Source organism: Porites lutea, chromosome 13, assembly GCF_958299795.1.
Source record: "Porites lutea chromosome 13, jaPorLute2.1, whole genome shotgun sequence".
Taxonomy (NCBI): Eukaryota; Metazoa; Cnidaria; class Anthozoa; order Scleractinia; family Poritidae; genus Porites; species Porites lutea.
In genome coordinates, this window is record NC_133213.1 from 5,742,314 (window position 1) to 5,812,932 (window position 70,619).

The window sequence follows — 70,619 nt, forward strand, 5'->3', positions numbered from 1 at the left end:
AAGCTGGAATTTTGCGGCGCTCGTTGAAGATACACATATCACTGAATCGTAGCAGAGATATGTGTATTCCCTGTATTTTTTTACCTTTCGAGTTATCTCTTGCTGATTGAAATTACGTCAGCCATACTCATTTAAGACGACCAGTAAAATATTGTATCATGTTGGATAAGGAGAGGAAAGAGAAGAAATGTTTACACAACATTGCGGCCCACGAAGAATTAAGCTTTGCGATTTTTTGTCTAGGCTCGTTTCCCTTTTGTCGATATGTTGCTCATAATCTTGAATCATTTCTAGTTTCCCTTGTTGATGTTTCGCAAAATTCACAAAAAAACAACAGAAATAAAACCGACACTTGTTTGGAGGGGTGGGGGAGGGTAGGGGACACACATTTCGCTGACAGCCATATTGGAGGGATACACATATCACTAGTGATATTAGCCTGCGTAGCAAGCGTTTCCGTTTGGTTTCGGAGCAAGAAAGACCGAGGAACGGGATTCTCGGTTTTGGCCACGCGAGAAATGAAACAAGAGCCACCCTTGGGTCTCGATGAAGGTGACGTTTCTTGAAACATTTATGTGAGGAAATTCCGTGGTTGTGCTTAACCTTAATTAGTTACTCGCACCTGCGAAGGTCTGGCGTAATTTTAGTCATGTTCAAGAATCCTTTTAATTTTTTTTTTCAGGCTGGTTCAGCATCTTTTTACCCTCCTGTAAGCCACAGGATTAATTAAGCAACAACTCAGAGCACACCTGGTTTCAATCGCACAATAATTTTCAAGGAGTTATAATAACTCTTCTCACGGTGGGGTTAATTTAACTCTTTACAGTGGAGTTATTTTTTGGGGAGTTATTTTAACTCCAAAAAGGAGTTTGAAGAACTCTTTTTCAGGAGTAAAAATAACTCCCAAAAAGGAGTTATCCTGTACCTAAAATTTTTATTCCACTTTCAGAGTTAAAGTAACTCCAAAAAGAGTGAAAACAACCCATGTTAGGTCCGGAGTATAAATAACCCCACTTTCGGAGTTATTTTAGCTTCAAACTGGGAGTGAAAAGAACTCTTTTTCAGAAGTAAAAATGACCCCAACTTTGGAGTTAAATTAGGAGTTAAAGTAACCCAAAAAAGAGGTTATTCTGTAACTAAAATTTTACTCCATTTTCGGAGTTATAATAACTCCCTATAAATTACTGTGCACCAAGAACCTACCAGAAGGTCTCCAATATGTTTTAAAGAATAGTTGACAAACGACATAAGACAAGTTTAGCTGTCTTTAGTCAAGTAAGGAATTAGGGTGGAAACCTCTTTCCAGTCAAAGACAATAGTCGTAAATTTTCGTGAGCTACCACTAATTCCTGGTTTCTTGGATTCTCTGTCAAGAATTCAGCGGGCTCATTCACGACCTCGGTTTACGTTCTAGAAGAGACGCTATATTTTTAATTGATTGTTTATTTAAATTTACTTGCACGTTTTATTTTAATCCACAGTTTTTAAGCCAACCTCCACCTTATTCGACTGCCTGCTTTGCCTGTTGCAAAATTAATATAACTATTATGTACTATTTAAATACTTAATTTAATAGATGCTTTAACCTTTGACTCCCAAAAATGGTCAAAGTTAAAATTCAACAAGACCTTTTACATTTCATTTTGTAAATGCTGTATCATGTGAAAATACTGCCAAAGGGGTTTGTTTGAATGGTCACACCATACCGAGAATTTCATCCACAGACTCAAACATATGCTGCCTGTTTTAGGAATGGCTTTTTTGTACTTTTTTGCTTATTCATCAGTACTAGCATACGTACAATATTTACCAGGGGCCCCTGTATATTTACTGACTATAAAATTACCCAACAACTGGGATGACCAGCGTACCTACGTACTAACGAATATAGCGAGGATTACCAGCGCACCAACTTACTTATAGCGAATAAAGCGCTGATAACTAACGTTCTTACGTACTAGCGTACTATTTTTACCGACTATGAAATGACCCAACAACTGGGAATACCAGCGCACCAACGTACTTATAGCGAATATAGCGCTAGTGTTCTTACATACGTACTAGCGTACTATTTTTACCGACTATAAAATGACCCAACAACTGGAATGACCAGCGTTCCTACGTACTAGCGAATATGGCGCTGACAACTAGCGTTCTTACGTCCTAGCGCACTATTTTTTCCCGACTAAAAACGACCCAACAACTGGTAAACTTAAAAATTAAAATCCCCTTGAATAAACTTTTTTTTTTGTCTAGCATATGTAATTTAATCATCCGTAATAAAACCTGAAAAAAAAATGAGAAAAATGCTCGGTATAATTAAATGGGATGTTCATGGAGACATCAGCCACTTTTCTTGCCCTCCAAATTGGCTGGGAGGCCACTTTTCGGCAAAAGTGAAGAGAAATTCCAAGAAAAACAAACAGAATTTGCTTCAAGAATCGCCGAGAATCGCCAAAGTGGCGATCTTACCTTCTGTAGAGGGTCTGGTACGAAGTAGACTCCCACGTAGGCGTTTTTAGGGGAGCTCGTTTTTCATCCCTCCCCACAAAGGGATGAAAAACGAGCTCCCCTAAAAACGCCTGCGTGGGAGGCTACGTACGAAGCGGTGCCCGTCGAAAATGGCGAATCCTTCGCGGAAAAGGTTAAAGGCCGATCTGTTTTCTCCTGAATTAGTAAACGTTCGTCTGACTGCCAAAAAGCAATTGTCCGCGGAAATAGATAGTCATGTTGCCTTTTTCCAGAGTACAGATCTGACAACTGTCGAAGACATAAAAGAAAATGACGTGCTCTTGATTTTGATCAGTCGCGGAGTTTGCGGAGCTATATCTTATTGTTAGTTTTCAAAAAATCACTTTCAAACTTGGTACTTTGCTGATTAGAGCATACTTTCCAGCCGTGTTGACGGATTTTCGATATTCCTCTAAGCCCCAATATCAAAATAAAAATTCTCTACACTGATCTCCATACGTTTCCTTGAAAAACTATTAGAGGGAATTTGGTTCTAAGATCAAGACATTTTCACCACTCGTGATATTTCAAAATTGTCTCTAATTTCACTCGCCTAACGGCTCGTGAAATTATGTATAACAATTTCGAAATACCACTCGTAGTATTTATGCCAAATATCACTACAAATCATGCTATTACCTATACATTTTTTAAAAATTATCATATCGACTGAACATGGGCTTTTTTTAAAAGTGTTCCAAATTTGGTTTGTTGATTGATTTTCAATGTCAATGTCCTCGTCGTCAGAACCTAAATCGTCACTGATCAGTTTTGATGAATCAGACCCCACTTTAGCTTTATCCTTCAGATTTACCGCTATGGGTAGCCCTAACGGGCAATCTATATGGGTGGGAGAGGGGCGATTATTCGAGGGAGGCTATTATTTTATACGTTTCCGTCAAAGGTAGGCGATTATTTGAGTCTTTTGTCTATTAATTATTCACTTTAAATTTTAATTTTTAATTACCCTTCAATCCAATATTTCTCATTTTTCCATAACTTTTAACATTTGCCCTTCAAACTTTTATTGATTACAAATATTCTCACCAAAAAGTTCTCAAAAACTCATCGTTCCAAGAACTTCAGGATGAGTGATTTATTTTGAAAATCGAACGATATTTTAACGAGATTTTTGAAGGAAAAGTGCTCACGTAGAATACAAACAATGCATTTAATATAAAAAAACTGTAATCCCCCCTTAATCGAGGGACGGCTACTATTCGAGGAAATACGGTATTTTATCTACCAGTTTTAGGTCTCACAGAGATATCCATCCTTCAAATTTGAAACACACTGCTTATTTTAAGCTGACAGAGAGACCCCTTGAACCTTTCCTACTACCTACCTAACCCAAAGAGACTAGCATCTCGAAAATTTATTAAACTCGATCCAACGACTCCTCTCACTAAAACTGGGTGGTACTGATTTACTACTCTGGAGTCTTTAAAGCTTACAAAGACACCCTCAAGGCTACGATAGGGCCCGTCATTTTACAGTCGGGACCACGAAATACACTTTCCCCTTAATTGCATAATACAGATAATATAGGGCTCAGAAAAATATGTAGATAACGCTCTTATAGATTTCAATTCAATTCAATTCTTTATTTCACACTATATAAGATATTTACACAAGTGTACGTAGGTAGGAAAATAAAGTAGCTGATAAATAATAATTAACTAAAAGACTTTAACTTCATGTGTGTACCGTGTCCAATTGCAAAGTAGCAAGAGCTTTCTTGTTGGACACCGTCATTTCGCTTAAACTTCATGAACATCGAGGCAGCTATTGGAGAAAAACCGGCGCTTCCGTGAACGACTTTGGAAGAACAGTTCCCAGTGCCCTGAAAAAATGCTGCCAGTAAAATAGGTAAAGGCGTTATTTTGTTGCTATGACAACTCCGATGTCATTGCAACCCTGATCATAACAAATTTTCATCTTTATCCAATACAACTGTGGTGGCAATTTTTCCAAATCTTTGTTTGTGGCGACGTACGTAGTTTATGCTCAAACTCGGGAGGTATGGACCCTGAAAACTGTATCGAGCCACCTTAAAACAACTACAGAACTGCAATAACACACAGAAAACGATCAAACAAATTTCAGTTTACAAGTACTACTAAGTACTACTACTGCAACTGTAGAGAGACAGTATTACATGAAAATATTCAGAAGTTTTTTAAGAAGAAACTTTAGAGGAACACTTATGCAGGACACTCTTCCTATGGATGAGCTAACAAATGGTTCTCAAACTCTTCGATTTTTTAAAAATATATACCGTAAGCTCCGGGCTTATACAAATTCGTAAGGGGTCTAGGAGGACTTCTAAATGAGGGGTTATATCCAATTGGAGGAGGCTTATGACCGGACTAAAAAAACGTTTCAAAACAAGATATATTGCAGTTCTGATCAAAATGCTTTCCCAGTTTATCCTCTTAGCTTCAAATCGTCCTAAAAAAAAAATTGAATTCATTTCTGAATGCAATCTGATAAGACCCTTATCCTGGGAGCTTGAACCGAATGCATTTTTTGTTTACAGGTAGATGGGCCTATAAGTTGGGAGGAGGGGGTCTTTACGGCAGCTACAGTTTGTACCTGACCACCTACTCGCTATAAACAATCTGGATTCTAGCATCAAACGATTCAGAATTACAAAATCTTTTCCGATGTTGAATATTCCAAACAAAATATCCGTCATTCTTGATTATTGTAAAGGGTTGTTGCGTACATGGCTTACCCTTACACTCATGATCACGAAGCCAAGATTCAAAAAACTTACCGTCTCCGTCACATTACAGTATCTTACTGTATTGAATCGGGCGCACAAAGATACCCCGTCACTTTATAAATATAAATAAATTTTTCTTTAAAAATCGGGATCACAAAGATTTAGGCTGGGTGTGGTCTGAAAGATTCAAAATGGATCACAGAAGACCACCAAGCCCTCAAAATCAAGGATGAAGCCGAACCGCACGAAGGGAAAACGCGCCCGTAAGGGAAGTTTCCTAGTATATAAAAGTGGCGGGGATGCTCGTCGGAAAATTCAAATTAAACCTCTAAGGGAGTGGGTACCGGCTGACCCCTAAACTGAGATTTCTGTGTGGTCAGTGTCAGGGCATTTTTTGTAATTTTCCTTACACACAGTCCTAAGCGATACCTGAATGGACAAATATAGTGACTTTCCACCCCAAACACCTTTAAGTAAGATCAGGATCTGCACACTCTAAAACGAGACTACGAGCACCCCCTCACTTTTATATGGGAGTACCCCAAGGAAACGCGCCATATTCCCATCTTCGATTTGGGGGAAAGATGGTAGTTACACTAGCTTGCATCGCAGACCCCAATGTAAAGTCCCCGATACTCAGGGCCGGGAGGGGGCCTTATATAAATTCACATATCAAATTATTTTTAGTTTCCATGCATGAGTCGACATCGGGTCAACCTGGTCCCTAGGGCGCTTTTTCAAAGCCAGGGAAAAGCGCCCTGGGGACGAGGTTGGACATCGGGTCAGCTTAGCCTGCGTAGCAGGCGATACCAAAAAGACATTCACATTAACATGTTGTGACTCTCTTATTACTGTAGTTTTCTTTTTTTACATTGCTCCTGTTGTTTTGTTTTTTGTAAGTACGGTGTGGTCTTTGGACCGTAACGTACGCATGCCTAGTGCTGTTCATATAACTGAATAGCTGAAATACCAGCGGCCAGGACTACAGTTATTACGCAATTAAACCGTGCGAGTCCTGTTTTATTGTGACATTGGTTCGTCAGTCACTAAAACGCCACTGTGAAAAAATAAAGTGCATTTGTTTGTCAGGCCAAATAGATATAAAACGGCCTGTAATGGCTGAGGGCTTTCACCTTAACCTTTCGCAAACCCAGCTCTTAGCCGATAGAATACAAGACGTGGATAATGGATTCTCGAAGACTGCCAAATGCGAGGGGACCGTTTCTCATCAATTTGACCAGGTTTTGTAAATCATGTTTTCTTTTTGTTTTCTTGTCGTCTTTGCTATGTTTTGTATTGTGTTTTTTCCGGCCTTCGTTCATTCTCCCAGTCTTTAGTGCGTTGATCTCGAAGATAGTTCTTGAACGTGACCTGTTCACGACACAGTCTCGTGTCTCTCTTAAAACACGTTAATCGGGCATATATAAATATATGAATGTTGTTTTCCGGCCTAGGCTGAATATTCTTGTTATTCTGTTGATTTTGGGCTGCAAGTATTCTTGGATTATCCTTAATCATAAATTATAGCGTATGGCTTTTCGCATCGGGGTTTCAATATTAATACCGGTGTTTTGCCGTTTAGTAAAAGTAATAATTAATTTTCTACGGTTAAGTTTAAAACATATTAAATAAATTGTACTGTATTTACAGAATTTTCAAACACAACTAGTTTAGTCCTTTTCAGACTCTCAGCCTCGGACCTCTCGGGTTTTATCTTAAAATTTCGCAATTTTTAGCCTTGGTATTCTTGTAAAATATAATTCATTCTTATTGAAAAAAAAAAAATAATAATAAAAGAGTGTGGCTGACGTAACGGCCCGCATTTGGGTGCCTCAGGGGATTTTTAAGGTGGCTTTCAATTATAAGGTGTAGTGTTCATCTTTGAACTTTTACATCTAATCCTTATTCCTTTAAACAGCTCGTTTTATTGTAAATCCATCATTATTAAAACTGAACTATCTTTATGGGTGGATTCTGATTTACAGTTAGTGATAGTGGCGTACGTGTAGTGCAGAAAGAAATAAAATAAAATAAAAACAAAAATTCTTGCGGGCCTTAAGCAATACTGTAAACGAATTCACCCTATGATAATGATTTTACGTGTTCGGAATGAATAATCACTTGTCAATGGAACACAATTGTTTTGGCTCTTAATCGAATTTTAGCCATCGTCTGCGTTCTCTCTGGAATATGCTCAACGCAGCGTATACTTTTAGTTTATGATGCTTATCCCGTGCTGTGTGAGGTTTCAAAAAAAATTGTTACAAGAAATTTTGAGATAACTGGGACGTCCAAATGAAAGGGTATATAAATTCATGCGTGATTTGTACCACTGGGAGCAGGCAGGCTTTCACGCTTTCGAAAACCATGGAAATATGTCAAGGTAGAACAGGAAGCTGGGCTCCTCATTAGGAGCTCAAGTGAGGACAACGACAACGGCAACAAAAACGGCAAAAAAAAAAAAAGAAAAAAAATTAGTCGTAGGTTTAGATTGGAAGAACAACTTTTTTGTACATTCCTTTGTAATCGTTGTACGAAATTGTACGACCACGACGTGACACTGGCTTATTTCAGTGGTTTTGTGGAGGACCTGAACTCAAGACATCGACACAACATTTGATAAACTGGACGACATGGAATATACTGACCGGTGAATTTTGAAACACCGTGAATTCATTTTGTAAGAAACGTTTTAGCCAACGTCATCGTTGGTTAAGCTCCCCATTGAAAAAGAGAAAGGAAAACAATCTAACCCATTTGAACTTTGTGCTCTTTTAAGAACTGAATTAATTTTTTGCCACCTTGTACCTATTGTCTTGAAATTAGCACAGCATGGAATTCGTATGCAGAAGGTGTCAATTAAAAGGCGCTTGTGGCCTTTTTCTGGTGAGAAGTAAAACGCTAATTCTAAGAGAATGCAAAGAGAAAATGAGGCGGTTGACCTAAGCAAAACTCATTAGCCTGTTCCAAGCATTCAGATAGCGGAGAGCGGTGCGAAGTAAAGAAAGCTTTTATTTTTTTCGCGCTCCTTTTTGGTTTGCACCGCTTCCCACTATCTGAACGCCTGGAACAGGCTAAAAACTCATAAATGAGTGAACTATTAATGTTCTAGAACTTCTGGTTTCATAAGCTCCTCATATTTCGTCATTACTTGGGCCCGATATTGAGCTTTCACTGAATGAAAGTAAAGTCGAACTTCTCTCCAACGGCGATCTTGAGAAGAAAGATAAGAGTCCGATGGGGTAGCTCCGCCTGAAAGGGGCACCTTTTTCATGCTTCAGGTATAAATTATGAAAGGTTAGGGATTTCAGTAGTTGAAGTCGCTGAAAGGGCCAGGGGGAGGGGGAGACTCTGCATATGAAAGGGGTGGGGATGCTCGTAGGAAATTTTGATTTAAACCCCTAAAGGAGACCGATCTGGGCGTGGCCCAATCTTTTCTTGACCCCTAAAAGAGACCATGTTAGAACACAGACAAATGAGAAAACTTGGATTATATGAATGGAGTAAATGAAACGCATTAAAAATATACATATCAAATATATATTTTATGCTTTTTCGCGTGCAACCCTAAACGAGACCTTCACGGCTAAATATGATGGCGTTTTGCCCAGAACACCCTAAGTAAGACCAAAATCTGAAACTTACAGCCCTAAGCGAGACGACAAGCATCCCCAACCCTTTCATATGTGGAGTCCCCCAACCCCCCGGGTGAAAGGGCAGGGAAATCTGTCATTTTGGTCTGTAAAAGGACTCAAATTTGGCTAACAGATGCATTTTATGGCTGGCTGTTTAGTGACACTTCACTCACAGAAGTTAAGAGATCTAAATATAGGCTATATAGGTATGTGCAGCTGTGAAGGGTATGGTTTTCAAGCAGTTTAGTCTAAGATAGGGTATAGAAATCAGAGAGTTTGGATCTAGAATAGGGTATCATTTTCCAGGAAACTGATTAATCGGTTGAAGATTTTAGTCTAGACTAGGGAAACCGAAAATTGACACTAAAACATGAAACCAGTCAATAACTGCAACTCAGTCCAATCACAAAGAAAGCACTGATAGCTGAATATCATTGAAAATAGCAACACTAGAATAGGGAGTAGCCGCAGACGTATTTCCGGCCGTTGCTTCTCTTCCTCCGAAAAATTAATCGGTGGTTGAAACTAGAAAAAGGAGCCGAGAAAACGGGATGCTCTCACACAACCTCGTTCTCATGGCGCTTTTCCCGCCCCGCCCCCAAAGTCAAGGAAAAGCGCCCTGGGGACGAGGTTGGCTCTCACAGGCTAAATGGGAAGGGGTTTTGGGTGTTTAGTCTGGTATAGGGTAGCCTCCCCGCAGACGTCCTTTGGGGTTCGTTTGTCACGCATTCATTTCTCCCCCGTGGGGGAGAAATGAATGCGTGACAAACGAATCCCAAAGGACGTCTGCGGGGAGGCTAGGTATAGGGTAGAAACATTCAGCTGAACTAGCTGTGGTGAAGGCTACTGATACCATGTTCTCAGCGGCACATCCTTACCAAAAAATTTCTAAAGTGTCCCCCACCCGAGGTTATGTAGAAATTCGGGATCAATTTAGGTTTCCCGGAAACTGCCCACTTACCCCTCCTCTAAGCTGACATTAACACTAAAACGTCTCTCTTTAGGCAAAATGATGGCTCAGGGGAGGGGTAGGTGGGCAGTTTCCCAGACACCTGAACTGATCCCAAGTTCGACCTGTCATGATAAAGAGGGTACTACACAATAGAGTAGTTTATGTGAAGTGCTGTATTAGGTGATGTTCGCACTGCGTTTTCAGATGACAAGTGCTAGGTACTCGTTTCGACACCTTCTTTTCTCAAGTACCCACGCCAGAATTCAGCCAAGGTATCAGTGCACGAGTACAACGAGTACTCGAGTACAACGTCGAGGCCTTATTAAGTATCGGGTTCCTGTGTTCATGCATTTTCTGTTAGTTCCGAGGAAATCCACTTCTTTACATACCCATAACTTCCTGCTTCGCTCAAGTTTAAAAATGGCATCCAGCAGGGTGAAACAGGGAAAATATTTACACAGTGGAACCACAGTACCACTTTCTGCTGCTACCCGGCACCAATGCCCAGTCATCAGTTGTTAAGAGCTCCTTAGATACTTTATTAAGTTCACGCTCGAAAAGGAATAACTTTATTTTCTAGACATGATAGCGGAGCTCCACGCGCGCGCGCATTGCAAAGCCCCATAGCTAAGAAAATCTGGAAAATTTGGTAATCACGCGACCGTACACCGAACGACCGACCGTCCATCCGCACCACAGGCATACCAATGTAAAATAACTCATTGAACAGGTATGGCAACCCAAATGCAACTCGAGTTTATTTTGGCGGGAAATCGCATAGTCGCCTGCGTCTTGTAAAGCAGAGACAGCTAAAGACGAAAACGGAAAGCGGAAATTGTTTCTGTATCCTTGTTGTCTAAAGTATTGATGTTAGATTAAATGTCATGTCCACAAATGTGGAATATAGAGAAAGGGAAAGACAGAGAAAAAGAGGAAGCAGGCGACAGGCTAGCGAAGCTCATCGAGAAAAAGGGCGACAGAGATCTAGAGCGAGAGATGAAAAACAATGGAGACATTTTTTTGTTGGGAGAACGACATGAAAATTTTGTAACAGCGGCCACCAATGAAGGGTGAAAATGAGTGGCAGTGAAAAAACAGTGAACGATAACACGTACGACATTCCTTCCATAAAATGTGTAACTAAGAAGTTTCTGGATGTTTCACGCTGTAGTCGTGAAAAACAACGGCAAAGAAATGTACAAAAAAGTGTGCTGCACGTGCAAAGTAATTAGACCTATTGTTGTTTCTCACCGTTCTCCGGCGTTGCCTTCGCCGCTTAGCATTATAGTTTGTTTGAAAGAGCTTCGCTTTTAGTCCTGGCTAAACCTATATATTAGTGTCTTCTTAATCCTTGGTTGGTCAGCCATGCATTGCACACAGGAAAAAATAACGGATTCCCATTTTTGGATATTTTAGGGTATTTAAAGAATACCCATAAAAATCCCAAATTTGGCAAAGTGAGACAAGTCCCAACCAGGGAATTCCCAACCAAGTTCCCTGATTGGGACTTGTCTCACTCTTCCAAATTTGGGATTTTTATGCGTATTCTTTAAATATCCTAAAATATCCAAAAATGGGAATCGGTTATTTTTTCCTGTGGCATTTGCAATACTGGTATCAGCATGCATCCCAACATGCACCCCAGCCATAAAATCCAAAACATAATTATGTAGGACGCACGTTTTCCACTGCAGCAACTCAGTTATGGAACACTATCCCAGAATATATCAAAAATGCAGAAAGTGTTGCTACACTTAAAACAAAACTTGAAACATTTTTATTCAAGGAATATTTCCATTGATGTTTATTCTTAACATCTTTCTAGTATTTTAAAGTGTACAATATATATAATATGTCACCTAGGCTAGAGATTTTCCTTATTTTCTTTTTTTTGTTATCCATGTAAAGCGCATTGGGGATGGAACATGCGCTCAATAAGAACGTATATTCTTCTTCTTCTTCTTACATTTTCTGTGCAGGGCTGGAAAAAAGTCCCGTCCAGCAGTCCTGTCCTGCACAAGTAGGTTTTCTTGGCTGGCAGGTAACTTTTCCAGTGCACTAGCCCTAAGACAAGCAAGAAGTTAAGTGGCTCTGGGCAAGCAAAATGCAAGAGCTGTTTGCCGAAAGGACAAGATGGGATTGAAGTTTTTTTTCCAAGCACTACTGTGTTACTGATTTATAAAATGAATTAACTTAACAGACAATACCACTTAGCCTAAAAATTAAATTAGTCCAAGGATCACTATAAATAATTATGGCAAATAAAACACTACTATACTTTTATTTGCAAATTGCCTCAAAGGCATCCAAAGTTTTCTTAATCTCCTTCACTTGTTCTGCCATGTTTTGCACAGGTTTTAAACTGGCATTCAGTTCTTCACACCTCGCAATTAGAGTGTACATTGATTTGATGTTCTCATCAACAGTTTCACTCACGTGATCCACACAAGAGTTATATACACCAAGACATTCCATGCTTACTTGCGACATCGCCTTCAAAGTATGCGCAAGTGCTGTAAGCATGTGATCCAGATTTCTGGCAATGTCACCGGCCTTAAGCTCCAAGTCACTCAATACCTCAGGATCAACTGGTGGTATCTCGGACAGACATGACTTGTGAACATTCTCCCAGTCGTCAAGTGATGCAACCTCGCTCTTATTTATTTCTTCATAAGTGTCCATTTCAGCTCGTGCTGAAAGCGTTCTATCTGCCTTTGTCTCCATAGAATCTTCTGAAGCAGGACTGGAAATTTGAGAATCTTCTCGTTTCAGTTCTGCAGTTAAATGACTTTCTGTCCCTCCATCATTTGCTGCAGCTGATGATGATTCTTTACAAACTGAGCTCTTTTCATTCTCACTCCTGCCTCTTTGCTCTACAAAGAAAGGATGGAGAGATAAAATGGAGATACAAAATTTGATTTCAGGTTAATTCTGATTTAACCAAGATTAATTCACAATTTCATTAAATGACAAATTTTGTCTTCCAGTGCTAGGAGACAGAGGAAATCAAGAATCAACTAGGTGAAAAAATTCCACACTGAAATCAAATTTGACCTGTAACATATACAGCTATAATTTCGAGGAAAGGTTTTCGGAAAAAATGTGTACACGACAATTCCAAAAGGTAATATGGGATATGATCAATACACTGTTCCTGACGACTGTAGCTGTCAGATTTACGTTTGCTGCTTTCCTTTAGCACTCCCAAACATATGTCCATGGGCTCTAGTGCCATTCTTTCAAATTTCTTTGAAGAACAGTGGACTCAAAACCACTCAGAACACCCTTTGGGATTGTCATGTGCACTTTTTCTGACAACCTTTCTCAAAATAACTGTATACATGTACTCAGATATGTAAACACAGTCAAGCTTCCCTTAATCCGTTAAGTCCCAAAATCCCCTTACAAATTCTCCTGGCTGATCAACAAAGATTTCCTTAAAGAGTTATTTGAGAGAAATTAATGAAAGATCAAACCATTTTCCACCAAGTGATCATTTTATTAAATCATTCTCAAAACTTTTTCTTTTCGTGATGTATTGATAATTGTTAGGAGAAAATTGATGTTGGTTTCTCTTGGGACTAAGAGTAACCATTCGAAGTGCAAGGAATTAGTGGTTTACAGCGTGCAAAGAAAGTAGTGTACGATAGCCCGGGGCTAGTGGATTTTGCTATCGGGCTAGTGAATTCTGTTTTTAACTTGCCCGATGGGCAAGTGATGTTTTTTGACAAATTCGAATAACAGAAGAACTGTGAAATCAATTCTGCTCGTCAAAAAGTTTTTGGGGCTAGTTGAAATGATGTCTGGGCTAGTAAATGCTAGCTTCAGCTTGCCTGAATGGCAAGCTATAAAAATGATTTTCTTTGCACCCTGGGTTTAGTAAAAGACCTTATATTCTCAACACCTGCCATCTCTGCACCCACTTAAGGACTGATGCGAAATGGTTTCTTTGGGGGCAGATACACTGTAAGTGACAATAGCCTGGAGCTAAGCAAAGACGTTTTTGAGCAATGCACCTTAACTGGAAATGGATTTTTTTATTCTTGAGCGGTAGTTTTGCCCAAATGTTTGGGCAAGTAACAGTCTCTGCAAGAGTTAAAACACTTTACAATACGAATTTTGAAGTGTCAAGGCATATTTAAAAGGGAAAAGACCTCATTTCTGGTTGAAGTGCGTCACTCAAAAATACCTCTGCTTAAGCTCCCAAATATCTCCCATCAAAACAAAAAGGGCACGCAAAAATAGCTGGTATTGTGAATAAGGTAGTCTATTACTTGCGACTTCTGTTCTGAGACGTGGTTATCATTATGTGTGGTGGTTGGACATGGAAATCTGACCATACTTGAAGGCCCACATTGAAGATACCATCAAGAAATAGTTTCTGCATGTTAAAGTCTTCACATTTCATTTCATTTCCTCCCATCATATACATGTACAATGTATATAGAGCAGGGTTGTCATTAAGAACCGGGGGCCGGGGATTTTCCCCGGCTACTTAGAGAGTGGCCCCTGGCTACTTTTATTGGAAAATAGAAGAAAAATAGAACCAAAAGAAATCCCTAGCCGTTTGATTCCCCGCCTACTTGTTGTATTTACCCAGCAACTTGAAATCTTAGTGACAACCCTGATATAGAGGGAGAAATTGGGGTTAACCAATACTGCAATACTATAAGAAAAATTGGCAAATACTGAACTACCATGTTGAAAATCTATAAAATACCAATACCGCATTTCTGATTGATCATGCCTTGATGGTTAATGATTTTCCATTGCTTTTAACCTCTCCCACATTCTCTGATCTCTATGTTCGCTGTGTGCACTATGCTACTTAGAATATATGAAGAACTTTAATGTCAACATGGATCTACACATGTCCTAACTTAGACATTGTATGCAATGAATTATCTTCCATAAAGTAGATCTGCCAAGGGAAATTCCGAGGGCACGGGGGGATAACCCATTTTGGAAATTCTGAAGACGGGGGGTTAAAACATGGAAGCCGTCCATGGTAAGGTATGGATAAATTCTGGAATTGCCCATTACATCTGAAGAAGACGTTCTCTTGGCTGTACTCCAAGATTTGTATGCAACCACAGCAGAAGTGGGAGCGAGATGTTGGGGAAATTTGAGGGAAAACTGTGTCCTAAGGGTATGGCCAGAAAAGGAAATGCTTGCTGAAGATGTGTGCTGGTTATTTAGACAATATCCTATTTCGCTTAAGGTGGATTTCCACTGACACGTTTTTGGCTATGCACGTTAATGCACGTAAATTTCAATCACGTAAATAAAATAGAGGCAAGATAAAAAGTGCTGATCTTAAACAAGAAGTTGAGCGAGGTTCAACTTTTAACTTATGAGCCACCTTTCATGCATTGCCTCTATTTTATTTGCACGTAAAAACTACACGGCACTGGAAATCAACCCTTAGGAACTGAATGAAATTTCTCACCCAGAGGAAAACCCATGTACTTTATATAATGTAATTTACAATTAAGGTGATTTTTCAGGCCCTTAATGGTTGCCCGCTATGCTCTTTCAATAAGCACCTTTTATGATTAAAAACACAGTTTAATACAAGGAATAATTTAATTTAACTTGTTTTATGAATTTTTTTATGTTTATGGCATGGTGATACTGTAATGTGATCGCTCTTATCAGGTGATACATAGTTTCCTATAAGCTTACCTTTCTGATCAGAAGTGCTTGTAGACTGTTTTGACGTTTTCTCGCTGATTGGGTGGTCTTTGTTAGAACGTCTTTCTGCATTTTCACCTTGGGTTTCTTTGTCCAATTTTGACGAAGACTTTGTAACGGATTCTTGAGAAGAGGCGTCCATTTATTCCACCAACTAAAACTGCAATCGTAGTGAAATCGAATCGCAAGTCTCAACGAACCGCCATCTTCTTTTTTGGAATGGCGACCACCTGACTGAAGGACTGGGTACTATTGACGAAGATGAACCGGAATTTTCCGAAGAATTACGAAAATGAACGATGAAATGGAAAGGACTGTTTTTGAAAGCGTGAAGTAATGTCACGCATTTTATATTTCGATTGTCTGCGATGCGTGCAAAGGTTGGAGGGGAATCTTGTGGAAGTTTCATGGTTGGACATAGAAAACAAAAGTCGCTTTTGGTCGCTGCTGTTCTTATAGCAGTCTTTCTCATCGCTTTGTATTATAATTCTCGTCCGAAGCCTTTCAAACCTTTCACCGCCTTGATCGTGTCCACGACTCACGCACAGTCGAATACTGCCGGACAAGAGTCCCTCGACAAGGACAATCTCAAATATCAGGTGTACAATAATTCTGTGCAGTTCGATCACGTAAGTAAACTTAGTTTCGTCAAATAACTGTTTCGTGATTGTTGGAAATTGTGAAAGTACATCTTGGCGGCTTCTCTTGTTCATGTTCAGCCCGCCCGCTCGAGTGCCTGTAGTCTTAATGACAATTTGAAGGTTTCTTTCTCTTTATATGTTCGTCTTAATTCCGAGTCACAAACTTGTATTTTAATCTAAATTTCTGTAGCTTGACAATAATCAAAGTTTGGTCTTCAGTCACTAAACCAGCAATTATGTACATGTATGTACCTGCATGCATGTCGACTCAAAGAAAACCAACAATCTATATCAAGACTTTGAACTCTCTTCTAAAAAATTCCTTAAGATGTATCCTTAGGCGTTGTTTGACTTAAAAACATGAAAGTATACTCTGTTACTTACTTTACATTGTGAGTAAGAACAGTTTGGGTTGTTGTTAAGAATAATTAGGAAGCGGTTGCTCAACCATCCTTTAATAAATAATTTATCATTAATTTTATGATTAGTTTATTGCTGCTTCAGTGTGAATCAACCTTGATGGACCCCCAAAAAGGAACAAACAGAAACGTTTGGAAATTTACGGTCCCGAGTATGGTGTTCTAGAAATTCACAACATGGCAACAATCCTTCAGCCTTGGAAGGCACACAAGTGATCAGCTGTCTTTCTTCATAAAACTTTTTACAGACAGCTGTGCCAATAGAAAATTATTATAGCCCATCCTGAGTACAGCTTGGTAAAGGACTGATCATTATTTTATTACTCGGGCTAGTTGCTGAGAGCCACAAATCAAGTTTACAGCTCTGTTTTTTATTTTTGTGCAACCTGGAAAGGAAAGGACAACTGCTCAATATTATTGTGCCTCTGGAAAGTGTTTGGCATCCTTCATCTTTTCTCTCACTCTTTAGAAATTTTACCCCTTTATCTCTGAAATTCTCAGTGTAAATATTTACTGTGTGGCATGATATTTGGCTTCCATAGAAATGATGTCTTTGTCTTTATGCTGTTAGTACGTAGCGATTTGTGTAATAAATTACACTTCCCCCGCATAAAACATCACATTTCTACTTGTCTTGAATGCAATGCAAGTGAGCTAGAACAATAGATAAGCATTAAATTTGGTTGGTCAAGGAAGAAATCAAACAAAACTTGTTTTTAAATAGTTTTAAGGAACCCAACATTTAGAACCACTGTGATTTTCCGTGGACTAAATTGACAGTAACCTTTTGAAATTTTCTTTGGTGCGATGCTTTAAGGTCCAGTCACTTTGACGATTATCCACAAGATTGTTATTCTCTGATCTGGAGACTTTGGAGATGTGGTCAAAAATCTGGAGTCTCCAGATTGTCTGGAGATTCTGGATTATCCGGGAGAGTTGACAGCAATGCCATATAGCTGATGAGGGGATATTCCATAAAAAATACCAAAAAATGTTGAATGTTTTTAAAAAACAGACATTTGGGGTGTATGACCCTTCTTGAGCATGAGGAAAACTGTTTACAAATGACCAGTTTTCTTCACACTGAAGAAGGGTCATACACGTGAAATGTATGTTTTCAAAACATTTGTCACTTTTTGATATATATTTTTATGGAATACCGCCTAATTAGGTACACCGCATATGTATGTACATGTACATGCAAGTAGAAAATTTAGTTGTTGATATCTTGCTGTTATATTTCAATTTCTTTAAACAGTTGTGGTTCAACAATAACTGCCTGGAAACATCAACACTGAATACAGGGATAGAAAATATTAATTCAGTTGTAGATACATGGAAAAACTCTCTTGGTACAAATTGTAGGTAGGTAACTATGTAACTTGGAGTTCGATTTATTATTGATCCTGGCATTTCTACTGTGTACTGCAGGTCTTTATCAGCATACTGCAGGCATTCAGTCAGTAAGGGTAAGGGGCTTTTCACATGATACAGGAATAACTTTCCTTCTGGAATGAGTTTAGTTCCAGAGTGAGGTTCTTACTGTTCTCACATTATAAAATCAAATGGCTCAGCCTAAGGCTTTCTTGCTTGTGTGGTTTTTGCACGAGATCAGATACGCATGCACCACTCGCTCTGGACTACATGGTTTGGAGTTTTCAATCTGGAACAAAGTTCATTTTTTGTTTACATGATATATGCCAGTATGAAATTTCGTACTAGAATGAGAAGTTTTATAACGTAAATGTTGCTAATTAAAAGTAGCACAAAATGACATACATGTACTTGTATGGCTTAGTTTCCGTTTGATGGTGGCCGCTTTATTCAGGTAACAAAAATTAATACAGGGTTTGTATGAGTGAAAAATTGGGACTTTGAAAACTGGTCGCTTTCTAGAGGGTGGCTGCTTAATACAGAGCCGTTATATACAGGTTTAACTGTAATATTAAAATTCACTCCATGTAAGAGAATCTGACAGTCCGTATTCTGGATTCCTCCTCGTGGATTTTGGATTCTAGACATACTGGATTCCAGACTTAGACTTAGATCCCAGATTCAAATCGTTAATGGGATTCCAGATTCTTTGAGCTGTATTCCAGATTCCAAAGCCTAGGATTTTGAATTCCACGAGCAAAATGTTCCTACATTCTAGATTCCGCAATCAAAAATTTCTTGGATTCTGGAATCCTTATTCCCTTTCATGGGGTGATAACTTAATACCGCTTTTCCTTTTTCAACGAGACAACTACCTAAAGCTTTTACGGTTGAACCAAAATTGAATCCATTTGATTAGACTGAACTAAAATTTTCAGACATTTTGAGTGAATAGAGTGCACTCTTTGCCACCTTAAATATTCCTATAAAAGTTTTTTATGTTAGTTTGTTCTCTCTTTTAGGGATTTATATATGAAATTTAGTGATATTTATATTGTAAGAAGTCGAAGTGCTCCAGTTGTAATACCTGAAACATTTGCCCCCAAGGTAGGATTTAGCTCAACTGTTTTAGTTCCATGAATTTGTATTTTTAAACAACACAAAAATTTAAATCTTCCCCAGGTTATGCAGAACTTCAAATGTTAAAGAATCTCTGATTTCATTTTGAAAGAAACTGGGACACAAATACATGTGGTATCATGTGGAAATACTGTTAAAGTAGTGAAAAGCGAGATTTCACTGAAACTGAGAATTAATTTTGCAGGGAGCAAAACTAACTGACAACATGACTCTTTTACTTTAATGGAAGGATGAAAATAACTTTTTTGTCATCATACACTTTGCCACTTTTATTGTAATATTATGGCCTGCCTGTGGTGTATATGTGTGGCATAAATGTACTGCATTGGTGTGAATTTGACCACATGTAGTTACTGAAGTTGTAAGTCTTTCCTGATGAGTTTGCATTGATTTTTACAGGTTCTTAAATGGCTTGGTGGCAAGAAAAAGCTGTTAGAAGAAGCAAGTTTACAGGTACAGTCTAAAAACAGCTTTATGTGCACATGTACATGCTGCTAATGCTACCAATAACCCAGTCATGTTTTCTGAAAATGATGTCAGTGCAGTAATGCCTTTACTTTACATTATGTGTGATCCCCCTGGGAGACCATACTCCATCACAGTACATATGGCAATTACATTAATTTTATTATTTTTATTTACAAAAATGTAGGCACTTCTTTACACACAACCCCAAGCAATACCTTTTTGGGTAAATACATGTATATATATGGGTTTTCCGTTCCAACATCCTCAGTGAAACCAAAATCTACAATTTCTATCCCCAAGGGAGACAATGGGAATCTTCCTCATTGTCATGTGCAATTCTCTCCCCTCCCCCCTCCCCACAGGTCCTCTTTTTAGGTATTGATTTTGTATAGATCTGATTGGTGGTTGGTTAATTCGGTCATCTTTGCCTTATTTGCCCAAACTGATTTAACACTGCTTTTCTGTGTTTTTATTTTTTAGCTTATCACATCTGTAGACAACTTATACACTCAAGAATCAACTGTTTTTAATCCTCTTCGAGCAAAGCGACCTGGAGCTGGAGGGGGAGCAACGGCAGACACAAAGAAATAGTTAGTATTTTAGCTTTCTGGTTCACTTCTGGTTTCTTATTTGAAATAAATAAATTTGGTCAGTAATCATACAAGTGATTGACAAAATTGGACAACCACACAGACCGAATTGGATGTCATGAAGTTCTGTTGCCAATTAATCAAAGCTGTAATATTTTACAAAATGTAAGCTTTTTTAAACTGAAAACACAAGAAATTCCTATGATTTTTTTGCTAGCAGTGAAAAAAAAAAGCCATTTAAGCGTGCACATGTGATGACGTGGACATGCCAATTACAGGCATGATGCGTACTGTCTTATTACACTGCCCTAACAGTGCTGAAATGAGGACAGTTGATAGCCAATCAGATTTGAGAATTATGTTCTAGTTACGTTAAAAATATAATAGGTCAAATATCGAAACACAGAGACAGTTGGTAGGTCACCTTTCGTTTCATAAACCTGTAGATTGAATGAGGAAGAGTTAGTTTTTTTCATGCAAAATATTTCTCCGTTTCTGATTGGTTTAAATCCAACGAGTAACTAGAAATACTACAATGTAGGCTGAATCAGGGACCATCGATCTCACTTAAAGAGAAGCTGAATTCGTTCAAGGGTGTGATCTTTGCATAATTCTTGAGTTGAGAAAGCAGTGATTGGTTAGACTGGTTACTAAATTCCTAACATTTTAGTCAAAACGTAAATGGGTTGTCTGACTGGTAAATGAAAAGCTGGAACAAACTTACCTTAATTTCTGTTTTCAATATTTCCTGATGCCAGTTCGTTCTGTTGGAATAAACCTAAACTTCGTTAGTCGTTTTGGTTAGTGCGTCTCGCTAGTTTCTGTCTGACCAGTATAATGGAGGACACCCAGTCTACACACCTAAGCCATCTGTCCATTTTTCTTTTCAGTGTCGCAGAAATTGTGCAGGCCACTATAAATGACTGCGATTTTTGTCAATATAAAACGTAAGTAAAGTTGTTTCAACCTGTGTAGTTTATTCGTTTGGGTGTGATGAATTGAATGGCTTTGCTTTTTTGTAGCAACACTGCACAAGATCCTTTCGGTAGAGTGGAATCACAGTATACAGTTTCGGGTAAGTCATTGATTCCCCTTTCAAATGGCTTGGCTTCTTATAAGGCTTGAAAAGAGGTCATTAGAGACCGTTATTACTGGTTCTTAAAACGGAGTCTGGCCAATGTTTAACAAACCTGCGTCATTTCAAATCCTATTTTGTTAATAATTTTGCCAACGCTAATATCAAAACGCTGCTTACCATTCCCTGTGAACATATTCAAGAAAGCATGTAGTGTTGACTAAAAAAGCATTAAGTTTTTCTTCTTAAAATGGCTCAGTCAGAAAGAGATCTGAGGTCTCAGTCGTCGCAGACTAAAGCCCCATTCACACCAAAGCTTGAACACGTTTAAGCTGTTTAGTTAAACACGGATTAAAATTTTTCTTTCATAAACGCTGCTTTCTGACTTAAGTTGATTGCAACAAATTTAGTGCAAATTACAAAACAGTTTGAATTTTATTTGAATCGTGTATAAAAACCTGTGTTCCTGTTTTTCGTGTCTGTTTTTCATTTTTTAAAACCTGGTTTAATTAAACATATTTAGTTGGTGTGAATGGAGCACAAGTTAAGACTTCGTGTTAAGTCAGTGTAATCGACCCCGATGGTTTACGGTCAAGTCGCCCGATTAACAACTTAATCGCACTTGTTTCGTTTCATCAAATCTTTAAGAATAAGATATATTACTCATTTGACGTGCTTGTTTCGTTTCGTCAAGGCTAAAAGAACGAGATATATTACACATTCATCTCGCCTGTTTCGTCTCTTCATCGCATAAAGAACGGGTTATGATACACATTCATCCCGCTTGTTCCGTCTTACCATAGCGTCATTGCTTAAAGAACGAGACTTTACTACACAATTATCCCGCTTGCTTTGTCTCATTATCGCTTAAAGAACGAGATATATTGCATACACTCTTAATTAAAATTTCGGGCGACGTGACTCTGGTTTCTGGCGATATAACTTCGGGCAAGATGACTTTCGGGCGAATTGACCGGTTACCACCCCGATTATTTCGATGGACGTTAACGACCATACATTTCCCCCTACATTAACTTGCTCTTTTCTTTTGTAATTTTCATGATCCAGAAAGTATCCAATAAGCGAGGAAGGTTTATTTGCTATACTCATTTCGTTATTATTTTTTTTTCACATTTGTTTGCTGCTTTAGTATCGAACACATTTAAAGTAGAGAAGTTTCACAGCCTTGTCCTTTGGAAACACCACAACCCCCTTGACATCAAGGAACACGAGGTACATGTGAATGCTATACGTGTTCTCTTCTTTCTTTTCTCAACAATAGGAAGCGTAAGCAACGACGACGGCGACGGCAACAAGAACGTCAAAAAAGTAAAAGGTTGATTAAGCAAAACAACAACTTCGTACGCGCATACCGTATTTATTCGATTAAACGCCGCGGCGTTTATTAAATTTTTAGCGTTTCCAATGCAGCGTTTATTCAAGGGCAGCGTTTATTTCGAAATCAATTTTTTTTATAATCACTGACAATAGTCATTGTAAATCGTTTGTAATTATGTAATTTAAAGGTTCCAATGTCTCTCTTATTTTGCTGAGATAGAATCGTAAATGTTTGGATGGTGTAAATTACCAAGTTGTACCGTATCCTCTAATAGACGCCGCATTCTTCTGATTAGGTGCGGCGTTTATTCGAGGGTGGCGTTTATTGGTAATTTTGCTTCCATCTGCGGCGTTTGTTCGAGGGCGGCGTTTAATCGAATAAATACGGTAACACTTTTTTGTACATTTCTTTGTCGTCACTGCACGACTACGACGTAGAAGTGCCTGAATTCACGTTTTTAGAAGAACCAAAACAAGCGACGATGAATTTTTCTCTCTCTTTCTCAACATGAGTACGGTCCCCAATAAATCATATCCAGGGAAATTCTCCTACGTTTGACATTTTCAGCGAATTGGAGTTAACGCGATTAAGTTTGACAAAACTCAAATTCATGTTTAAAAGTGACGTTTCCGCTGCCGTCATCGATGCTAAAGCTCCCCAACGAGCTCTCTTCAGAGGAGCAAGTCCTCATCTGTTGGAAATTGTGCTACAGGTTCGGTAGGATGCGGTTCTTTAGGCAGCGTACCATGAGGAACTACATGTATTATACAAAAGCATAACCTTTTTATTTTACCTATTTCTACATAACGCTGATCGAGCTCTGTTTTCTCTTTCTACTCATCTAAAAAGAAGTTCTTGATTCAGTGGAGTGGACGTCAAAGAAATGTACTAAAAAGCGTGATGCACGTGCAGAGCTGTTGTTTTGCTGACAAAACCAATTGTTTTTTGATGTCATCGTTGTTGTCGTTAAGTTCTATATTCAGAGCCTTGTGGTACTTTTAAAAACCACAAATTACGACGTGTTTTACCAAGGCATAGGCCATTTATTTGTACTTATTTCGAGTTCCAGTTCCTCCTACTTATCTTGATAAAGTGCTCAATTCAGATTCTCTTGTGCTACTTTGACAAGCCACAAATTAGGAAATGTTTTATTAAGCCGTAGCCTCCTTAAACCAGCTCTATTTATCCTTAAAACCAGATACCGTTTCTTGGGCGGACCCAGGAATTTTATGCGGAGCACAAACTTGTGAACAGTTTGTGAGCACAGGTTTTATGACGCATCGTTTCCACCCTTTTTGGCTATCACGCTGTCATTAAATTCCATTGAACTACGTAAAATCTTGCATTCGATTATCCGTCGGTAGCAATTTAATTTTCGAAGCTTTTATATACTGAATATATTGTCATTTGAAAATACAACCGAAGTGTTTTAAACATTTATAATCCGCGTAAAGCATCTAAGCTTTGTTGAAAATGTTATTCTACTATAGTATATGAGAACTGTCCAAAGGTTTAGCGAAGGGTGTATTCTAGGCAAGAATTGTTGTCAAACTTCAGAACGTCGGCCATTTGAGAATGGTTAATGCAAGTTAATGTTATAGAAAACAAAAAGAAAAGAAAATATATTCAAACTTGTTAGTCAAGAGCTTGTTCGCGCCTTACGACTTTTCCTGTTGTTCGAAGGCCATTTTTATGCATCAGCGAGCGTACGCGTGAATAATTTTAACGTCTTTTGCTCAAAAACGTGGGAGAGTTCTCGAAAAACTGCCACTTAAAATAGTAATAAAAATAATAATCCACCGGTCTGATGAGCGCATTCAGCGAGTGGGGCTAGAAGAGGTGTTTGTTTTGTTTTTGTTTTCGATTTTATTGGAGATCGAGGGGGCGGGGGCACCACACCCTCTGCCCTAGTTGTCCCAGTATCTTCTTCTATTCCTCTACCCATCTCGGTAAAATGCTCTTTTTAGAGCCTTGCGGTACTTTGGCAGCCTCCAGGCGAACACAAACGGATCGAGAAGGAACTTCAAGTACAGCGTGTTCTCAACTGTGACTCGGATGTAAAACAGCGTTTGGCTTTTCTTGATGGCTTCTCCCCCGTAGAGATAAACGTACCACAGCATGGCACTTGGCTGCGAACATACGAGTAGAATCATAATAAGAAGAAGATTGAGGCGGACAAAATTTTTCTCCACTGCCGGCCGACGTCTTTTCTGATCTTGTTCTTTTGGAATTGCGTCTAGCCGCTCTTCTGACAACTGCATGCTCTGCGTGTTTGTAGTACTCAACGTGGCAGAGCGTTCCGCCATTTGCGAATAGAAAGCCTTCTGAAGCAGCAGATAAATGATTATAGTTAAGAGCAGCGAGAATGTTGAATGCAAATGCAGGTCTATTTTTTCTACGACCTCTTGAGGGACGCCCATAAATCTTGTCAGCTCAAATAGTGTAGCATACAGCAGCATAATCGCGACACAGGCCATGGTTTTACGAACACTTATTAGTCGATTGAACTTGAGTGGAAACGCAACAGCAACATACTGGGTGGTGGTGAACGCCAGGACGATGAAATAAGACGCATTGGTGGTAATAGCAGCGACAATGCCTGCAATTTCAAATATTTTGGTGCACTGGGCGACCTTAGGGTGTTGGTTATAATACATGAAATAACAGGTGGTTACCATAGGCTCAGGAACAAGACCGGTCACCAAATCAGTGATGGCCAAACCGACGAGAAAGCAGGACGCTGGTGTGCGGAACGTTTTCAACGGGTCCCTGTATATTGCTATTATGAGGAGACTGTTGGCTAGCACTGTTAGCGGGCATACCACAGATAGAAATATTCCCGAGATTAAAAACGCTGTTTCGAGACCTGCCTGTCCCGTATCAGTTGAATTAGTCGTTATATTCATCTTTGTCTCTGTAATTACTGAACTGTTCTTCGATATTGTCTTACTTAAGTGCTATGTGATCAGTCCCTTGAACTGGTTTGTAAGCGCACACCCTTTACGACTGATGTGAGCTTTTGTTCTTCTTGTTGCCTTAAACCCCGAAAACGTACCTTCAGTGTGAGTGGCAGTTTTGTTTAGCTGATCTGTCAAAGTAGCGGCTATCCGGTTTGCCAGTGCACCACTGATTTGACTGATTTTATCGCACGCCCACCAATCAAGTCGAATGATTGAATCTCCGTCGCTTCTGTTACTCTCTTTTCTTTACAACCAAATCAGGGTCATATTTACATTAAATCACTTTCTTTCTCTGCAAGTGAATTCAACTTCAGCGTCTCAGTTATTTTATTACGAACCCTCTAACAGGCAATGTACGCCACTTTGGATCAAGACAGATCTTGGTAGTAAAACGAACGTCAAACGCAAGCGACGCCCTTAAATCCCACTTGTACAATACCCAACGAAACTCGATCACCTTTTCACTGTAAATCGGTGAACAAACCCGACGCGTTCCTTAGTTTCAGCTTGTGTTTTTGTTTAATGTTGCCAAAATTGTCCCTTAGTTAACTCCCCTTTGCTCTCCGCTAAAACTGGTCTTCCTCCACGTCTCGTTAAAAGTCGCCCTCTTAAGTAGAATATCTCATTTCAACTCTTTTTCAATTGTCATTGTCCTCGATTCGTTACATAGGTTCGGCTTTCTTTGTATGCGCGCACCTGTTAAATAATTTGCATGGGATACAATGTCGTGCGGTGAATTATTTGCATTGTGGTGCGCGTAGCTATCTTTTATTCTAACCTAATAATGTAAGCCACTAAATTGAAAAAAACGACCTGCCCAACATATATTTGTGTGATCACACCACGTTGATTTATTGAGAAGGGCATTTGTATCTTGGCCAATAATAATAACTTAGTTCAAATAAAAATCACGATTTCATTGATACAGATGTCATGTCACTCACGGGTTCAAAAGCCAAGAAAAAAAAAACAGAGAAGAGAGGTCGAAAAGTTCTACTTAGTGACTTTTGTTTATAAGGCTAATTCTTGAGACGTAAAGAGTAGAACCATTTTGTAATAGCATCGCAAACAGTGCCACCAGAAACTACCACCCCATAGCTTTCATTTGAACCGTCCCACTGAAGGATTTCGTATAGAGAGTCTAACCTTGTATAGCATCAAAGACATTAGCGCAGGAAGGTTACGCTCAGTAAATTTCATTTGAATGGTCACACTTAATGATTTCACCCACAGACTCGAAGCAGCATCACAGTAGAGTGCCCCAGATGATTTTATTTGAATGGAGACTCGTCAAGTTTTTATTCAGACTCAGAAGCTAGGAGCATGCACGGTGTAGCAAACTGTAGCAACCGAAAGTACTGCTCAGTAGTTGTCATTTGAATAATCGCACATAAAAATTTCGCCTAGAGACTCCGATGTTTCTACTACTTTGCAGGACACTGATTCGACCAAAAAATAATATACTGTCCAGTAGCTTTCATTAGAGTAGTCGCCGCAAGCATTTCCGTAAGCTTGTTAGGTAAAAACCTACAATAGATTATTCGACGTTTGACTCCAAAGAATATTTTAAAGGTAATTTTCACTCTTAATTTGTTTGAACATCGTCAAAGGGCTACTCTCTGTGAAATTCAGGAAATTCAATTTGTTTTTGGGTTTTCATTCTTATCTGTTGTAATTTTGCCCAGTTTTTAACCACACCTGTCTAAACTTTCTCACTGTGGTTTATAATCCTTTTCCGACATTATTCTTTTAAGGTTTTCACCAGTTCAAAGATAATGCCTTACAGGCTCGTTATGATAAAATTACTTTGAGCTCACGGACGGGTTGTTTTCTAAAAAGTTACCTAATACCTCTTTTCACAGGTAATTGCTTTCCCGTTTATAGCCTAACTCCTTTAATGTTTTACATTCTCTCCTACAAAAACCATTTAGAAAAAATACATGCCTCTTATTAGTTACTCGCCACTGGAAACTGTCACTCATTGCCAAGTTGGCCATGCATTATGAATGACGGGCAAAATTAATTATAATTTTCCCTAGAGAAGTTTCTATCATGAGAGGAACTAATTTCCAGTCAGTTTTGTATTAGAACATGTATACATTAAGCGCTAGACATCCTTCAGGATGACCACGATATGTTTTTTAAAACTCTTTTTAATCGGGGTTTTTCTATGTAATTCACAAAGGAAAATACTACTAATAATAAATAATGAAATAAATAAAAAATAAGACTTTTTGTCACTACTTTGTTACTCTTTGAAAATCCCTTCACCGCTTTTCGCCGCAAAAATAAATCCTTGAATTACAAAGTCAGTGTGACCTGCAATTACTTCATACAAACTCTGAATAATAACCTACAATGCCACTTCGATCAGAATTCGTCGATGGAATTGTTGTAGGATGTTGGCCCTTCTTTATTTTTATCTTCTATACTGCGCTAGGAAGTTGATCATTTGAAGCAATGTTAAAAACCCAAGGGCAATTAAAAAAAAAAAAAAAATGAAGGGATGGACTTTCCCGCATGTGGCGGTTCCTCGTTAATAGAATCTTCCGCGACTCTTTAATTTCGCGGTTATAGACGCGACTCGCAATTTTTTTTTTGAAGAATTTCTTTAGCTCTTCATAAAGAGTCACTTACGGTTTATTTTTTCTTTCAATTTAGCGACTCTTTCATTTTGCGGTTGCAAAAAAATCGCAATTTGTTTTTTCAATAAACGTTGCCAGTCGTCACTTCTATGTATAAGTGCTAGAGGTTTGAAGAACATTTAAAAAGATATAATTAAAAAAAAAGAAAGAAAAAAGATAGACGCGAAAAATTTGAAGTTGTCTTTGTTTCTAGGGGCGCTGTTTTATAAGCATTTTACGGTAGTTTTACTAAAAGTCAAATAAAAGGTGACAATTACCCACTTTCCCGCGAACCTATCAGTCCTTTGTTTGTTCAGGGTTCTCCTATCTTAGTGAGAATTCGGTAAAATATTGCCCGACTGTATCACTTTTTACCGATCTTTTCATCTCCTTAGTAACTTAAACTTCTTAGCAAAAATGTTCTCTGTGTGCGCGAAATGTTTACCGCTTATTTACGTATGACGGCGTGCTTTTCAGAATTAAACATCATTTGTGGCGTTTTTTGTGAGTAAAATCGTTTTTGTCAAGAAACTAATTTACCACATTGTCCTATCGAAATTAAATCTTAATTTTGTGTGAAAATTGAAGTTATTGCTTTGCATTTTCTGCCATTTTTATTGACGTGTGCGTGGTTATTAAAAACTAATGCTGCCTAAATTTCCAAACAATAGGAAAGGTTTTAGGTGTAATTTGTTTTATCTAAGGACTCTAGCCAAGACGATTAAATTTCTACTTAGGCTGCTAAAGCTTAAATTTTTTATAGCTTCTTGGAATAAATAAAAACAGGACAGCTTCAGCGAGTACGTTGGCCAATCAGAATGCGCGATTTGTCTTTTAAAGCAAGTAGAATCAGGGGCACCCAACGACGGTTTTATTCAAAATACGTTGAAAACACTTTTCAGGCTATCCAGAGTACTTTTAGATCTCTAGAAATGCATTCTAAACGGTTCTACAAAATGTTTTTCTGTTCGGTCATCCTAGCGGAACTTAAGTCCTTTCGAAATTACAAGGGCCTCAGTATTATTTTTCCAAAAATTTTAGCTGCAATTTAACGTTCTACGAAAGCCAGAATTTTTCTGATTAATCTCTTCATCTCATTTTAGAATCCGAAAATTGTAGGTTTCCTTTTTCTAGGAAAAAAACAGAGTAACCTGGGTAGTGAAATATTAAAAATTAGACTTCAGAAAATCGTAGGGAATTTATGAGATTAGCTTCGAAAATTGTACGTGAATGGAACGTTCATCTAGAAATTTTTAGCCGTCCTCAAGCAAAGAAAATTCTACGCAATATTTGCTTCTCCGAACAGATACCGTAAAATTCTGAAAATAAGCCCCGGGGCTTATATTTTTCAAAAGCCCTTTTTGAGGGGATTATTTTTGGAGGGGCTTATATTCGGAGCGGCGTATCTATGGAGGGAAATTTGCGTTTCAAAATTGATTGGGCTAGCCTTATATTTGGAAGGAAATTTACTGTTTTTACTTTGTTTTACTTTGTATTTGAGGGCAATTTCCAAGTACAAGCCCCCGGGGGGCTTATATCTGGAGGGGCGATTTAACTGAGGGGTTTTTGCGTTACGACTTTGGGGGGCTTATATTTGGAGGGGCTTATACATGGAGGGGCTTATTTTCGGAATTTTACGGTATTTTACAGAAAACAGTCGTAGCTCAGTCGTTGGGTGCCACGGTAGAATGTACTGTATAGTCAATTCACCATTTTCACATAGACCGTAATACACCTTGTCAACCCCCCAAATTTTGCATAACCATTGTCTTCTATTTAATACCCAGGTGAAATTGGAAACGATGGTTATGCATTTTTTTTTTGGGGGGGGGGGTGGTGGGGCTAAATAAGGTTGGTTCATTATGGTCCATGAGAAAATTGTTAATAGATGACGCTATTGGGTCTCCTGAAAATAGGTTTATTGTGCAATTTGACACAACTCTGCCCAGTCTCAGAAATAACTCAAAATGGCAATAGCGACCCGCAATAACCCTGACCCCTTCCTTGGACAAGAAAAATCTCGAAAGCAGCAGGTTCGCTAGGTTGTGGAACTGCTCGTAAGGTCTCTCCTGATTGGTCGTAGAAAACAATGACATGTCATTCTTTCAATTGTTTCAGTATTGTTAGCGGTCAGGGTTAGGCACCATTGGTGACTTCTCTTCCGAACAGCTGCTACATAGCCCGGTTGTCCGTGGTCGTCTCTTTGCCATTTTCACAGATTAGTAAAATCCAGCTAGTGGTCTATCATCAATGCTACGTTCTGATTGGTTGAGCTACTACTAGGCTATATGTTATAGCCCACCAGTAGCGAAAAGCGCGGGCTTTTTGGCGGCAAAAAAGGATTAAAGTCTAGCTTTAACTAGCTAAAATTTTTTTATTCACGATATTTTTACTAACTAGTTGGATTTTAGTAAAACAATTATTCATCTGGCCGTCATGGCTTCTGAGTCAAGAGAAGGCCTCATGGGCTATTGACTCAGAGCCTATTCGGGCTAGAAGAATAATTGTTAATTAGCTACTAAACCGCAAACTAACCGTAAACAAGTAGTGCGTAAGGCCTAAGAATTCTCTCGAACGAAACGCGCTTTGATTGGTTAGGAAAATGATAGGTAATATGGTTAGCCAATGTGGTAATCCAAAGCCAAAGGAATCGCAATGCAACAATGCAACTATAATTGGCGCAAATTTTAACACAAGTAAGAGATCTACTGTTACTTTCAAAGCAGGGAAGTACAAAGTTCCAATATGTATTCTTTCTTTTTTTGTTTTTGTTTTTCAGTTGTTAGATGGCATGGAAACGGCTCAGAAGTGGTAAGTGACTTCAATCACAGGCATATTTCGAGTTACCTTGGCTCCAGAGATCTGTTCTCAGGAAATACCTAGGATAAGGTCAGCCCTGCCTACGGTTTGTGCAAACTATCAGGAATTAGATAGGAAAAAGAAAAAAACCCTGGCCCCCAGGGTAATTTCTAGTGCTTCCAGGATCCAATTTAACCTCATGTAAGAAAGCAATTGCCAGCTTACCGATTACAGCAGGGTTCGTACAGGTCATTGAAAACCTGGAAAGTCGTGGAATTCAAGAATTTCATTTTCCAGGCTCGGAAAGTCATGGAAATTTGTTGTCGGTCCTTGAAAGTCATGGAAATTTTATGTTTGTTTGTTATGTTAGTTACTGCAGATGACACAGCAAGGACAATGTAAGATAAAGTGGAGTAATTAAACAGCGCGAACGACACGCATTCTTGTGGACACCAGAGTTTGTGTATGCTAAACTATATTTAAGGTCAAAGAATACCCTAAAACAAGGAATGTTTTGAACTTTTTTAAACGTGACAGCTAAACACAAAGTCATGGAAAACGTGAAAAGGTGATGGAAAAAGTCATGGAAAGTCATGGAATTTGAAGAGTTCAAAAGAGTACGAACCCTGTTACATAGTTGTCGGATATACTTGTTTGGTGTAAGCCTTTTGAAAGACAATATACCAACATGTGTTCCAAAGCCAGTGACGTGTTTTATCACATGGAAAACAATCGCTAACAGTGGGAGAATAAAACAAACTGAGTTGATAGTAGTGATTTCCCACCGTAAACGGATTCAACAGCTGCTTGGCGTTTCGGGCATTAGATCTGATACAGGACGTATTACAATTTGCAGGCGATCAGAAAAGTCCGCAATCCCAATTTTCAAGTTGCTATTACGCTTGCCCGGCACTTATGTAGCCAGAGTCGTTAGTATTTCCCCTGTAAATGAATGGAATGTATAGAACGCAATTTGATCGTGCCCGTTTTGACCTTCTACCACATGAACCTTACGCAAAGCAGGATGTCGGGGCAAGATCGTTTTTAAAACCTTCGATTGATCTCGCCCGCCCTCTTTAACCTTTGGTTATTACTAGCTTATCTACGGCCACGTGATTCAGTACTACTCTAAGTAATGCACATGCGACTCTTCTTGCAGGTTTCGAATGGCACACGCATGGGACAAGAAATACACCATTCCACACATCTATTGGGACACATTACCGAGGGCAAGTGCGAGTCAGGTTCACCCTCATTTTCACGTCACCCTTGCAAGAGATCACTATTACGGTAGGTGGTGTTGTTGTTACCCTTTGGTAGTACATCCGGTAACCGGTCATTTCGCCCCGGTTACTTAGCTCCCTATTTTCGAGTCATTTAGCGCGCATCAAATGTAATATTCCTCTTTCTATAAGCAGAAAACAAAACAAGCGCGCTTGGAAAGTTATATTCCTCGTTCTTTAAGCCATAAACCAAAACAAACACGCTTCAAATATGATATTCCTCGTTCTAGAATAGGAGGCTGAGTAACCGGGGCGAAATGACTTGGGGGCGAAACGACCGGTAACCGTACATCCGTAAACTGCGGTTCATGCCGCGGTGTTGCTCTTTTCCTCACACTAGAGACGAGGACGACCTCAAGGACGAAATTTCACTTTAAGTCTTCTCGCTTATCTTAAAAAAAAAAAAAATACTCCCCGAAAAACTACAATGTACTTTTTTGCGCCAGAAAAGTTAGCACGGTTATTTTTATTGATGGAGGTTTACCTCCTTCCCGATCGGAGAATGATTTATCTTCTACTTGTTTCGCCATTACGACAGTCTCGCCAAAAGTCGTGAAAAACGCGTTATAAATTGACGAGGAATATCGCCTTTTTCCCGCCAAAATGACGCCGGTGCACGCGCGCGCATTACTTAGTATTGAGGAAATTTTGTCCTCGTTGTCGTCGTCGTCTTAACCCTTTAAACCCTAAGATCAAAATTGGAATTCTCATTTGTTGCCCCTATTCATTTCCTACAGAAGTAGCGGGGAGAAGTTGATAAAATATCAAGAAATATCAATTCTTGAGCCTGTATGGCGGTGTTCGCGAAAGGAAAAGAGTGTTGACGATTTCTTTCGCGCTAGATCGCGAAGTACGCGCGAGTGAGAGAGGAGACAAGGAAACCAAATTGTTTATGATGTTTTCATCCCCTTGGGGTCCGGCACCAGTTTGCTATTCGAGAACGGCTGATCTTTGAAGTAGTGCGATAATGGTTTCTGTAAATGTAAACGAAGTAGTATGTCTCATTTACAGTAATTAGTTCTTACTAAAGACGATTTTTAGGGACAGGTCCTGAGCTTAAAAAATGAATCAAGCAGTTGCTTCGTTGCAGGTGTTAACCTCCCCTTCTCCCTCGCGTTTTTATCGCCGTTCTTGTGTGTTCATCTCCTTTATCGCGATTCTTGCGCGCCTTGCCAGGGGAAATACATTGTCTGGATATCGGATAATTGCTACTCAGGCTCGATATATTACTTAGCTGTTCAGCGCGGCTTCAAATACTCCTGAGACCGCAAGTTTGGATGTGCTGTGCAGTATTCCATCATTGTTTCGGGGCAACATGTCGGGTCTCTTATGATTAGCTTGTTGTTGTTTTTTTATAGCCAAATGGAATCATCTTTATGTTGCTGCTAAGAAATACGCAGAAGATCATAATGGAGAAAACTACTTTTCAACCCTAACAAAAGTAAGTGAATTGAAAACATTACGAGTGATCTTGCATAGCATAATTTGTAGCATCGTGTAAGATCTTCCCTCAAAGTCTGCCTTTGGGTAGTCGCGTTCTTTAGCTCATATACTGAATCAAAGTTAAAAACGTCTTTTGCAACATAAAGAAGTACCAAAAGAGAGAACTGCTCGGCAGTTTTTATGTGAATGGTCACAATTTAGGTCTTATCCACACTTTGCAAAGTGAGAACTGCGTTATACACGATGACAAACAACACCCCAGAATAGTTCCTCTCAGTACTATCTTTCTTGTAAATGGCCACACTAAAGCATTTCATTTCAGATTCAAAGCTAGAACCACCTTGCAGAGGACAATAAACAGTAAGAGTACTACATTAACAATAGCGTCTGTTTTTCATCCACTTAAGAGTTGACCCACAGATTCAAAACTTAGAACCGTGTTTTTTCACGTAATAAATATTACCCTAGTTTGTTACTACTGTAGCTTTTGTCCAAAGGCCCTAAACAAAAGTGTTACCTCGAAAGGATAATTTATCTTTTCATCTTTGAGTGACACAGAATTCTTTTCTTATTGAAACAATCTCTAACTTTGGATTTTCTATTTTTCTTTACATAGATCTACAGTGCTTTGGGTCTGGCAGTGCGCTATGGCAACGCCACTGTTTTGGCGTATTTGGTAAGACATTTCATAACATAACCAAAGCGTGCGCGCTAATTGGTCAAGTACCCATTTACTAACGTCAAAAAGACGTCGTAGTTGTGCAGGGACGGTAACGGAATGTACAAAAAAGCGTGATGCACGTGCAGACTTGTTGTTTTGCTCATTAAGGTGATGTTACACTGGACGATTCGCAACGTCGATTTTTAGCGCTACCCTATGTTGCAATGTTGGAACAATGTTGTAACCATTCGAAACCGAATGTCGCAACAATGCTGCAACTCTGTGTTGCGCTAAAAATCGTCGTTGCGAATCGTCTCGTGTAACATCACCTTAATGAGCAAAACAACAAGTCTGCACGTGCATCACGCTTTTTTGTACATTTCGTTGCCGTCCCTGCGCAACTACGACGTGAAATGACCAGATTTTAAGTTTACTTGAGAAAGGCAACGGCAAGCCGATAACTTCTACCATCTCTGTCTGAACTTGGGCGCGGTCCCCTCTCTTCATCTCTCACCTAAATTCCCTTTTTTTAAAGTAACTGGGCGACCTGGGATAATCGCGAAAACAAGTGAAAGGATGCGAAGTCTATTTTTTAGGGACGTTCTCATGGACGTCGCCGTTGTGGGATCGTAAGGTCCTTAAATATGATGTTACACGGTACGATTCGCAAAGACCATTTTTAGCCCAACACAGCGTTGCAGTGTTGGAACAATGATGTAACTATTCATAACAATGTGGCAACAATGTTGCAACGCTGTGTTGCGCTAAAAATCTTTGTTTCGAATCTTCTCGTGTAACATCACTTTAAAGGTGATCAAGGTGATGTTACTCGGGACGATTCTCAACGACGATTTTTTGCTCAACACAGCGTAGCAATGTTGGAACAGTGTTAGAATGATGTGTCGCGTTAAAAATCGTCGTGGCAAATCGTCCCTTTTAACATCACCTTATAGCAGACAGGCGCATCCCCAGTAACGATTCTTCAAACAATTGTGGGACACATTCAGGCTTCTGTTCCCTTCTCATGTCTAAAGTGGCGAATGTGAAGTTTTTCGGCTAGAAAGTGGGAGGATAATGCAAGTACTCTGGAAGTAATAGCATTAAACCGTTCATCATGATGATGTTAAGAAAAATATTTTTTGATTCCTTTCTCTTAGACACCCACGGCATCGCACGAGATTATGCTGATCAGTAAAAGGCCATGTAAAGATCTTTTTCACCTCCTTTACGACTGTTTAACTGGTAAGTGAAGCCGAGAATAAGCAGAAAAAAGTAAGCCGCTCGAGAACGGGTTGGCGCGAAGTGTCACACGTGTCGTTCCCCTACTCTCGTTGTTCCAGTAGCCCAATAAGTCGTTGCAACATTCCGGACCACAATGCCATCAATTCACCATTTGCGTATCTCCCATTGCCCCTAAAATGGTTCGTAACCTTTTTTTATTATTATTATTTCTCGTAAGTATTCACTATTACAGAAATTCAATGTGTTTGTTATGTCTCCAGCATTTAGAGACGACATGGAGTTGTACGCTCTCAGTGCAGGAATGGTGTTTCCAAAGTTTGTAAGTAATGAGTAATTCTTCTGCTTGCTTTGTACTCTTTATTTTTTGAAAACCCAGAATGGTGTAATTTAAAATGTCACACTTCAGCTGAATGCTGGAGGTAGACTCCTACCTTGCCCTTGAGCGTAGGCCATAACCTAGAAATACGTATATCGCAGAATCTTGTGAAGCTCGGGAGACTGCGGCCCCCAAAACGTTAAGGATTGGTGGGAGGAAAGGAAATAGAAAGGAAAGAGAGTACATTATGTTACCGGCGGGAGCGGGAGGGGAACAGGTTTTATCATGGCCTCTATAGACATTTTCAGCTTGCTATTTCCCAATTGAGACCATGTGATGTTTGTAAGGAGATTTGATTTATGCTGGAGACGCCTACCTTGCCCTCAAGCGCAGGCCATAAGAGCCCACGTTCGATATATATGAAAATTCTAACATGAATCCGAGGCTTTAGGGTCAAAATTGCAAATTGTTCACCACTCGATTGTCTCGCAATTCCCAGAAGAAAATCAAGCACAAAGAAAACCAAACCAAATATAGAAAAATGACCAGAAAGTCTCGGAGTCATGTTAGAATTTCAATATCGAACATGGGCTATTGCCATAGAATATTTTGCTTTACCTCGGTGAGGAACGTCTCAGTTTTGTCTTCTGCTCTGTTCCTTGGTCCCGCCTGTTTTGCTGACTTTGTTTTGCGTGTGTTCAGGAGGTTTTCACTGAGGATGCGGTCAACAATGCGCTTCATTGCTTCAGTTATTCTTTAAGGAGTGTTTTGGACGAAAAGCATTTTGCTGGGGCCTGCGTTTCCATGCTTGCTTGATGGTATTTGATAATTTTGCCTGAAAATGGCAAACCTTAATCTTAAACTGCAATATATTTTTCACGATTTCTTTTGTATGTTTTTTTCAGAACCCGTCACCTGATGGAAGTGATTTACCCACTATAATAAGACTAGTTTATCGCGGAGCAGCCGAGGGGTAAGAACTGCTTACCTGTTTTTGAAGGCACTTTGTTCTGTTTTGTATCGGGATTTCGTGATTTTACTTGACATAGTGATAGTAGAGAGCTTTAGATTCGCAGACGAGGACCACAACGAGAACGAGATTTTCTCAATGCTAAGTATCATTTACTAAGTGTCATTTTGGGGAGACAATATAATAGCCATCGTAATTCTACTACGAGTTTTGGCGAGATGTCGTAGTGGCGAAAACAAGTTATCAAATGTTAGGAATTTTATCATTTAGCGATCAGGAGAGGGCTTCACCTCCTTCAACGGAAATAAGCGTACTAACTTTTGTGGTAAAAAAGAGTACGATGAAGCTTTCCGGGGTGTCTATTTTTACAGAATAGGCGAGAAAACTTCAAACTAAATGTCGTCGTCGTCATCCAATCTAAAACTCTCTAGTTTTTAGCTGTTTGGACCAATCGTTTCTTTTCTAAACGAGTTTTTAAAAAAAACCCTCTTGAAGACTGTCATTTTGCAAGGTAAACTGAAGCAAGCTTCCCCTCGCCCAGCCTTTCTAAACAACGTTGTACCCCCCCGTCCAAACTACTTGTGGAAGACAAAATACCTAACTTTGAATGGGGGAGTAGTGCAGTGTGTCTCAACAAATCTGTCGCCGATACAGTACCTTTGAATTATAAATTCACCGTGCTGACAACTATGTCGCGCTGTCTTTCCAGTAGCAACAAAATCTATTTTTCACTTATTAACCGATGTCAACCCGTTATTTTGAAGGACGAGAGCCGATATTGATTCTCTTCAGCTGTTCGGGGTGAGTTGATGCATTTTTTCATCCTGCTTTCACTTCACTCAGGCAAACTTCTTAAATGACCACTAATTTGCGTTGATTTATTTAATTTTCAGACTACCAATGTTAATGTTGATCCATACGTTATCATTAGTCACATCAAGAAGTCTGTTGAAAGACGGAGAGCACGTCCTTTAAGGCAAAGCAGTGACGCCTAAGACCCAATAATCACTGCCACCTTTACGTCGCAGAAGGTACAGAAGGTCAAGGCAAGACCAAGATAAAGAAGATCACGTGAACGACGCAATGAATCTTGGTCATATCCAGAATACACCACGGCCTTCGCAAAGTTTGTTAATTGTCAAGTACGTTCTTAGAGGCGTCCGTATTCTGGAGGGATGTGGAAAATTGGTGTAAAGGGGAAGATTTTTAGTGACTCATGGAAGAAAGGTCATTGTCCTTGTTGCCGATGGCCGACCGCCATTATCATTTACCCGTTCTGAAGTTGTAAAGATTCAAGCGGCAGGCTGCAATAGAATAAAATATTCGTGGTTCAATTCAGTTATGGAGAAAAACTATGAAGATTGAATTGTAGCCAAAATGAAATACTCTGGAATATATTAGATTATTTAAAATGATTATTTAAAATATTTACATCAAATATAGAGGTTAGCAAAGGAGTGCTTACATGGGCTACATAAGTGTGCTTGTCGAGCCTCTCAAGCATTCATAAAGAGAAAAATACATATATTCCAAATTTTTATATGAACTCAGCAATTGACCAGAAACTAAGTTTTTGTAACGGCGGTATTTGTGACATTAGCTGAGGACATTACAAGGGGGAGTCGATAAAGCAAGTGCGGGACGTGGGCGCGTGCTGTATGCGCTATAAGGAACTCGCGCACTTCCTTTGCAAGTTTTGTGTAAAAGAAATGGGTTTTAAAGTATTCTTGTAGCCGTAATAGGAGCCTATCCTGGGATTCCGGTCAAGCCATCGCTTTGATGTTCATTTCCGTTCTAAAAAAAACTAGTAAGAGTAGAGACCTTAACGTTTTAAGTCCCAATATTGACCAACATCAATTTTCTCCTAACGATATCCATACGTTGTCAAGAGATTAGGTTAGGAGAATTAATAAAATCATCATCTAAGAGAAAATGCTTTGATCTTTTATCAAATTCTCTCAACTCATTCTTTAAGGAAATGTATAGAGACCAGTTTGGAGAACTTGTATGTGAATATTGGGGCTTAAAGGGTTAAGAGTCTAAGACGAGGAGGTCAACTACGAGGACGAGATTTTCTCAATACTTTGTGGAGTGCGCGCGTGAACCAGCGTCATTAGGGACCTTACCATCCGACAACGGCGACGTCCATGAAAACGTCGATGAAAGATTTCAGAGAACGGACCGCCGCCCGAGCTCAAACAGAGATTCCCAAGTAAACTTAAAATTTGGTCATTTCACTTCGTGGCAGGGACGGCAAAGAAATGTACAAAAAAGCATGACACGTGCAAAGTTTTTGTTTTTCTCTTTAAACCTATTGCTTTTCGACGTTCCCGTTGCCGTCGCCGTCTCCGTCGTGGTTTCGTAAGGTCCCTGTTTTGGCGGGAAAACACGATGGCCGACGTCATTCTACGAGTTTAGCGAGAATGTCCTGGTGATGGAGACAGTCTTCGAATGTTAAGCCCTGTGCAAACGTACGCAACATTGTTGGCGAACAATGTTTTTCCCTTTTGCCCGTAGCTTTTAAATGAAGTTTTATCATTTTGCGATCGGGAGAGGGATTAACCGCCCCCAATAAAAATAACCATGTCAACTTTTCTCGTGAAGAAAGGTAAAGTGACGCTTTCTGAGGTTTCTATTTTTTGGAAAATACGCGGAGAAAAACTGAAAGTTAAATATCGTCCTCGTATCTCGTCCCAGTCCTCGAATCTAAACGTCCCTATTAAGTCTTCTAACAGATTTGGCAGTCACTCTTAATAATGTTAGATACATCTAAACATAGAACAACGTTTCATTTTGTCTAAAAATCTAAGAAAGAGAATATGATGTAATTTGTAGCGGGGAATATTGGGGAAACAATGTTTCTTTTATTCTCGAATTTGCGAGCGGGCAACCTGAGCGGGCAAGATATCCCGCGTTGGTCCCGCAAGAAAAAGTGCTCTAGTTTGGCCATGTAATAAATCCCTTACTGACTAAGCTTGTTCGGTCAAGATGGCTGGATATTGGCCTCTTTAGTTTTTTTGACGTTTTTATTGACCGAGACGAAGTCGAGTAACGAGGTCAATATCCAGCCGTCTTGACCTCACGCCTAGTCAATAATGCATTATGTTTAGCCCGAATATAAAACAAAAAGTTGTGAAATATTTTCTTTAACATCGAGTGTTTCGTTGTGTTTCGAAAGCTATTGTTGGTTCGCTTTTGTTTTGTGGTTTGGGAATTTTTCAGTGTCTTTTCAATCTTTGTTTATGCATCATTTGGTGATCGCACACGTCCCCAACACCAAGAAACTACGGAGACATCTTTAAAAAAAGTCAAAAACTATGTCGATTGTGGCTATTACCCTTTAGGCGTTCAAAAGTAACAAGCAGTTTCCCCATTAAATGTTATTAAAAAATTGACCACCCAGGATGAATTTATAAATACTTAAACATTTGCTCCACACTGTTTGTATAGAAGATGTACGGAGCAACTAATAAGATTTTTAATTTTGATATAATGATTGGGGTTTGGAGGTTTGTTCCCCCCCCCCCCCCATCTCCCACGGCTATTTTCCTCTTGTTATCCTACGCTAAAACCACTGAGCTAAGTCCACCAGTCAAACAACTTCTCTTCTCTTTGGAAACCAACAGTTGCGAAAAACGGTGAATGTTCTTATTGCAACCATCACAAGGAACCCTCCCGCCATGACGAATTTTCCCCCGTATGTGTTTTATATAGCTAGCGTATAAACTGCTCAATTATGAGACCCCAAATACCAGTTGTAGGCTCTTCTACCTGTAGGAAAAAAATATCCGATTATAAGCTCCCCTCTAAATGTATTGAAATGAATTCAGTTTATTATTGCGTTTTGAGGATTAATTAAAAACCAGTAAATACAAAAGGTATTCTGATCTGCATTGCGAATAGAAGCGCTCTTTTTATTCCGGTTATAAGTCCCCTAAGATCCTCCGTCTAAAATCCGCCCCCCCCCCCCCGAAAAAAAAAAAAACAGAGATAAGCCTAGGGATTATAAAGCGACAGTTTACGGTATATTTTTGTTTTGTTTTTATTAACCTTGGCATTTTCAGGCACACCTCTTCCTACAGGAAGCTACACTCACTATATTTGTCAAAAAATCGAAAATGACAGACGTAGTCGTAAGTGGAATGGGAAATCTTAAGTTTAAATTTCCTGTTGTTTCGCCTCTCCTTTTCGTTTCATTTTTTTTCCCGTAAAACTTTAGGCCCAATGTAACTTTCCCGAGGAGAAATTTCTTTGCGAAGCAATTTGTTTCGGCTCCTGAAATCGCTAAGGATCGTTCGTAGACAAATGTTTGCATGTACCGAAATTTTTTTCAAGCGCATGCCAAAATTGACGACTGGAGAAGGGTTATGGGGGACGAATAAGAACGATTAAAAAAGAAAGAAAAAAACATGTTGCTCAAAGTGGTTGTGACACAGCTGTCTTTTTTATTTAGTATTAATAAATTATTAAGAATATTAACATTTTTAATGTTGTCGATTAAGTTCCTTATGCGCCATGTAGAACTTAACGTTAGCGAGAACCTTCTTGTAAACGACAAAATCACAGCTTCTTGTCGAAGAAATGGGTGTCGCAAGCATTATATCAAACGTTTGAAACAACAAAAATGAACTTTGAAAAACTGTTAGGCTTGGGCCAAGTTTTCAAAAACCCACAACTGCAATCCGTCTTAATCTTCTTAGTTGAAGTTTGTCCATCCGTGCTTCCTTTTGTATTGCTGTGTTGTTTATACCTTCTTTTAACGTTCTGAGCGTTTTTTTATGTTTCACTCAATTTGGCGCCTCGGGGAAGGGGGGGAGGGTGGGTACTCCCTATGATGGCCTATACGGCGAGGCTCCGCCCGAAAGGGGTACCTATCTATTTCAGGCTTCAGGTATATGAAAGGGTAAGGATTTCACTAGCTGAAGTATATAAAAGGGTAGGGAAATCTGTCATTTGGGTCTGTGAAAGGGCCCAAAAAGGCTAACAGATGAATTTTATGGCTTTATAAAGTCGAGACAACGTTCTATTTTTTTTCACTGATTCCAATGTAAAAGACATGCATTTACAGCAGTTAAAAGGGATTCAAAGTTCTAAACAAGGTATATGAAAGGGGTGCCATTTGTCAATAGAAGGTATACAAAAGGGTTACCTTTTTCGTGTAAAATGGTATATAAAAGGGTAAGGGGTTGGACCTCGTGGCGGAGCCTCCCCGTATAAACATTTGTTGAGTACCCCCCCGGGATTTGCCGGCAGTCCCTACTGTTAAAATTTTGATAAAATTCATGACACAGCTTCTTGAATTTCGTGAACGCCACCAGAGCACCATGATATCTCCTCACGCGCTTTTATTCCAGTCAGCCTAGCGATACACCGTCTTAATTCGGCATTCCGCCAGCAATATATCAGCGGATTCAGTGACGAATTGCAGAAAACCATGCAGTCTGTTATTGGAAAAACGTAGTATTGAAACAACTTGTCTTCAAAGAACTTGACAGCCACTAGCGATATCAGGAGTGGGGAGTAGCATATTAAAACTGATCCGATGATATAAGCTGTTGTTTTCGTGACTTTGCGCTCTTTCGCTACTGTACTGGCGTTTTGATGCAGTGAGTGTATTTGAGAATGATGCCGAAGAGCGAGCCTGTAGATACGAAAGTAGACAAAAATAATTATAGTGACAAATATGATGATGAACGATGTGGCGGCCGTGTAGTATTTTCCACTATCAACACCAAGGAATCGTGAAATCACGAACAATGTCCAGGAGATAACGAAAAAACCGGTAAAGAAGAGAAGGCGCGGGGTCGATATGATCTGCTTGTATTTGAATGCGAAGAACAATGCGATGTACCTCTCGCACGAAATAAAGCAAAGAATGAGAAAAGATGTTCCAATCGATAAATGCCAAAGAACTCTGTAGGTCACCAACACCCAGCAAACGTAGCGATCGTGAAGCTCTAATAAGCGCCTGATGAAGTACATGGGCTGAACCGCTAAGCCCACAAAGAAGTCGCTCATTGATAGCAACAATAGGAGTGTATTAGAAGTTCTCTTCCGTAGGTCGCTGTTTATTAATATGGCTGTACATACTAAACCGTTGGCTATCAAAGCCACAACAAGAAGAACTCCGTTCCAAATTGTCACTGTTACTGACACAGCAGTTAAGGCAGTGGTTTTCTTCATTTCATAGTACGTTAAGAAAGAGCATTGTAGAACGTGAGTTTCATCTGGCAATGTTGAGTTCATAGTTTTTTTAAGGACCGTACGCCCTTGGCTTCCAAATTGTCTATCTCAGGCTTTGTTGCCACATCAATATTTTGCTTGAAAATCAAAGTTTCCTGGTTGATTCACGAACATTTACCCCAAAATTAAGATACGAGTCAGTCATCTAGAAATGGTGTAAAAGAAAAGTAGAAGAAGCTTTGCCTTTTAAACTAACATACAAGTACAACGAGTTGTTGTTCCGCTGGATGCAAACTTATACTGAAACAAAAATCAATTGCACCTCTCAACATTCATGAAATTGTTTCTTTTCCTAAGGCAAACTCCCACGAAGTGTAAACACGCTTTTACCGGAATTGAATTGCTGCGCCTATTGAAATGAGGTTTAATCTCTTTTGCCATAATGAGGGACACCTTTGGAGAGGTATAGACGGATTTAATATAGAGGAAGAGTCCGCTGCGTAGAAAATGAGAGTTTAATGATTAAAAAATCTACTTCCGCACTATTTTCATGAAAAGAAAGCAATTTTCTAGCAATAAAAGATAAGGCATCTCAGAAGGGAATTAAAATTATTCCCCATCGGAGATGACATTTGATGATGACAATTTTCAAATACAAAGAAAACGATTTGAAATTAGGAAGATCGTGTAAACAATAATGAATGACAGACAAATCACAATTTTTGGATGTTTAATATTTGAAATGTATACCTTAGGGCTACGGTCAAATTAATATGTATTTGTATATTGTCTATTAAGAGTCCTAATACATTCGTTATTTCGTACTTATAGTCATCATGCCATATATCAATCCGAGAGAAAGAATGATCGATCTAAATTAGTGTAAAAAAACCACCTAAAAGTTCTTATAATTGCTTTTGTGGCATAGAAAAATGTCTTTACACTATTCAGACCGGGGACGGGAAGGGGGAGTCTTTTAAAGCCGCCCCCCCCTCAAAAAAAATCGTCTAAAGTTGAATTACTTCCAAACCGTTGAAAGTATGATGGCCAAACTTAGTGACTTTTTATTAAAAGTTATCTGGAAACATTTTAAGGACGTCGTCACGTGTTCGTTAATATTGACGTTACCATGGCAACCAAGTTTTTATAGTTATGTTTTTTCAAAAATTACAGTTTTATCCTGAGAGAACATAAAGGTCTATTGACGGATTTCTTATCTAGGAGGAATCGGACAATCTTGTTGATTCATTAAACGTATCACTGTCACTGATGCACGTGCGGTATGTTTTTCTTCATTTAAAATCAACCCCTCAAGTGGTTTAAAGTAAATCCTTTCGCTCGTCTGTTTCCGTCAGTAGGGTGGCAATAATCAGACTTCGTGGAACTTGAAAACCGAGCGACAAATTATCTTTTCCCACGGGTTCAGTAGAGGGTAGCTAATGTTCGTCCACGTTCAACTAAGCAGGACATTCCGGGCATACGGACTCTAGATTGGAATACCAAGATCGTTTTGGTAATCGAAACGCAGAATGTTTTCAACATCCTTGACGGCGATAGTAGAACTCGCCTTCTCTCCTGACATTGAATCGATGGTTTTGGTGATCTTAAATCAGTTCCAGTGTAGGGCGTTGGATCGATTGAGAAGTGGGACAAGCGTTGTCACTCGAACAGGGTTTCATTCAATGCCGTAACAAGCCTATTGTCTAGCAAAACAGAACCTTGGGACCCTACAGAGCGGCCGTAGTGAAAAGTGCTGACAAGAATCCTGGCTCCAAGAGCCAATTCAGGGATGATAATAAACGGAGGGGAGGCCGGAAGGAGGGGCTTACGGTAAATGTTTAAAGGAAGATCATGACTCATCGGTCTTCGGTATACGGTGCATGAGAGTCATAAGCTTTTTTTTTTTTTTTTTTTAACATGACCCAACATTGCCTCACGATAGTCACAAGGTTTAGACTTAGCCAACCACATGGCTACAGTTTCAGCACAAATAACTGATAAATATGCATAATTCGTAGAGTCAGTGTTTGAAAAAAAGAAAAGAAAAGAAAACATGCGTTCATTTGTGTACCACACAGAAAAATAAAACTAAATGTTTAAAGAGAAAGATTTTGCTATGGGTTCCTCGTCAATATTCAGATACACCGGCGAGAAGGTGCCTGAATTTGAGTTTTACAGTTTTACACAGGTCGTCGTCTGACTGGAATTGGTGAATATATCTACCTTAGGTCGAGGCTAACCTGTATAAATGAGTCTTCAGTATTGGAGCTCAAAAGTCAATCCTACAGTGAAGCGAAGTCGGTCCGTTCTATTGTCACTAACTTCTCTGCATGGATGGCTCCTCTACATTTAAATTGCGCTCTTGAACTGGTTCACAGTAAATCTCTCCATTTTATCCTCAAATTCCTCCGAGAAACTTTCTGTTGTGTTTGTCAATCGCGTCGCAACAATCAGACGTTCCGGAATATGAAAACCGGGCGACAAATTATCTTTTGCCAGGGGTTCATAGTAGAGAGCACTTAAAGTTCCTGCACGTTCAAATAAGCAAGACATCCCGGGCGTACGATATCTAGATTGGAACACCAAGCTTTCCCCGATGTACCGTATCTCTTGCCACATGTTGAATGCCTTGGGATAATCGAAGCGTAGAATGTTTTCAACGGTCTTAACGTTGACAATGAAACTCACCTTCTTTCCTGATATTGGATCGGTTTCAGTGACATTAAATTTTCCAAGGTAGGGTGTTGGATCAATTGGAAAATGTGACAAGCGTTGTATCTCGAACAGGGTCTCGTTCAAGGCCGCAACAAGGCGATTATAAAGCAAAACTCCACGCTGGGAGGCCGTCGAGTGGCCGTAGTACCCAGTGCTAATTAGAATGTTAGCTCCAAGAGCTAACTCAGGGATGACAATAAACTTAGTACTGTAAGTGTCGCTTTTCCCGTCTTTGGTTCGAATAAGGAAATGTTCTTTAAACAGCATCTCAAACGGGGACCCCCACACAGTGACGCCGTCTGGGGTAATATCTTTGGGTGTCATCATTTCTCTAAGGGTTGCAGGCTTGAACAGCTTTTGCTTGTCAGGTTGAGCGAACAACATTCCCAACTTAGCAAGATCGTCAATTGTAGAGTACATTTGAGCCGCCGGGGCTAACCACCCAAAATTCGTAAAAGGCATTTTCTTTCCTCCGGGTAGATAAGGGTAAGCCATGTTCTTTTCTACCTCGTCTGTGATTTCAAATCCCGTGTTCACCATTCCAAGCGGTTTTATGATGTTATCCATTGTCCAGCTCTCGAATGTTTTATTCGGCAGTAAGTTTTCTGTTAATAGCCGACCCAACAGCGCATATCCAAGATTACTGTATGAAGGGGTTTTCCAGGGAGGCCACACTAGTGTGCGGTTCGTCAATAGTGCTAGTTGCTCTTTGGAGTTTGTTCTGCTGCAATGATACATACAAGGGGCCTCGCGAGGTAAACCTGACATCTGGCTAGCGATCTCGCGCAGTGTTATGTTCTCATTTGTGTAAGGATTTTTTATTGCAAAATCGGGAGCGTATTTGCTCAAAGGATCATCAATTGAAGCGATTTTTCCTTCTTCGTACAGCTTGTACATTAGAAGGACAGCAAACACCTTTGTCACGCTTCCAATCCTGTACACAGTGCTCCCATTGGGTTTCATTTCCGGCTGTTTGTACACCTTGCTTCCAAAATGGCCACTCCATAAGATACGATTTTGGTAAAAAACATTAGCAGAAATTGCGGGTAGCGAAGACTTTTCATCGACTGCCGCACTGAACACTACTTCCAATTTTTCAAACACGTCTGCTAATCGCTTGGGTGTCGGTTTGGGCAACGGAAACAGATTGGGAAACTGCGGGCAAGGAAGCGTGTAAGCTGTGCTGGTGCTTTTCTCAGATACGGGTTCTCCGTTTTTCTCCATCTTGTGCGTCAAAAACGCCGTTGTAACTGCCAGTGCTAGTAAGGTTGAAATAAAGGTCAATAACTTCCATATCTTTAGGGTATTGAAAGGTTTTTTCTGGCCTCCGAACTTCGCATATGGAACTTCTTGAACATCAGACATCTTGTAAGGATGAAAAGGGAAAATCGCAGTGCGTGACTTTTGTGTCCGCCTTTAGCAAAAGCAGAATGTAATTTAAAAAAAATAAGGGATCAATTGCGAAATAAATAAACAAATAGAAATGACGTATATGTTTAAAGGAAGATCATGACTCATCGGTGTCCCTTATGCGGTTTATGAGGGTCATAAGCTTTTTTTTTTTTAACATAACCTAACATTGTATCATGATAGTCACAAAATTAGACTTAGCCAACCACATGGCTACGAGTTTCAGCACAAATAACTTATAAATATGCATAAATCGCAGAGTCAGTGTTTGACAAAAAAAAAATTGCGTTCGTTTGTGTACCTCACAGAAAAATAAAACTCAATGTTTAAAGAGAAACATTTTGCTATGGGTTCGTCGTCAATATTCAGAGAAATCGGGGAGAAGATACCTGAATTTGAGTTTTACAGTTTTACACAGGCCGTCTTCTGACTGGAAATTGTGAATATATTTACCTTAGGCCGAGGCTAACCTGTATAAATGAGTCTTCAGTGCTTCTATTCAGCAGCCACGGCGGATTCGAAACTTGACTACCACCCGGGAATATCCAGTTACTCCCAAAATCCTGAAAATGTTTGACCTCAATCTAGTAACTATCGAAGATAGTCAATCTAGTCGTGAAAATGCGACGCCATCCCGCGTCACATCACCATGAGCATATTACAAGGAAGTACCCTCGGGCATATGTCGGGCACCTAAAGTTTCATTTAAATGCTCCAAAATTTGAAGCCCCTTGAAAAAGTATAATATTAATCAATTACTGGGTGAGCTGAGTTTGGCATGAAGAATTATGCAGTTGGAGTTGGGTAATAGAGAGATTATATAAGCATCACACATACGACTAACGCCAGATTCAAGTTGAGAATTTCTCAAAATAGAAAATGAGCAAATAAAAGCAGCCCAAAACAATTCTTATGGATAAAGAATTGCGTGAAACTACTAAATTATACTGGTGTCTGAGCATGCTGGACAATGTTTTAGCCCTTTTCTAGTTACTATAGTTACTGAGCAAACAAATTACCGCTATTGCAATTCTAGGTAAAAGTTATTAACACAACGTTTTAATATTTCTAGTACAATACAGTTATCAACACGTTCTTAACGGCTCTAATTGTGTCCGAGTCTCAGATCTGTCCTTGATTAGTTTTGCGCTCTGGATTACTGCACACTATACTGAAGTAACCAGGCCTGCTAACCAGTAACCAAGCCTTGGAATGAAATGAATACTATTAACAATACTTTAGAAAACCAAACAGGCCATTTCCGGTTTCAACAGCTCTCACTTTTTAAAGGAAGCTAAGTGCAAAACCTTCCTTGCGAAAATGAGTTTATTTTGATGACAGTAAAAAATCATGGCTTTGCACTCAACCTGGCTTTGAAAGAGGGTCTCAATGGGATTAACCGATAGCCGTAAAAAGGCCGAAAATTTAGTCGATAGCCGTAAAAATTGAAAAATTTTAACCGTTAGCCGTAAATCGAGTAAAAAAGAGTTAACCGTAAAAGAAATTGTTCCCTAGATTTGCCACTTTTAAGGGAGTTACAAAACTCACTTATGGTTGCGTTTTTTATTTCCCGGCTAGTGAGACTCCGTACGTACGTTAGGTGAAGCGCCTTTTAGGTGTTGACCAAGACCTAGGCTCCATTTCCTCCACTCTCTCGGGGAACTAATTTTTTCCATAGCGAAAGTGTGGCTTCTTGCTGGGGATTAATATTTGCTATTTTCAGGAGGTCGTGCCCTCAAAACACTAGTGAAACAACACACAGAGATGTCACTGTTTGTAAAACGCGTTGCCGATAAACAATATTTCCCTGTTTTTCTCTGACGCTACGGTAGACATTGCCGTCCCTGTACGGCGTCTTCCCACGCAATCTCGGTCAAGGCATTTCGATGGCGAACTCGCTAGTACCACGTGACCCGAAACGCATTAGCCGCGCGGAATAATGAGGCCTACGGACAAGGCAACGGTAGACAGTCGTTCCGTACAGTCCTTCGCTATCATTAAAAACACCGGACACGGGAATTTTGTTATTGGCCGTTTTCACGCTAGAGCTAGAGATGGATTATCCGTCTGAGACTAGCCTGTGTAAAGTATCGCCCTCCTCACAGACACCCCTTCTCCTATTTTTTCTGAGGAGAGGGGGCGGCTGTACACAGGCTATCTGGAACGGATAATCCCGTCTTGAAACTGTCCGTCGAAATTGACGGATAAAGTCAGGCGGATTGTTCATTCAAAATTAATACTATTCCATTTTCAAATTACGAAGTATTACCTACCCGACGCGAATCATCAAACGGATAACCCGTCTCACACGAGTAATCCGTCTCTAGTATGAAAACGGCCATTTCTGTTATAATGAATGTCGCGCCCCGGCCTTGAGTTGGGCGTTTGCGTGTCCGCTTTTGCTTTTTCACAAAGATTATTTTTAAATTGACTATTGACATTTTTATGTACAAAATAATATTAAAAGTGAAATACTTCATAAAAAGAATGATCTATCAAATATTAAAATTTTTCAAAAGAATAGTTTGTTTCATCCCGAGATGATCTGAAGACCTTATTTGAGGGTCTGGGTGGGGTTAACTGACAACTGACAAATGGCCAAAATTTTAACTGACAACTGACAAATAGACGAAAATTTAACTGACTACTGACATTTGCCTTGGGTTTTACTGACAAAACCAAAAGGACCTGATTGTCCGGCCTTAGTTTCTACACCCGTTTTTAAGACCTTAAATAGCATTGTTCCACTCCTTTCATCAGACAATGTGATCAAATGTGCGTTTTTAGGGGTAATCTTAGCAGTAAGACGCTTAAGTGTCATATTTCGTCAATGATTTTACTGTAAAACCCATGTGTGTCATATATCATCTGTTGTAAATGACCTATGATTTCAAATTTACGCTCCTCTGAATGGCTGATCAGAATGAGGGATTTGTGAGTCAGGCGTGAGAAATTGTCCTTGATGCGTGAGATCGTTGTCTTTAGTCCATAGTCGTACGACTCACGCATAATGCGTATCAATATTGTGATGTTATAAATTTTGATTGGCTTAATGATTGGCTGCTATGTTGGACTCTGGCCAGCAAAAACGTTTAAGTGGAGGAGAGTAACACAAGACTTGGGAAAAAGGAGGGCCACTTGAAATGCTTACAATAGCAAAACTGATTAAAAATTAAGGTACTATTGCATCAGTTTTGGAATTTAATGTTTAATGTACATTATATGTGCCTTTTAAGCCAAATGTTGCATTAAAAATATCCAAATAAGTTTCATAGCTAATCATTAATAACCATTTAACTGACAACTGACAAAAAGCCCAACATTTAACTGACACCTGACAAATGGCCGAAATTTTAACTGACAACTGACATTTGTACTTCCCCCCATCCAGACCCTCTTATTTCGATTTAAAGATACAAAAAATACAGGTTAATTAATATTTAACTTTTTGAAACAAAGGAAGTTAATTTTTAACTTTTTTGTTAACCGTAACTGAAAAAAATTAACCGATAGCCGTAAAATAGCCAAAATTTTAGCCGATAACCGTAAAAGCCACCACCCCATTGAGACCCTCTTGAAACAGGGGCTTGAACAACTCGGAAATAGCCTATTTTACGTAGCTTTTGTCGCGCGTCTTCCAGTAAGTCGGCGGTTTTTTTAACGAAATCGTCGCATATCAAGAATTGGCTTGTGTGATGGTAACGCTACTAGCGTCCTTGTGCAGCCATGCACGAGGACGAGAGAAACGAGAAAATCAAAAACAAAAACTGGGTATTAGCAGAGCTCTTGCATGCGCGCCCTTCGAAGCACCATGGGTAAGAAAATTTGGTTATCTACAGGGGCGGATCCAGGATATTTTCTAGGAGGGGGTGCACTCGTCTCTTGCTCTACTTCAACACCAATAAACCGCATAGTTTTTTTTTTTGCCGAATACCAGTTGTATTAGAAAACCGCAGGTCATCTCTAGGGGGGGGGGGGGTGCGCACCCCCTGCATCCTCCCCCTAGATTCGCCCCTGATCTATGCATCCAAGAAATTTTGGTCCTGACAAAATCATCCGTACGTACGTCCAGCCGGGGTGAAATTTCGCGAAAAGCGAACGGGAACACATACGGAATTTTTTTCCATGAAACGTGTAGGTAGGAAGTTTCATGTTGTAGTCGTGGAAAACAAAGCAATGTGCAAAAAAGTCTTCTGCACGTGCAAAGTTGTTGTTTTTTTTTGCTAATTAGACCTGTTGTTTTTTGCCGTTCTCGTTGCCGTCGCGGTTTAGCATTACACGATTTTGTTTTTTGTTTGAGTAAACTATAAGTATATTATTACCGAGAGCTTCGCTTTTAGCCTTGGCTAAATCTATGCATTATAAGCAAAATAAAACCTCAGAACAAACATCACACTTCTATTAAAACAAGAACGCTCTTAGTAGCGTTGAGTCTCGCTTTCTTGGAGATGAGTTTTGTTGTCAAAGGCCCCGGTGCTGTTATACTACTTTTTCGTTTGGAATACAAAACGAGTGTTGCATGTCATAATGTATATACTCAAAAAGTAAATATTGCAAGGAGAGACAGGCCGCACATCTTAGCCTCAAACCGGTGTGAAACCTTTGAAAACCTTCTACATATTGATATTGCTCCATTGAGGAGTACTCTTTCAGGGATTCTACACTCGAAAAATTGAACGATGATTCTTATCGGTATCAGGGGCCCATGACTCTGTCAGTATAAATATACATAGCTTCTTCGTACCGCACCAAGATACGGCTCGGTACAGTATATGTTCAGCACAAGAAAATAGTGTAAGTTGAACAGAACCTTATACAACACACAGTTAATTCAGTTCGCGCGTATTCCTGCTGAATTTGTTGTCCGTTTTGTAAGATATCAATATCGCATGAAGGTAATGACATTTTCCATAGCTGCTTAGTATCTACTTTTAATATCTCCGTACAGTCTCAGAGTACAATGTTTAGAGTTGTACACAGCATGCATTTTAGATAGACAGATAGATAGATAATAGATAGATAGGCAGATAGACAGACAGACAGACAGACAGACAGATAGATAGATAGATAGATAGATAGATAGATAGTAAGAGTACAATGTTTAGAGTTGTATACACAGCATGCATTTTAGATAGATAGATAGATAGATAGATAGACAGATAGATAATAGATCGATAGGCTGATAGACAGACAGACAGACAGACAGACAGATAGATAGATAGATAGATAGATAGATAGATAGATAGATAGATAGATAGATAGATAAATAGATAGATAGATAGATAGATAGATAGATAGATAGATAGATAGATAGATAGATAGATAGATAGATAGATAGATAGATAGATAGATAGATAGATAGATAGATAGATAGATAGATAGGTAGGTAGGTAGGTAGGAGGTAGGTAGGTAGGTAGGTAGGTAGGTAGGTAGGAGGTAGGTAGGTAGGTAGGTAGGTAGGTAGGTAGGTAGGTGGGTAGGTAGGTAGGTAGGTAGGTAAGAACCTTAGTTTATGGCACGATAAAAAGATCAGCATTGATGGTGGGGTCGTGCATACAACAATTACAAGAAAAATAAGGAGTACTGAAAGCAAATTTACACTTAAAAATTAGAAACTGTTAAAAGTTTTTTCTTGTATTACAGTATCACCAGGATAAAGCGTTTCATTTTCCCGGAAAATTTCACTTTCTCGTCAAAACAATCACTGACTCAGACAGACTCGGATTAGTTTACTTGAATTTAGCGTTCAGTACAGCGAACGGGGTTATGTTCTGTGAAATTTATCTACAGTCTGCGGCCCACATCATCACTGATCCACGATTTATTTATTTATTTTATTTTCAAGTTCTTTTTAACCGATCCTTGATCCCTGATTTCTCGATCCTCGATCCTTTGATCCTGATTTTCCAGTAAACCTTAAAGTTTTGCTCATTAAGATTTTTTTTTTTTCGACCACTGAAGTGATCAGTTGTTCAAAAATAATCAACGCTTTCAAGCCATAGAATTCTTGGACCAACCCGTTCCGGAAAAGCTCGATATGGGATTTCTATTAACTGTGCACATGAAGTGCTGCAAGTAGAGTTTGCGGTTAGTCAAGTTCAAAGCTACCCGTATAAACACATCCGTGACACGTTACGGTGGATTTCCACTGATGCGTTTTTGGCTCCGCACGTTAACGCACGTAAATTTTAATCACGTAAATCAAATACAGGTAAGACATAAAGTATTGAGATTAAACGTCAAATTAAGCGAGTTTCTACTTCTACGCTTACATAATTGTACGTGCAGCCTTTCATACATTGCCTTTATTTTATTTGCGAACGCAAATTTTATGCACGTGCGCACGTAAAAATTACGTGACAGTGGATACCTCATATCTCAAGTATTTATGAAGTGCAACACGACTTCACATCGTAACAACTGCGAAAATCTATCAATTAAATACATAAAACAAAGTGAATCTATTTAACCGTACATTTCCTGTAATTGCGACAATATTCTGAGAAACGTAACGCCTTAAAAAGCCACAAAATCCTGAGGATTTCCCCGCTATAATATTTTCTCATCCTGCTTGGGGATGTGCCTGCATGTCGTGCATAATTACACGAAAATCAAGGGCCTCCATTCGAGAAAAATTACGTCATTGCCAAACTTACATGCGTCATTTCAGTCATCGCCGAAATAAACTGCATTCTCATCACGAGACACATTTCCATACAATGAAAGTCGTCACGATTCTTATCCCCAGTTTCCACGGTCTTCGCTAGGAACGCGGGGCCTAAAAACTAGGTCCCACCGAAAAAAAAAAAAAAGGACTGCATTTTAAGAGTCTCGCTTTCCTCTAGCAAGCGAGACTAATTAGATAGATTTCTATGCTTTCATCGCACGAATAATGTTATTTTAATAACTTAAAAACTTAATTTGAATTGCCGTTTTATTAAAAGCCATCGTCGCGTGTTCGATTTTGTCTGGACTTATACAGAGTCCAAGTATTTTTCCATAAAATAGCTCACTGACATCATAACACTTATGATGCCATGCCCTTTAGCCACAGAAAATAGCTGCTACAAAATGTGCCTAAGTAATAAATGAACAACTATGAAGGAGAAAAATCGTTTGGAAAGAAGCGGAAAAAACACTTTGAAGGAGGGTTTCAACCCCTGCCTCTAACTCCCAATAGTGACCTACATCACGTTTCTCCTAGAAGTATCCATGGATACGTAGCCTCCCACGCAGACTTTCTTAGGGGTCCGTCACGCGTTCCTGCCCCACGAAGCGTGACGTACCCCTAAGAACGTCTGCGTGGGAGGTTCATCCATACGTTGCCAAGACAAATGGTTATCAGAGTTAATAAAATGATCACTGAAGAGAAAATGCTTTGACCTGTTATCAAACTCTCTTAACTAATTCTTTAAGCAAATGTATGAAGATCAGTATGGAGAATTTACATGTGGATCTTGGGGCTCAAAGGGTCAAGCCGAAGTGAAGAGAAGTCGGTCCGTTCTATTGTCAATGACTTCTCTGCATAAATGGCTCCTCAACATTTAAATTGCGCTCTTGAACTGGTTCACAGTAAATCTCTCCATTTTATCCTCAAATTCCTCCGAGAAACTTTCTGCTGTGTTTGTCAATCGCGTCGCAACAATCAGAAGTTCCGGAATATGAAAACCGGGCGACAAATTATCTTTTGCCAGGGGTTCATAGTAAAGAGCACTTAAAGTTCCTATGCGTTCAATTAAGCAAGACATCCCGGACGTACGATATCTAGATTGGAACACCAAGCTTTCCCCGATGTACCGTATCTCTTGCCACATGTTGAATGCCTTGGGATAATCGAAGTATAGAATGTTTTCAACGGTCTTAACGTTGACAATGAAACTCACCTTCTTTCCTGATATTGGGTCGGTTTCAGTGACATTAAATTTTCCAAGGTAGGGTGTTGGATCAATTGGAAAATGTGACGAGCGTTGTATCTCGAACAGGGTCTCGTTCAAGACCGCAACAAGGCGTATATAAAGCAAAACTCCACGCTGGGAGGCCGTCGAGTTGCCGTAGTACCCAGTGCTAATTAGAATGTTACCTCCAAGGGCCAACTCAGGGATAACGATAAACGTAGCACTGTAAGTGTCGATGTTTCCGCCTTTGGCTCGAATGAGGACATGTTCTTTAAACAACATCTCAAAGGGGGACCCCCACACAGTGACGCCGTCTGGAGTAATATCTTTGGGTGTCATCATTTCTCTAAGAGTTGCAGGCTTGAACAGCTTTTGCTTGTCAGGTTGAGCGAACAACATTCCCAACTTAGCAAGATCGTCAATTGTAGAGTAAATTTGACCCGCCGGGGCTAACCAACCAATATTCATAAAAGGCATTTTCTTTCCTCCGGGTAGATAAGGGTAAGCCATGTTCTTTTCCACCTCGTCTGTGATTTCAAATCCCGTGTTAAACATTCCAAGCGGTTTTATAATGTTATCCATTGTCCAGCTCTCGAATGTTTTATTCGGCAGTAAGTTTTCTGTTAATAGCCGACCCAACAGCGCATATCCAAGATTGCTGTATGCACCGTAATTTTTAGGGAGTTATTATAACTCCAAAAATGGAGTAAAAATTTTAGGTACAGGATAACCCCTTTTTTGGGGTTATTTTAACTCCTAATTTAACTCCGAATTTGGGGTCATTTTTACTCCTGAAAAAGAGTTCTTTTTACTCCCAGTCTGGAGTTAAAATTACTCCGAAATGGGGTTACTTGTACTCCTTACATGGGTTGTTTTTACTCTTTTTGGAGTTAATTTAACTCTGAAAGTGGAGTAAAAATTTTAGGTACAGGATAACTCCTTTTTTGGGGTTATTTTAACTCCTTAACATCTGGGGTCACTTTTACTCCTGAAAAAGAGTTCTTTAAACTCCTTTTTGGAGTTAAAATAACTCCACGAAAAATAACTCCACTGTAAGGAGTTAAATTAGCCCCACTAGAGGAGTTATTATAACTCCCTGAAAATTACAGTGTGAAGGGGTTTTCCATGGAGGCCACACAAGTGTGTAGTTTTTTAATAGTGCTAGTTGCTCTTTGGAGTTTGTGTTGCTGCAATGATACATACAAGGGGCCTCGCGAGGTAAACCCGACATCTGGCTAGCGATCTCGCGCAGTGTTATGTTCTCATTTGTGTAAGGATTTTTGACTGCAAAATCAGGAGCGTATTTGCTCAAAGGATCATCAATTGAAGCGATTTTTCCTTCTTCGTACAGCTTGTACATTAGGAGGACAGCAAACACCTTTGTCACGCTTCCAATCCTGTACACAGTGCTCCCATTGGGTTTCATTTCCGGCTGTTTGTACACCTTGCTTCCAAAATGGCCGCTCCACAAGATACGATTTTGGTAAAAAACATTAGCAGAAATGGCGGGTAGCGAAGACTTTTCATCGACTGCCGCACTGAACAGTACTTCCAATTTTTCAAACACGTCTGTTAATCGCTTGGGTGTCGTTTTGGGCAACGGAAACAGAGAGGGAAACTGCGGGCAAGGAAGCGAGTCAGCTGTGCTTGTGCTTTTCACAAATACGGGTTCTCCGCTTTTCTCCATCTTGTGCGTCAAAAACGCCGTTGTAACTGCCAGTGCTAGTAAGGTTGAAATAAAGGTCAATAACTTCCATATTCTTAGGGTATTGTAAGGTTTTTTCTGGCCTCCGAACTTCCCATATGGAATTCCTTGAACATCAGACATCTTGTAAGGATGAAAAGGGAAAATGGCAGTGCGTAACTTTTGTGTTCGCCTTTAGCAAAAGCAGAATGTAATTTAAAAAAAAATAACGGATCAATTGCGAAATAAATAAACAAATAGAAATGACGTATATGTTTAAAGGAAGATCATGACTCATCGGTGTCCCTTATGCGATTTATGAGGGTCATAAGCTTTTTTTTTAACATAACCTAACATTGTATCATGATAGTCACAAAATTAGACTTAGCCAACCACATGGCTACGAGTTTCAGCACAAATAACTTATAAATATGCATAAATCGCAGAGTCAGTGTTTGACAAAAAAAAATTGCGTTCGTTTGTGGACCTCACAGAAAAATAAAACTCAATGTTTAAAGAGAAACATTTTGCTATGGGTTCGTCGTCAATATTCAGAGAAATCGGGGAGAAGATACCTGAATTTGAGTTTTACAGTTTTACACAGGCCGTCTTCTGACTGGAAATTGTGAATATATTTACCTTAGGTCGAGACTAACCTGTATAAATGAGTCTTCAGTGCTTCTATTCAGCAGCCACGGCGGATTCGAAACTTGACTACCACCCGGGAATATCCAGTTACTCCCAAAATCCTGAAAATGTTTGACCTCAATCTAGTAACTATCGAAGATAGTCAATCTAGTCGTGGAAATGCGACGTCATCCCGCGTCACATCACCATGAGCATATTACAAGGAAGTACCCTCGGGCATATGTCGTGCACCTCAAGTTTCATTTAAATGCTCCAAAATTAGAAGCCCCTTGAAAAAGTATAATATTAATCAATTACTGGGTGAGCTGAGTTTGGTAAGAAGAATTATACGGTTGGAGTTGGGTAATAGAGAGATTATATAAGCATCACGTATACGGCTAACGCCAGATTCAAGTTGAGAATTTCTCAAAATAGAAAATGAGCAAATAAAAGCAGCCCAAAACAATTCTTATGGATAAAGAATTGCGTGAAACTACTAAATTATACTGGTGTCTTAGCATGCTGGACAATGTTTTAGCCCTTTTCTAGTTACTATAGTTACTGAGCAAACAAATTACCGCTATTGCAATTCTAGGTAAAAGTTATTAACACAACGTTTTAATATTTCTAGTACAATACAGTTATCAACACGTTCTAAACGGCTCTAATTGTGTCCGATTCTCAGATCTTTGATTAGTTTTGCGCTCTGGATTACTGCATACTATACTGAAGTAACCAGGCCTGCTAACCAGTAACCAAGCCTTGGAATGAACTGAATACTATTAACAATACTTTTGAAAACCAAACAGGCCATTTCCGGTTGCAAAAGCTCTTTTTCCTAAAACGAAGCTAAGTGCCAAACCTTCCTTGTGAAAATGAGTTTATTTTGGTGACAGTAAATAACCATGGCTTTGCACTTAACTCGGCTTTGAAACAGGGACTTGAACAACTCGGAAATAACCTATTTCACGCAGTTTTTATCGCGCGTCTTCCATTAAGTCGTCAATTTTTCAACGAAATCGTCGCATATCAAGAATTGGCTTGTGTGATGGTAACGCTTCTAGCGTGCTTGTGCAGCCATGCACGACGACGACAGAAACAAGAAAATCAACAACAAAAATTGGGTATTAGCAGAGCTCTTGCATGCGCACCCTTCGAAGCACCATGGGTAAGAAAACTTTGGTTATCTATGCATCCAAGAAATTTTGGTCCTGACAAAATCATCCGTACGTACGTCCAGCCGGGGTGAAATTTCGCGAAAAGCGAACGGGAACACATAGTGGAATTTTTTTCCATGAAACGTGTAGGTAGGAAGTTTCATGTTGTAGTCGTGGAAAACAAAGCAATGTGCAAAAACGTCTTCTGCACGTGCAAAGTTGTTGTTTTTTTTTGCTAATTAGACCTGTTGTTTTTTGCCGTTCTCGTTGCCGTCGCGGTTTACCATTACACGATTTTGTTTTTTGTTTGAGTAATGCAGCTATCAATGTAAACCTAAAATCTAAACAAACAATACTATAATACTGTATAAAACGAATTAAAAGAACATTTCAAAAGTACGTACTTACTAAACGTAAGCACGGTTAAATTACTCGCTGTAATTAAGTATTTTCTCTCTCCACTAGCATCTCTTATTTTGAACAACAAAATCACTCTAGGGAGATTGACCGTGCTATTATAATATTAATGAAACGTAAAATGCTTTATAACATCTGCTCAACATGTCGGAACAGGTCAGATTCATGGTGGAATTCGATTTCAATCGAGGTTTACAATCAGATGGGAACTTGAAGATAAAAACTTTCTCAAAATAGACATTAGGGCCGTTTATACGAGAGAAAATAAGCCGCGGCTTACTATAGCCGCGGCTTACATAAGACGCGAACACCCCGTATAAATGGTACAAAATCTATGTTCACGGCTTATTCAACCCAAGGCCAGCTCAAGTCGCGGCTTATCCTGGCCGAGGGGTTTTGGGATGGGCTTCTCCAAGCTGCGGCTTACCTTGGACGTGAAAGTGTTCGTATAAATGCACTCAAACGTTGTCCGCGGCTTGCTGAAGCCGTGAACGACTGCTGCGCATGCCGTTTTCAATTATATCCCAGACCTTCACGGCCGAGAGGCGCGCGTTGCAGTAGCGTGAAAATGAGTTTTGTTTACATTTATATTTACAAAGTGGAAAATGGCGGATAGAGATTCATGTAAAAAAGAAATGTGTGGAATGCCCCGGAAGAAAAACAAATCCTGCTCATATGCAGCGAGCTTGAGATTGCGGGGACATCTCGATGAAACCACTCAACGGATCGCTGTCGAAACTTTCGTCGGGGTTTTCGCATAAGTTTCCCAATTTTCTTTGACCAATTAATTACCTGGGAACCCAACAACCAATCTTGACCGAAGAGACAGTTTAAATTAAAATGAAAAAGACAGTGAAAAAAAACAGCGTTTTTTACGGGCCAAAGCCAGTCGTTTAGCTTTTTTGCTCGCCCAAGCCATTGTTGCGAGATGCAAACGCAATTACCCCAAAACGAGGCACCAAACCAAACTACGTCATCATTGGACCGATCTGGCCGCGAACTAAGCCATGAACCATTTATACGAGCAGTTCGCGTCTAATATAAGCCGTACTCGTATAAATGGTTCCTTTCGCGTCTTATGTAAGCCGCGGCCAGAGTAAGCCGCGGCTTATTTTTTCTCGTATAAACGGCCCTATTATCTGTTTAGATGACAGTTTAAAGCATCGGATTATGGCGATTAGAACATATGAAAACTTCACACCTTTCTCCAACAGCGTGACTTTCAGAAAGCCTCGAGGGACGGACTTGGTAACCGCTTCTGAATTGATAGCAGGCTTCTGTCGGTCAAAGTAAAATGTCCCAACCCCGGGGTCGCTTCGCACGATCAAAAGCCCGACAGGGGGATAGTCTCAGGCATCAAATCCCCGCCCCTTGCCCGCACTCCCTCCCCCCCCCCCCCGCCCCACGGGATTTACATTGATACGTGCATAAACTATAAGTATATTATTACCGAGAGCTTCGCTGTTACCCTTGGCTAAATCTATACATTATAAGCAAAAGAAAATTTCAGAACAAACATGACACTTCTATTAAAATTAGATAGATTTCTATGCTTTTATCGCACGAATAGTGTTATTAAACTTAATTTGAACTGCCCTTTTATTAAAAGCCATTGTTGCGTGTTCGATTTTGTCTGAAATACTTATACAGAGTCCAAGTATTTTTCCATAAAATAGCTCACTGACATCATAACACTTATGATGCCATACCTTTTAGCCACAGAAAATAGCTGCTACAAAATGTGCCTAAGTAATAAATGAACAACTATTAAGGAGAAAAATCGTTTGGAAAGAAGCGGAAAAAACACTTTGAAGGAGGGTTTCAACCCCTGCCTCTAACTCCCAATAGTGACCTACATCACGTTTCTCCTAGCAGTATCCATGGATACGTAGCCTCCCACGCAGACGTTCTTAGGGGTCCGTCACGCGTTCCTGCCCCACGAACGTTCGTGGGGCAGGAACGCTTGACGAACCCCTAAGTACGTCTGCGTGGGAGGTTAATCCATACGTTGACAGGACAAATGGTTATCAGAGTTAATAAAATGATTACTGGAGAGAAAATGCTTTGACCTGTTATCAAACTCTCTTAACTAATTCTTTAAGCAAATGTATGAAGATCAGTATGGAGAATTTACATGTGGATATTGGGGCTCAAAGGGTGAAGCCCAGAGTGAAGGGAAGACGGTCCGTTCTATTGTCAATGACTTCTCTGCATGGATGGCTCCTCTACATTTAAATTGCGCTCTTGAAGTGGTTCACATTAAATCTCTCCATTTTATCCTCAAATTCCTCCGAGAAACTTTCTGCTGTGTTTGTCAATCGCGTCGCAACAATCAGACGTTCCGGAATATGAAAACCGGGCGACAAATTATCTTTTGCCAGGGGTTCATAGTAGAGAGCACTTAAAGTTCCTGCACGTTCAAATAAGCAAGACATCCCGGGCGTACGATATCTAGATTGGAACACCAAGCTTTTCCCGATGTACCGTATCTCTTGCCACATGTTTGATGCCTTGGGATAATCGAAGCGTAGAATGTTTTCAACGGTCTTAACGTTGACAATGAAACTCACCTTCTTTCCTGATATTGGATCGGTTTCAGTGACATTAAATTTTCCAAGGTAGGGTGTTGGATCAATTGGAAAATGTGACGAGCGTTGTATCTCGAACAGGGTCTCGTTCAAGGCCGCAACAAGGCGTATATAAAGCAAAACTCCACGCTGGGAGGCCGTCGAGTTGCCGTAGTACCCAGTGCTAATTAGAATGTTACCTCCAAGGGCCAACTCAGGGATAACGATAAACGTAGCACTGTAAGTGTCGATGTTTCCGCCTTTGGTTCGAATAAGGACATGTTGTTTGAACAGCATCTCAAACGGGGACCCCCACACAGTGACGCCGTCTGGAGTAATATCTTTGGGTGTCATCATTTCTCTAAGGGTTGCAGGCTTGAACAGCTTTTGCTTGTCGGGTTGAGCGAACATCATTCCCAACTTAGCAAGATCGTCAATTGTAGAGTAAATTTGACCCGCCGGGGCTAACCAACCAATATTCATAAAAGGCATTTTCTTTCCTCCGGGTCGATAAGGGTAAGCCATGTTCTTTTCCACCTCGTCTGTGATTTCAAATCCCGTGTTCACCATTCCAAGCGGTTTTATAATGTTATCCATTGTCCAGCTCTCGAATGTTTTATTCGGCAGTAAGTTTTCTGTTAATAGCCGACCCAACAGCGCATATCCAAGATTGCTGTATGAAGGGGTTTTCCATGGAGGCCACACAAGTGTGTAGTTTTTTAATAGTGCTAGTTGCTCTTTGGAGTTTGTGTTGCTGCAATGAAACATACAAGGGGCCTCGCGAGGTAAACCCGACATCTGGCTAGCGATCTCGCGCAGTGTTATGTTCTCACTTGTGTAAGGATTTTTGATTGCAAAATCAGGAGCGTATTTGCTCAAAGGATCATCAATTGAAGCGATTTTTCCTTCTTCGTACAGCTTGTACATTAGGAGCACAGCAAACACCTTTGTCACGCTTCCAATCCTGTACACAGTGCTCCCATTGGGTTTCATTTCCGGCCTTTGGTACACCTTGCTTCCAAAATGGCCGCTCCATAAGATACGATTTTGGTAAAAAACATCAGCAGAAATTGCGGGTAGCGAAGACTTTTTATCGACTGCCGCACTGAACACTAGTTCCAATTTTTCAAACACGTCTGTTAATCGCTTGGGGGTCGTTTTTGGCAACGGAAACAGGGTGGGAAACTGCGGGCAAGGAAGCGTGTCAGCTGTGCTGGTGCTTTTCACAAATACGGGTTCTTCGCTTTTCTCCATCTTGTGCGTCAAAAACGCCGTTGTAACTGCCAGTGCTAGTAAGGTTGAAATAAAGGTCAATAACTTCCATATTTTTAGGGTATTGTAAGGTTTTTTCTGGCCTCCGAACTTCGCATATGGAACTCCTTGAACATCAGACATCTTGAAAGGATGAAAAGGGAAAATCTCAGTGCGTGACTTTTGTGTCCGCTGTTAGGGGGAAAATGTAGATTTCATTGGGTTTTCAATTTATTTCATGGCACGTGGACTACAAAATTATAAAACAGGATTTCAACTGTTTTGAATAAGTTTTTGTTCTAGTCTGTGCAAACAGGAATCTTTATTCTGTGTGCAAACATTGTAACCGCGATTGTTTACTCATGTATATAATTACTGGAACAGTGTGCCTTAGGAAATTTGTGTAAGCATATTATATTTACTTCCAAAATTGAATTTTCTAGAAATAGATATACAGCTTAGTCACTGAATAACTAGACCTTTAGTCTGTTCAAATACCAACCGTTCGTAGTTTTTAGTTTTGACATTTTGAGGGATCCTGAGCAAAGGAAACTCGAATTATTTTACACAGCTTTCTTTGTAAACTTCCTAAATTCAGTTGCTTGACTGACATTTAATTTTGAGCTATTTAGTTTAACATATGAAGGTTTAAACTGAATTTATCCAGATTTGTTTTCGCTGTTCAGCTGATGTTATTCAGCCTTCTTTCCTTTTGTTTTGTGATGTTGTAGTGGGTTGATCGGTTGGTATAAATAGAGCACTGATTATTCCTGTTTTTCGATTTACATTGCGAAGTTATATGCTCGTCGATTTTACATTGTGGATTTAATTGATTGTACAAGTTACGTTAACGAGCCGAAGATTAAACTGTTGAAGTCCAAGCTTGAGTCCTGTACTGTTTCCAGTTGTAGCAGATCCGGTACCTTGGAATAGTGACGAGTTCCTTTCCCGCTGGCCAGGCGAGTTGCGAGTTAGTTTTCCCCCTTGTTGTCCTTACGCCGAAGTCGCTCGAGTTCTCTGTACGCTTAATTTCCCGATTTGTTGCTGGAAGGGCAAAACTTATCGTCACACCGCCTTTAGCAAAAGCAGAATGTAGTTTTAAAAAAAATAAGGGATCAATTGCGAAATAAATAAACAAATAGAAATGACGTATATGTTTAAAGGAAGATCATGACTCATCGGTGTCCCTTATGCGGTTTATGAGGGTCATAAGCTTTTTTTTTTTAACATAACCTAACATTGTATCATGATAGTCACAAAATTAGACTTAGCCAACCACATGGCTACGAGTTTCAGCACAAATAACTTTTAAATATGCATAAATCGCAGAGTCAGTGTTTGACAAAAAAAAATTGCGTTCGTTTGTGTACCTCACAGAAAAATAAAACTCAATGTTTAAAGAGAAACATTTTGCTATGGGTTCGTCGTCAATATTCAGAGAAATCGGGGAGAAGATACCTGAATTTGAGTTTTACAGTTTTACACAGGCCGTCTTCTGACTGGAAATTGTGAATATATTTACCTTAGGTCGAGGCTAACCTGTATAAATGAGTCTTCAGTGCTTCTATTCAGCAGCCACGGCGGATTCGAAACTTGACTACCACCCGGGAATATCCAGTTACTCCCAAAATCCTGAAAATGTTTGACCTCAAGTAGTAACTATCGAAGATAGTCAATCTAGTCGTGGAAATGCGACGTCATCCCGCGTCACATCACCATGAGCATATTACAAGGAAGTACCCTCGGGCATATGTCGTGCACCTGAAGTTTAATTTAAATGCCCCAAAATTAAAAGCCCCTTGAAAAAGTATAATATTAATCAATTACTGGGTGAGCTGAGTTTGGCATGAAGAATTATGCAGTTGGAGTTGGGTAATAGAGAGATTATATAAGCATCACACATACGACTAACGCCAGATTCAAGTTGAGAATTTCTCAAAATAGAAAATGAGCAAATAAAAGCAGCCCAAAACAATTCTTATGGATAAAGAATTGCGTGAAACTACTAAATTATACTGGTGTCTGAGCATGCTGGACAATGTTTTAGCCCTTTTCTAGTTACTATAGTTACTGAGCAAACAAATTACCGCTATTGCAATTCTAGGTAAAAGTTATTAACACAACGTTTTAATATTTCTAGTACAATACAGTTATCAACACGTTCTAAACGGCTCTAATTGTGTCCGCATCTCAGATCTGTCCTTGATTAGTTTTGCGCTCTGGATTACTGCATACTATACTGAAGTAACCAGGCCTGCTAACCAGTAACCAAGCCTTGAAATGAACTGAATACTATTGCCAATACTTTTGAAAACCAAACAGGCCATTTCCGGTTTCAAAAGCTCTCACTTTTTAAAGGAAGCTAAGTGCAAAACCTTCCTTGCGAAAATGAGTTTATTTTGATGACAGTAAAAAATCATGGCTTTGCACTCAACCTGGCTTTGAAACAGGGGCTTGAACAACTCGGAAATAGCCTATTTTACGTAGTTTTTGTCGCGCGTCTTCCTTAAGTCGGCGGTTTTTTAACGAAATCGTCGCATATCTAGAATTGGCTTGTGTGATGGTAACGCTTCTAGCGTGCTTGTGCAGCCATGCACGACGACGACAGAAACGAGAAAATCAACAACAAAAATTGGGTATTAGCAGAGCTCTTGCATGCGCGCCCTTCGAAGCACCGTGGGTAAGAAAATTTGGTTATCTATGCATCCAAGAAATTTTGGTCCTGACAAAATCATCCGTACGTACGTCTAGCCGGGGTAAAATTTCGCGAAAAGCGAACGGGAACACATAGTGGAATTTTTTTCCATAAAACGTTTAGGTAGGAAGTTTCATGTTGTAGTCGTGGAAAACAAAGCAATGTGCAAAAAAGGCCTCTACACGTGCAAAGTTGTTTTTCTTTTTTTGCTAATTAGACCTGTTGTTTTTTGCCGTTCTCGTTGCCGTCGCGGTTTACCATTACACGACTTTGTTTTCTGTTTGAGTAAACTATAAGTACATTATTACCGAGAGCTTCGCTTTTAGCCTTGGCTAAATCTATACATTATAAGCAAAATAAAACCTCAGAACAAACATCACACTTCTATTAAAATTAGTTAGATTTCTATGCTTTCATCGTACGAATAATGTTATTTTAATAACTTAAAAACTTAATTTGAATTGCCGTTTTATTAAAAGCCATCGTCGCGTGTTCGATTTCGTCTGAAATACTTATACAGAGTCCAAGTATTTTTCCATAAAATAGCTCACTGACATCATAACACTTATGATGCCATGCCTTTTAGCCACAGAAAATAGCTGCTACAAAATGTGCCTAAGTAATAAATGAACAACTATTAAGGAGAAAAATAGTTTGGAAAGAAGCGGAAAAAACACTTTGGAGGAGGGTTTCAACCCCTGCCCCTTTAAGCCTCTAACTCCCAATAGTGACCAACATCACGTTTCTCCTAGCAGTATCCATGGATACGTAGCCTCCCACGCAGACGTTCTTAGGGGTCCGTCACGCGTTCCTGCCCCACGAACGTTCGTAAGTACGTCTGTGTGGGAGGTTAATCCATACGTTGCCAGGACAAATGGTTATCAGAGTTAATAAAATGATTACTGGAGAGAAAATGCTTTGACCTGTTATCAAACTCTCTTAACTAATTCTTTAAGCAAATGTATGAAGATCAGTATGGAGAATTTACATGTGGATATTGGGGCTCAAAGGGTCAAGCCCAGAGTGAAGGGAAGTCGGTCCGTTCTATTGTCACTGACTTCTATGCATGGATGGCTCCTCTACATTTAAATTGCGCTCTTGAAGTGGTTCACATTAAATCTCTCCATTTTATCCTCAAATTCCTCCGAGAAACTTTCTGCTGTGTTTGTCAATCGCGTCGCAACAATCAGACGTTCCGGAATATGAAAACCGGGCGACAAATTATCTTTTGCCAGGGGTTCATAGTAAAGAGCACTTAAAGTTCCTATGCGTTCAATTAAGCAAGACATCCCGGGCGTACGATATCTAGATTGGAACACCAAGCTTTCCCCGATGTACCGTATCTCTTGCCACATGTTGAATGCCTTGGGATAATCGAAGAGTAGAATGTTTTCAACGGTCTTAACGTTGACAATGAAACTCACCTTCTTTCCTGATATTGGATCGGTTTCAGTGACATTAAATTTTCCAAGGTAGGGTGTTGGATCAATTGGAAAATGTGACAAACGTTGTATCTCGACCAGGGTCTCGTTCAAGGCCGCAACAAGGCGGTTATAAAGCAAAACTCCACCCTGGGTCCCTGTCGAGTGGCCGTAGTACACAGTGCTAATTAGAATGTTAGCTCCAAGGGCTAACTCGGGGATAACAATAAACTTAGCACTGTACGTGTCGATGTTTCCGCCTTTGGTTCGAATAAGGACATGTTCTTTGAACAGCATCTCAAACGGGGACCCCCACACAGTGACGCCGTCTGGAGTAATATCTTTGGGTGTCATCATTTCTCTAAGGGTTGCAGGCTTGAATAGCTTTTGCTTGTCGGGTTGAGCGAACATCATTCCCATCTTAGCAAGATCGTCAATTGTAGAGTAAATTTGACCCGCCGGGGCTAACCAACCAATATTCATAAAAGGCATTTTCTTTCCTCCGGGTAGATAAGGGTAAGCCATGTTCTTTTCCACCTCGTCTGTGATTTCAAATCCCGTGTTCACCATTCCAAGCGGTTTTATGATGTTATCCATTGTCCAGCTCTCGAATGTTTTATTCGGCAGTAAGTTTTCTGTTAATAGCCGACCCAACAGCGCATATCCAAGATTGCTGTATGAAGGGGTTTTCCAGGGAGGCCACACTAGTGTGCGGTTCGTCAAAAGTGCGAGTTGCTCTTTGGAGTTTGTGTTGCTGCAATGATACATACAAGGGGCCTCGCGAGGTAAACCCGACATCTGGCTAGCGATCTCGCGCAGTGTTATGTTCTCATTTGTGTAAGGATTTTTGATTGCAAAATCGGGAGCGTATTTGCTCAAAGGATCATCAATTGAAGCGATTTTTCCTTCTTCGTACAGCTTGTACATTAGGAGGACAGCAAACACCTTTGTCACGCTTCCAATCCTGTACACAGTGCTCCCATTGGGTTTCATTTCCGGCTGTTTGTACACCTTGCTTCCAAAATGGCCGCTCCACAAGATACGATTTTGGTAAAAAACATTAGCAGAAATGGCGGGTAGCGAAGACTTTTCATCGACTGCCGCATTGAACACTGCTTCCAATTTTTCAAACACGTCTGTTAATCGCTTGGGTGTCGTTTTTGGCAACGGAAACAGAGTGGGAAACTGCGGGCAAGGAAGCGTGTCAGCTGTGCTGGTGCTTTTCTCAGGTACATTTTCTCCGCTTTTCTCCGTCTTGTGAGTCAACGCGTACCAGATGAACAACGCTGTAACTGCCAATGCGACTGAGGTCGAAATGAAGGTCAATATTTTCCATATTCGCAGGGTATTGAACGGTTTCTTCTCGCCTCCGAACTCTGCGTATGGAACTTTGCTATCGGTGGACATCGTGTCAACGTGTAAAGTGAAGAAGTGGCCTGTAAAATGAGTAATTAACGCTTGAGATGAGTTGCGAAATTCATATACAAAATGACGTGTGTTGTTAAGATTAAAGAAGCCAAGTATCATATATACCACATCCACTAAAAATGTATAATAAGTAAGAAACAGGATATGTTAATTTGGTTCTGCATAGTATGCTACGCCAAAAGTGACAAAATATCAAAGATGCAACTTTATAATTCAAAACCACCAAATTACAATCAAGATGGATAAAATTAACATCAATTTGCTTTTTGAATGTGTCAAGATTGTAGAATTTAATTTCAATTCCCACGTGTTTCATGTCATGTATCAAGAGACACGTTTTCTAAATCAAGATGCATGTTTTTTAAATCAAGAAGGGAGACGACAATTTTTGATCAGTTTTGTTTCCGAGAGGGACTGAAACCGAGCACACAGGTTGGAATTCAAGGTTTAAATAATTAAAAGTGTTGACGGGCCTGCACGACCCTTCAGTTCGCAAATAGATTGGTCTTAAAACCTTTATAGTTTAGCTCTTACTTCAGTGTCTTTTTGGGATTTTCCTTTGCGATATGAAATGAGGGAAGGTTCCTTAAAGATGTTTCTGAGATATGGTTGGTTCTGTATAAGGTGCCATTTCCCCACGAGTATGTTCTTGAGGTTGGGCAACGCAGGGTGGTATTGCGTTACAAAGGGTAGTATTTTCTTACTTGCATTTTTGTTTCTCTGTTCTAATACTTTCTTTCTGTCTGCGAAATTGACCTCAGAGAGATGTTTTTCTACAGTTGTAGCTGGGTAATCTCTATTCTTGAGGCGTGTTGAAAAACTCCTTGCTTCTCCTTTGATGAAGCCTTTTGTGACGCCTGGTGGGTGACATGCCGGGGTGACACGAATACAAATTCGTGTACTGGAATGTTTCTGTAGGCTTGAAGTGTGTTCGCACGTCAAGGATAGAATCGTTGTTGAATCTGACACCTTTGAACCTTTCGTGTCCAAGAATGTAGTCTCTGTTTCTGATATTTCAGCCGTGATAGAATTTGATTGTAGAATGGAAGTTGTTTACCTGTAGAAGGAATTCTTCTATTTCGTTTCTGCTTGTGTCCCATTCTGATATGACGTCATCGATATAAACCTTTTCCAAAAGATGGGCTTAATGCTGCTCTGTCTGAGTGTATTTCTTTTTCTATTTTGGCCATGAAGATGTTAGCAAAGGCTACGGCCATTTTCGTGCCCATGGCTGTTCCATGGGTTTGAAGATAATCTTTCAAGTTAAATTGGAACGAGTTTTCTAGTAGTATCAGACTAAGCATTTCGCTTAAAAACCTGGTAGGGACTGGAGGGTTTCCTTGGTGAAATTCTTCGTATGTAAGGCATACAGTGGTAATACCCTCTCGTTGTGTTTTTTTTTTTGTATTGTGACGTCCATTGAAACATGTATGGCACTTTTAGACAGTTTAATCCTCTCGATGAAGTTAATAAAGTCTGTCGTATCTTTAAGATACGAAGCTTGTAGTTGTGCTATTGGCTGAATAAGGAGGTCAACTTATGCTGAGATCCGTTCTGTAGGTCCGGAACACCCTGATATAATAGATCTTCCGACAGGTGTCGGTTTGTGGATTTTAGTAAGTTTGTAAAACACGGGGATTCGCGGAGGATCGGGCCTAAGGGAGAGCCATTTAGCCGTCGTTTTATCAATGTGGCCTTCTGAGAGCAGTGTTTTAATAAGTTGTTGAGCTTTTTTGGTTGTAGTTTCAACCATTGGTGGTTTGTCTAGAGGTCGGTAGTTACACTCTTTTTTTATATATAAGAATGTTGTTTTCCAGGGCCAGGCTGAATATTCTTATTTTTCCGCCGATTTTAGGCTGTAAATATTCTTGTATTATTCTTAATAATAGCTTATGACATTTCCGAATTAGAATATATTAAGGTATCAATTATAGTTTTGTTAAATATAGTTAGCTAGTTTTGCCCTTTAAAGAAAGGAATAAATTGAAAAGGTATATTTGTCTTGTATTTACAGATTTTCACCACACGAAATTATATCCTTTTCAGAATCTCAGCCTGTAGTTTATTCTTAAAGTATTCTTAAGATTTCGCAAATTTCAGCCTCGCTATTCTTATAAAATATATTCTTATAGAAAAAAAAGAGTGTATTTAAATCATCAAGCAGAACCTGACCTTCGTTTAGTTTGTCTTGTCTGCTTATCAATACGGTGGTGTTTACCTTTATCAGATTTCTTAAGAATAATGTTTTTGTTGCGCGGTAAGTCTTTGAGAGCTTGGCGCTCTCCCGTGGATATATTATCTTTTG

General features: G+C 39.7%; 8 protein-coding genes across 9 annotated transcripts; 1 reads left to right on the forward strand and 7 right to left on the reverse strand.

Moving 5' to 3' along the window:
- Positions 1-6,236: 6,236 nt before the first annotated feature.
- Positions 6,237-40,745, forward strand: LOC140923748 (uncharacterized). Of its 2 annotated transcripts, none has more exons than XM_073373819.1 (17): positions 6,237-6,480; positions 17,839-17,945; positions 18,977-19,061; positions 19,494-19,547; positions 20,043-20,152; positions 21,043-21,099; positions 21,175-21,227; positions 22,378-22,460; positions 30,930-30,961; positions 32,109-32,239; positions 33,591-33,673; positions 34,292-34,351; positions 35,494-35,578; positions 35,839-35,897; positions 36,800-36,867; positions 37,629-37,665; positions 37,758-40,745. In XM_073373819.1, the coding sequence occupies exons 1-17, from the start codon at positions 6,355-6,357 to the stop codon at positions 37,857-37,859; spliced, it is 1,332 nt and encodes a 443-aa protein (XP_073229920.1). In that variant the 5' UTR covers positions 6,237-6,354; the 3' UTR covers positions 37,860-40,745. The 2 variants fall into 2 exon arrangements, with proteins under 2 accessions (XP_073229920.1, XP_073229919.1); XM_073373818.1 differs by lacking the exon at positions 6,237-6,480 and adding an exon at positions 15,842-16,149 and having other exon boundaries at positions 37,758-40,743.
- LOC140923750 (uncharacterized) lies at positions 11,610-15,677 on the reverse strand. Its single transcript, XM_073373822.1, has 2 exons — positions 15,512-15,677; positions 11,610-12,699 (listed from the first exon to the last, which is right to left on the reverse strand). The coding sequence occupies exons 1-2, from the start codon at positions 15,660-15,662 to the stop codon at positions 12,107-12,109; spliced, it is 744 nt and encodes a 247-aa protein (XP_073229923.1). The 5' UTR covers positions 15,663-15,677; the 3' UTR covers positions 11,610-12,106.
- Positions 24,420-25,829, reverse strand: LOC140923749 (uncharacterized). The gene has a single exon (XM_073373821.1). The coding sequence runs from the start codon at positions 25,470-25,472 to the stop codon at positions 24,504-24,506; it is 969 nt and encodes a 322-aa protein (XP_073229922.1). The 5' UTR covers positions 25,473-25,829; the 3' UTR covers positions 24,420-24,503.
- A 546-nt stretch (positions 40,746-41,291) lies between the features above and the next one.
- On the reverse strand, positions 41,292-43,110 carry LOC140922279 (D(1)-like dopamine receptor). The gene has a single exon (XM_073372278.1). It carries the CDS (start codon positions 43,108-43,110, stop codon positions 42,145-42,147), a length of 966 nt encoding a protein of 321 aa, XP_073228379.1. The 3' UTR covers positions 41,292-42,144.
- A 1,832-nt stretch (positions 43,111-44,942) lies between these two features.
- LOC140923747 (putative beta-lactamase-like 1) lies at positions 44,943-47,188 on the reverse strand. The gene has a single exon (XM_073373817.1). The coding sequence runs from the start codon at positions 47,125-47,127 to the stop codon at positions 45,397-45,399; it is 1,731 nt and encodes a 576-aa protein (XP_073229918.1). The 5' UTR covers positions 47,128-47,188; the 3' UTR covers positions 44,943-45,396.
- Positions 47,189-54,655: 7,467 nt separating this feature from the next.
- On the reverse strand, positions 54,656-56,913 carry LOC140922907 (putative beta-lactamase-like 1). Its single transcript, XM_073372953.1, has 2 exons — positions 56,181-56,913; positions 54,656-55,732 (listed from the first exon to the last, which is right to left on the reverse strand). Exons 1-2 carry the CDS (start codon positions 56,893-56,895, stop codon positions 54,717-54,719), a joined length of 1,731 nt encoding a protein of 576 aa, XP_073229054.1. The 5' UTR covers positions 56,896-56,913; the 3' UTR covers positions 54,656-54,716.
- Positions 56,914-60,954: 4,041 nt separating this feature from the next.
- On the reverse strand, positions 60,955-62,930 carry LOC140922918 (putative beta-lactamase-like 1). Its single transcript, XM_073372966.1, has one exon. It carries the CDS (start codon positions 62,912-62,914, stop codon positions 61,184-61,186), a length of 1,731 nt encoding a protein of 576 aa, XP_073229067.1. The 5' UTR covers positions 62,915-62,930; the 3' UTR covers positions 60,955-61,183.
- A 1,945-nt stretch (positions 62,931-64,875) lies between these two features.
- On the reverse strand, positions 64,876-68,293 carry LOC140923069 (putative beta-lactamase-like 1). Its single transcript, XM_073373130.1, has one exon. It carries the CDS (start codon positions 68,291-68,293, stop codon positions 66,551-66,553), a length of 1,743 nt encoding a protein of 580 aa, XP_073229231.1. The 3' UTR covers positions 64,876-66,550.
- Between the last annotated feature and the right edge of the window lie 2,326 nt (positions 68,294-70,619).

Bases quoted from the DNA above. Each gene is read 5' to 3' on its own strand.
- LOC140922918 (XM_073372966.1), bottom strand. From the start codon at position 62,914: ATGTCTGATGTTCAAGGAGTTCCATATGCGAAGTTCGGAGGCCAGAAA.
- LOC140923069 (XM_073373130.1), bottom strand. From the start codon at position 68,293: ATGTCCACCGATAGCAAAGTTCCATACGCAGAGTTCGGAGGCGAGAAG.
- LOC140922907 (XM_073372953.1), bottom strand. From the start codon at position 56,895: ATGTCTGATGTTCAAGGAATTCCATATGGGAAGTTCGGAGGCCAGAAA. The intron at 55,733-56,180 runs CACACTGTAATT...AAAATTACGGTG, and splicing joins GCCTCCATGGAAAACCCCTT to CATACAGCAATCTTGGATAT.
- LOC140923748 (XM_073373818.1), top strand. From the start codon at position 15,889: ATGCGTGCAAAGGTTGGAGGGGAATCTTGTGGAAGTTTCATGGTTGGA. The intron at 19,062-19,493 runs GTAGGATTTAGC...TGATTTTTACAG, and splicing joins CTGAAACATTTGCCCCCAAG to GTTCTTAAATGGCTTGGTGG. The intron at 35,898-36,799 runs GTAAGTAATGAG...TGTTTTTTTCAG, and splicing joins GAATGGTGTTTCCAAAGTTT to AACCCGTCACCTGATGGAAG.
- LOC140923749 (XM_073373821.1), bottom strand. From the start codon at position 25,472: ATGAATATAACGACTAATTCAACTGATACGGGACAGGCAGGTCTCGAA.
- LOC140923750 (XM_073373822.1), bottom strand. From the start codon at position 15,662: ATGGACGCCTCTTCTCAAGAATCCGTTACAAAGTCTTCGTCAAAATTG. The intron at 12,700-15,511 runs GTAAGCTTATAG...CTTTCTTTGTAG, and splicing joins AAGCACTTCTGATCAGAAAG to AGCAAAGAGGCAGGAGTGAG.
- LOC140922279 (XM_073372278.1), bottom strand. From the start codon at position 43,110: ATGAACTCAACATTGCCAGATGAAACTCACGTTCTACAATGCTCTTTC.
- LOC140923747 (XM_073373817.1), bottom strand. From the start codon at position 47,127: ATGTCTGATGTTCAAGAAGTTCCATATGCGAAGTTCGGAGGCCAGAAA.